The 60,948-nt window shown below is 37.3% G+C and overlaps 3 protein-coding genes across 9 annotated transcripts in view; 1 reads left to right on the plus strand and 2 right to left on the minus strand.

Moving 5' to 3' along the window:
• LOC116257427 (protein LONGIFOLIA 1-like) overlaps window positions 1–3,566 on the minus strand; it is an 8,724-nt gene extending 5,158 nt beyond the window's left edge. Inside the window, exons 1-3 of the mRNA XM_031634159.2 lie at window positions 2,405–3,566; window positions 1,378–1,445; window positions 1–1,296 (exon numbers count right to left, since the gene is read on the minus strand). The exon at window positions 1–1,296 is cut by the window's left edge and continues 786 nt beyond it. Coding sequence (XP_031490019.1) covers window positions 1–1,296; window positions 1,378–1,445; window positions 2,405–2,558 — 1,518 coding nt within the window. The 5' untranslated portion in view covers window positions 2,559–3,566. The remainder of the gene's footprint in view (window positions 1,297–1,377; window positions 1,446–2,404) is intronic.
• A 13,258-nt stretch (window positions 3,567–16,824) lies between these two features.
• Window positions 16,825–20,653, minus strand: LOC116257106 (uncharacterized). The gene is made up of 7 exons (XM_050078618.1): window positions 20,507–20,653; window positions 19,896–19,939; window positions 19,726–19,802; window positions 18,495–18,549; window positions 18,120–18,207; window positions 17,420–17,518; window positions 16,825–17,172 (listed from the first exon to the last, which is right to left on the minus strand). The coding sequence occupies exons 1-7, from the start codon at window positions 20,651–20,653 to the stop codon at window positions 17,044–17,046; spliced, it is 639 nt and encodes a 212-aa protein (XP_049934575.1). The 3' UTR covers window positions 16,825–17,043.
• Window positions 20,654–30,383: 9,730 nt separating this feature from the next.
• LOC116257445 (uncharacterized) lies at window positions 30,384–41,159 on the plus strand. Of its 7 annotated transcripts, XM_050078732.1 has the most exons (9): window positions 30,427–30,473; window positions 31,254–31,339; window positions 31,502–32,784; window positions 32,872–33,589; window positions 33,678–33,759; window positions 33,953–34,019; window positions 40,261–40,431; window positions 40,549–40,609; window positions 40,692–41,159. In XM_050078732.1, exons 3-9 carry the CDS (start codon window positions 32,020–32,022, stop codon window positions 40,862–40,864), a joined length of 2,037 nt encoding a protein of 678 aa, XP_049934689.1. In that variant the 5' UTR covers window positions 30,427–30,473; window positions 31,254–31,339; window positions 31,502–32,019; the 3' UTR covers window positions 40,865–41,159. The 7 variants fall into 7 exon arrangements, with proteins under 7 accessions (XP_031490067.1, XP_031490061.1, XP_049934691.1 ...); XM_031634203.2 differs by having other exon boundaries at window positions 30,429–30,473; window positions 31,502–33,589; XM_031634207.2 differs by lacking the exon at window positions 31,254–31,339 and having other exon boundaries at window positions 30,384–30,473; window positions 32,028–33,589.
• Window positions 41,160–60,948: the final 19,789 nt, after the last annotated feature.

Here is a 60,948-nt window from a genome sequence, read left to right on the forward strand (position 1 = left end):
GTCCAAGGATATTTTTGGAGCAGTAAAATGCTGAGATCTACCCGGCTGTACCTTTTTGGTGTCCAGAAGCATCTTGGCCTGCATTGCATCCAAAATAGCTCTGACATCCTTTTCAGACTGTTGAAATGTCATTTGTCTCAACCGTTTTTCAATCTCAGTCAAGACGAACTGGGAAGCCTGCAGTTTTGTTCGTGAATCATGAGCTTTGAGGTCCTTATTTGAAGAGGCAGGATTTCCCTCGGAATGCTTCCAGGGAGCAGTTTCTATGGGAAACCGTGGATTACAAATTGGCCTTTTCGTGGCCTCAGTATTCCTTCCTCGTGGAGATACTGCTTCCCTAGGAGTTCTTGGAGAAAGCAGAGATCGATCAAGTTTACTTTCTTCAGTAACTTTGGGTGTAGCAGAGTGGTTGCTGGTTCTTGCTGAGTGCAGAGATTTCTGGCCTTCTACAGCTACTGGTCTTGAGCTAGGCACTGTGTCCAGCCCCATGAGCTTTGCAACTATACTTGGTGATTGTCTGTTATCACTGTCCCAGTGGCTATTACGATTCTCTAGGCCTTTCAAGTTGGAACTAGATTTCATGTCAAAATTGGAACTTCTAGATGAACAGTCTCTCCCATCTAATGATAAACGTGGGAGTTCTTTGAGTTTTGATGTGGGTTTCATGTTGTCCCTTGAATCAAAGGAAGATCGAGCAGTTTCTCTTCCATCATAGGAGAATCGAGGACCTTCTCTTGATACTGAACATAATGAATTCTCTTTCACTCCATAGGAAGCTCTAGTTAGGTCACTGGATTCTGCAGCGTGCCATGGGCCTTCTTTAAGTCTTGCAAGAACTCTGAGTGACTCATTCAAATCTATGGGCATCTTGGACTTAGCACTTGCACTTTTCAAAGAACATTCATCCACAAATTTCGAGACTTGCAAGGACCTTGGAGAATCTCTTGTTTTCGCCAAGTGATTTGCAATTTCATCTTTGGCTCTGGTATTGATGGACAATCCCCTCATCTCTCTGTACATTGATTCCTTCACTATTTCTCGGAAATCAATGGTTTGCCTCCCAGTCTGAGGCACAAAATTAGTGTGGCCATTCCAAGGAGATGATATTCCAGGCTTGTTATCTGTGGCCGAACCATGAGGTTTCTGTGAATTCAGCGTTTCATCAAAGCAAGGAGGCCCAGTGAGAGAATTCCTGTTACATTCTGCTGAAGAGAATGATGAAGAGCAAGAGGACGACGATTGGGAATCTATGGACGAGTCTTTATTTTTCCGCTGCCTCTGGATTTGACCCTTTGCCTGCTTTCATAAAATGGTTCATAATTATTCTCAATTCAGTTAATTTTCATGTACAATATAGATGCAGGCTTTTGTTCTCACCATGGAAGTTCGAGGAGAAACTGCGGCTTCCTCAGCTCCCACCTTTCTGTTACTAAATTGAGGGTGATCTGCAGTGTAAAAGCCACTAGCACCATTACATTCAATGGGCTGCTGGAAATTTTATCTAGAAAAGGTGAAGATCTTTTTTACTCAAAGAACACTAAAAATTGAGAAAGGCATGAATAGTTTCGCATGTGAAAAGAAAATATCTAGGGTCAATAGGTGAAAAAAATGAAAAACTTGAAGGCTGAATAAGATTTAAAGTTTAAAATAATGAAAATTGGATGGCTTCCAGTTCATGAATATGAGGGTGGTCGAACTTGAACCGAAAAACATATAGCACTCTAATACATGAAAAACAATAATTACTCTAGTAAACAAAGATCAAAATGTTAAATTTCTTCTCAAAAATTATATATATATATATATATATATATATATAACTTGGATTCCTGTTTTATGAATCAACAAGATAAAGACCGGAATTCTTAGATTGGGAAAAAAAAAAGCAAGAACTTTGACATGGATAAATATGGTCAATATTGAGCATAGGAGCTTCAGAGTGAAGTTTGAATATTTTTGGGGTATAAAATAAAATTATAGCTTATAAATGCAAGGACAAATAAATTCACATGCAATAGCCAACTGCTCAGGTATACCGCCAATGACCAAAATCATGGGAGAAAAAGAGACCTCAAGAAATACCAAACCGCAAAATCTGAAATGCTGAAAATCTACCAACCGGTGAAAGGTCAAAGCATAGAGACTGTCTAGAAAGGTACCAAATGCCAATGACTCTAGGGTGCAAATGCGTGTTCTGCAAATCTCAGGTCTCAATAATCTAGAAACCAAATATTCGTTGAGCCTCGACTATTGGAGGCAAATTTCAGTCCTCGAAGGATGAAGAGCACCACTATTGAGTTCCCAGTGGAGTGTGGAGAATTTTCACAGACTTCCATCTCTCGCTGGAAAAAGAAAATATACATTGAAAGGAAAATTGAAAAGATAAAGTTGCGTCCGAACTAACCTGCAGGGAGCCTTTTATGTTGTTGGCCATATAGGCGCCTTCCCGAGACCAGGTGACCCCTATCAAACAGCTGAAAAATCCCTGTCATGCATCCAATTTGTTTCTGCAAATCAGGATTGTCATCTGTCAAGGCCTGTAAGAGTTTAGCAGACATTTCCAATCTTCCTTCTCTAAGTGAAGAATTCCCCTCTTCCTGAAACAATGAAACTCCAAATCTATGCTTTTAATCTCATCAACACAGCGGTCAAACCCAGAGTTCAGCACTCTTGGGAAGAGGTTTTGTAACAATCACTTCCCAAACTACAAAAGCTAAAATAATCTTAGGGAAAGGGCAGCCTTTGCTTTCTGAGGTAAAGTCTATGGCTCAAGCAAGTTCTACCCTTGAATCCGGAGCTATCTTTTGACCAGCACAATCACTAACGGTCTTTAAACCTTTGCTGAGATCTGATCTATTTGCCCAATCAAATGAAACCACCTGCATACGAAGTCACTAACATTCCTCTCAGCTCCCCACCATTAAAAGTTGCAGTCTCTCTTCTTCTTCTTCTTCTTCTCAAACTTTCTGACGTTTGCCATTCTTGGAAGCAGAAAATTTAGAAAACCCAGTGCTTCAAAATGCTTCGAAGAAAGAGTTCTCTTTTCTCCACCCTGTGAAAGTTTCTCCAAAACATACAGGCCAAGAGCTACTTTGCCCCCACAAGATTCAAACCTTCCTCTCTCCTCTCCGTCTCCCTCTTATTTCCTTCACTCTGAGCTCCAGGAGATGATGTGGTGGCTCGGTAATTATCTTATACAATGCCAGTAGAACCGATGAAGCAACAGCCCGAGAGAATATTAGTATACTCGGTTCCACAAGAAAGAAGATTCAGTGCTCAGTAGCACAGTGGGGAAAGGAGAACATGCCAATGTACGAAGCACATGAAGGGCAGGAAAGGAGTGTTGGGTTCCCTATAGAGCCATGGGGATGACTACCACTGGCTTGTTTCACAGGTAAGATCCCAACAAAGGAAATTTCAGGAGGGAAAAGACAGATGGGTTGTATTCATGATAGGAAATTGGATGTGATATTCTTAAGAGAAGGAGGTGAAATGAATGTTCAGTTGCTTACTCTGCTTGGAGGGGAAGAAAATGTGGGTCATATCCTTCCTTGTTTCCTCCCACATTCCATGTGAGTGATAAAGCTGGTGGGACTCCAATTGGCTGATAAGGGCATGTGATGTCTGTCAGAAACAGATGGTTTTGTGGGCTGGAAAGTCTGCAAATTCAATGGTTTTATTTACGTATTTTTATTTAACTGTCATATTCTTTCCTTAGATCTCATCAAATACTTTTTTACACTTTTTGAGTTTTACCTTTATGCTCCTTCATACTTTTGTAACATTGACTCCACAATCATAATTTCATCAAAGGGGAGGTTAGTTGGAATGGCAGAGTCCATCGTACAACATTTCAATGTGTTTGGCATATTGTGAATTGGATTCATTTGTCTGGTAGAAAAGCAAATCAATGACTTATAAAGAACTCCTCCCAATGGGAAAAAAGAAAGCACAAAATTGCCAGTTTTTAATTAATTTTATGCCAACCTTCTGCAATAAGAACACAAACCAACGTAATTTTCTTTAATTTCTGACGTGTTTAACATTTTAAAATTCTTGTCTCTAGTTTGGATGCAAGCTTTACCAGGTCTTGAAGGACCTTCCATCAGCTGAGTAGTGGTTCCTGCAGTGTGATTCAGCCATTTCATCCATTTGATTGTGATGAGCGGGCGAAAGTATTCAATTGTATTAATCCAACCTCAACATAAAAGAGTATTTTGAGATAAAAAAAAAAAAGTTGCTCGGTGAGGGCGGTCATGGCTGTCAGGCTGGCAGTCATGGCTCGACTCTCCTCTGCCATCAACTCTCTAACTTTCTGCAAGTTCAGAAACGACTTTTTCCTTCCACCTCTATTGAGAAAAGAAAACAGTTTCTCGCCCAAAGATTTACAGGCCTATTGATGTGAACACCGAGGTCTGTGCGGGGACAGAAGAGAATATGAAAGAGAATGATTGTTCATCTGACACTCGATCAGCTTCGGTTCTGTGAGGAAGATCTATTCCTAAAGAGTCTTTATCAATTTGCAATTTTTTTGACCAAATTAACTATCCTGATACCATCCAACAACTTAAGTTTGAAAGCTACATCTCTCTCGGAGAACATACAGTCACATCCGATCGATTAACTTGTTAGATTACATCAACTGTTCTTTTTTCCATTTCGAAAGTGCAGAATATAGTGAATTCCCTTGAAAGATAACTCGTGGATTTTTTTTAAATAGGAGAGATAAGGCAGTAAGAAGATTGAATTGGATTAAAATGGTGATTTCTTTTCTAAAATAATTCAAAGATGCTTCATGGGTAGTGATAAAAAAGGCCAAAAACATCATAACTTGGTGAAATTTTTTGATTCAACAGCATGATTTTCATTTTTTGTGGTTTACACTTTATAATATATACACATATGTATTCTTAAAAAAAAACTCACATTATTGTGGCTGTAACATAAGTTTATCCACGGGCCTATAACAGATTACAAAGGCAGGGAAGAAAAATCTGGTACCTACAGCCAATCAATTCCTGACATCTATTAATCCTTAAAAAGGAAAATCCAAAACTTCATTTTCAGAGTAAATCCAACAACCAACTAACCCCAAGCACTTGATTGTGACTTAGACGTGAAAATAAGGGAAAGTAAAGTCGTCACGAATTTCGATGGATTTTCATAATTCATTCCGAAGACTTTAGCGGCATTTTTTACCCATATGTTGCGGTCATCGGCGACTCGCAGCTTCTTATCGTTAACGAAAAGGTGTGAGATGTGGCGTGCTCTTAAACGCGTTCACGGGGCCACAGTTCTGTTTAATAGATTAAATACCTTTTTTTTATTTTCGTGGTGTTTTTCTTACCCTTTACCCTCAACCGGTTGCAGATCAAAAGAAATCGGAAGTTATATTTTTAAAGAACAAATCAAAGAAGAAATAAAAACAAGAAAAAAAAAACATTGGAAATTTAAGAAAAACTGATAAAAGAACGAAAAAATATATTCCATTTAACCTCGAAATGGACTATTTATATACAACAAAAAAAAATCAACGGTAATTTATATTTAACAGTGTTTAGCCCGTGTTTGGGTGACAACTGAAATTGAGTTTGTGAAATTTCAATTTAGATGAAGCACCCTTCGAAAAAAGGCCCTCTCCTCCATGTTTTTTACTAAACCCTGCCAATTTTTCACATAAACATCGCCATCACCGCCAATTTTATACATAAACATCATTCTGGATGTGTCATTCACAAAGACAAATCACATCATTTTGGCGTAGTTTGATTTTGTGGGTACTACTAATATGAATTGTAAATAGTGACATGTGCGACATTCAGAAGTTTGGCTTTGGCTTGGTGGTACCCCTCCTTCTGTTCACTAAAACAAACATTAAATTTTGATAAATTTAAAATGGATTTTATGTTCCATTCAAGAGTTTCACATGTTGATTTTAAAATATTTTTTAAAAATAATTTTTAATAATTTTATTAATCTTTCTAAGATAATTTACTGTTAGTTTTCGCTATTCCCTATCAGTTGAGCTCCTAAATCGATTTTGACAACACAGACTTTGCCAGAGCCTTTGTGTTGACCCTTCCAGTGGCTTTGATGGGAGAAGGAAAAGTTGAGAGATTTTGGGGATGTGGGAAAAGAGATGGATGGATGTTCGTGGTTTCATTAAAAAAAAAGGGGAGAGGAACTCAAGCTTGTATATAATTCTTTCCACACTTAGACCATACCCAGCCTTCTTTACTACTACCAGCTTTTATTTATTCCTGCAACAAGGCTAAGCTGGATTTAAGCCCCTAAATTTCTAGATCTAGCAGTGTATTTAGAAATTTTGAGACATAAAAATACAAACTTACAGTTGCTTTCAGGCACAAATACGTAATTTCATAGTCGACAAGAGGTGCTTAGAAATGAGTTCAACTAGTCTCATTTTGAGATTAGTTTTTCCAATTAAGAACCAGAAGATTTTTTTTCTTTCTTTTTGGGAGGGGAATAGTATTTCTGACGTTTTTACCAAAGCCAAATAATATTTTGGAGAATTGTGATCAGGGCCAAATTGAGATTTTCTAAGTTATAAATGGTAAATTTTATTTTTTCAAAATCTTGAAGAGGAAAGGGCTATGGCCTCTCTTGCCCCTTATCTCTAGAGATGTCAATACATTCGATTTGAATCTGATATCCAACCGAACCAATCCGAAAAATTTGGATATGAAAAAAAATTAATATCCGATTAAGAAATCGGATCGGATTCAAATCTAATAAATGACATCCGATCGGATTCAGATTTGGATATACATAAATATCCAATCGGATTCAGACCGCATTCATTTTTAAACAAATATCTTGTATCTAATGCTATTAAATTTTGAAAATTGGCAAAAGCCTGTTCAAAATTTAGACTCAGATTCAGATATAAATATAAAAATTCGATTTGAATTGTAAAATCGAATTTCAGATTTAGATTCAGATTCAGATATGACTTTTCTTTATTTGAATTCGAAACCAAATTCGAATCCAAATATGTGAATATCCGAAAAAGCATATATGATTAAGGATACATTCGATCTGAATCTGATCTGTTGACATCCTTACTTACTTATCTCAACCTTTTACAATGCCTCCTCTTTATAATGACTTTAAATAGTCTAGCCAAGGGGCGGAGCTAGGGGGTTAGCAGGGCCATGAACCCCATCCCCCGTTTCGTTGTCGGATTTGAATTTGGATTTGAGCCGGAATACATAATCTACCTCTTGACATGATGCGGGCTAACTTCTAAACATCTTAATAAAGAAAATCAAAAGACTTTATAGTGCAAACATACCTTTGCCTAAAAGATAAAGATTTCAAATTTTCATGTATACATTTATTAAATATGAAATCTTTAATATAAAATTTTTAATGGAGAGAAATACAGGATTTTTCTCTAATAGTTTCAAAAATTCTAATTTGGGCTCCATAAAGATTTTCAAAATATATTTGGCACACATGAAAATTTTTAACAAGTTGGTCTAAAATTTTTCCACACCCCAAGAAAAAAAATCTAGCTGACTCCCAATTATAACTTGAACAACCATAGCAATCACAACTAGGAGTTGATCACTGCGTTTTCTTCTCTTGATCTCTTAATAGATCAAACAAATGGAAAGCTTTAGAAAAGATGTTTAGGGAATTTAGATTGTATTTGATAGCGTCAGATGTTGCATAAAAATATGTGTTTTGAGAGATAAAATTGATAGCCTACGCGTTAAAAACCATGAATTTAAGTTTGGATCTCAGACTATGACATCCATATCCACTTCAATGATGCATAAACGGTTAAAAAAGATCGATGTTTTGGTAAGGAGGTTGCTTCGTGTACGAGTTTCCTCTCTGCACTCTGCAGCGATGAAAGTCAAGGAGCCATCATATATATATATATATATATATATATATATATATATATATATATATATATTGGGAACATACACATGATGGCTCTTGACCACTCTTTTCCACAATGTCCTACTGTCATCATTCATTCATGTTACTGTTCCCTTTTACGTTTTTTGAAATTTTCAACGACTTTTCATTTTCTATTCTGTACTAAGTGTTTGAAACCCTAATAAATAAATATAATATATGCACATGACGAATCGGTGTAGCCCAATCTGTCATGAAGAATGGTTAAGAAAAAACACTAAAAAGTAGATAGACATTTTGATTATCTAAGTATCAGTTTAGATTTCTTTTTTCTCCTTAGTTTTTCTCTCAATCATACATCTATTTCGTATGGATGTCTTTGTTGGGTAACTTGTCATGCTAATGGCCGCAAGAACTACTAGTTGCTTGATGACTAGAGTCATCATGCGCTCACTATATATATGGGTCTCATTTTCGAAGACTATTCCAAGGATGGTTGACAAGAAAGCATTAGTGGCATACATGCTTAGAACATTATACATATTTTTATTATAGAATTATGGAGGAGTTATGTGAAATTTGTGGAAAAAATTTTGACCATTTACAATTTAGTTATATTTTTTAGAACAATAAAAAGTGGGGTTTCTTCAATAATGCATTATATGTGTTCCATAAACCATAACATTCTTTTTGTCAAGCATCCTCTTAATAAAACACTAAATTTTAATTTTTAATTGAAGCAAAATCGCTCATGCAGTTTAAGAGGATATCCATTGCCATGCAGAGAGAGCTGAAGCTCGTACCAAACCCTTTACTTTATAGGTTATAGACTTGCTTTAAGTGCTTCGAAATGTTATCTCTAATAAGTTTTAACTTGTACATCGATGACCCTCCTTTTATAACACAAGAAATTGACATCATTAGCACTTGAAATGCTACCAGCCCTCACTCGAAGCCATTGCGCCCACCCTCTCTTGGACAAAAATCAAGCACCAGTTAGATTTAAGTTACACTGTTATCGATCTCCAGATCTGGTTAAGTTGGATTTATTAAACTTTAATTAAAATATTGAAATTAGTTGACCCAGAAACGGATCAATACGACCCATTTACCCTCATTAGCATACTGGAACTAGAATATGAAATATCTGATAAGTTATTCTCTCCTTTCCGAAGTCTAATTACCTCTCAAATTAGTCTTCATTTAAAGAAGCATGCAGTTAATAGAAAAATAACCATTGGCCGATTAAATCTAATTGAATGTGCTAAAAACAAGAGTAGGTGCACCAGAAACACCGTACAGTTACATATATATATATATATATATATATATTTATATATATATATATATATATATATATATATATATATATATATATATATATAAAAGATCTAGTAAGAAAAAGGGGCAAATTCTTCTGCATAAATGAGTGAAACCTAAACAATATAAGAAGCATTTGGGTGACATTATAAAACACTGTTTAAAATAAAACTTGATTTTGCCTCAAAACCATGGATTCCTAAAATAGGAGTGAAAAATTTGACACACTTCCTTCCCAAGTATATCATTTACAAAAAAAAAAACAAAAAAACTGGGTTTTGGATGTGTTACCCAAAACTCATTAAAAACTTAATTTTTCAAAAAGCTTGTCAAAGAATTCATTCTTCAAAGAGTCATAAAATTCATTTTTCATGTAAAACTGAGTTTTACCCTCTCCCTAGGTTTTTGTCTTGTCACTCAAAACTCACAAAGTTTTCAAAAATTGATTTTAAAACTTATCTTTCACAAATCCTGGTTCTTACAACGCCTAACCTACTTTATTATATTTCAATAGAACTATAGATCATTTTTTATGCAATCATGTTGGGTAGAGATAGAGTTAGGAATCCTGAGTTATGAGGAGGAAACTTACAAAAGAAAGAACAACCATAACTGGTTCTATGGTTCAAGGAAATTTGCAAGGAGTTCAACAACTACAACTTATCCATGGTTCAACAGCAATACATGAAATTTGGAGTTCATTGGCACAAAAAAAAAAAAAAACACTAATAAGGATGGAGAAATTAAATTTTAAGAAAGGGGCATTTGATTACTCCAAATTCGAAATTCATAGTTTTGATGTGGATATGACCTGTAATGCTTTTGCTGATGTAGTAAAAGATTCATGGTAAAATTAATGGTTCATCAAACTTAGGATATTAGGTTTTCATACTTAAGATCCTTATTTTATTTCATTGTATTGAGAAAATATCATATTTAAAATTGGAGTGAGGAGGGTTTGATATTAAATTCACTGTTCTCAAATTCCGAAGTTTTCAAATCTGAAGCGAACAAACACCCCTAAAGGTTTCACTTTCCTTCACTGGCGTGACATTCACATAAACATTAATAAAGCAAAAAAAAATTGTCAGTAAAAGTAATGGGGAGGATGGATTAATTAATTAACTTTCAGTGACGCAAAAAAAGAGAGCTCTAACTTATAGACTTTTGGTCAAGGTTAGGTAGACATGTACAAGGTTGTGTCAATACATGCACCATCTCCGACTTTAGAATCTTCAACGCAACCGGCCAAGTAGGTGCATGGAGCTCATGCATGTCGGCTCACTTGTAGTCAGCTCTGTCACTGTATAGCAGCGCAAATTTTGAATTCTTATGGCGGTGAACACAAGAAATTATATTGGAATACCCCACCAGAGCTTTATATGCTAAATTTAGTCGGCTCACTTGACATTGACTATTCTTAGCATTTAGATCATGTTCACATACTCACTCACCTCTTCTTTAGGTGCACACAAGAAATTATATTGGATTTCACACACAAGAGCCAACAATAAAGTGAAGTGCTGATATTGGCATTCAGGTATCTTCTTGTAATGGACACTAATAAATAATATTATAATATATATATATATATATATATATATATATTAAGAAAACCAGTAGCTACCTACCAGATCTTTATATGCTAAATTAGATGAGAATCATTCTGGCATTGATTTTAAGGAAATCAGATGGTAGAGATTAAAGTTGGAAAAGATAGAAATCAAGCTGTATTTTCAAGAGACAGCAATACCCCTCAAAAAAACAGGAGATCTTGATTAAGAAAACCCATTTCTTACCTCCTTTGAATGGTATTTTGGTATTCTCAAAATATATATTGGTTTTTATTTCTTTTACTTAATATCGAACATCCCATATTTTAAAATCAACCAGAAACTTGTTTTCCTATATATATATATATATATATATACATATATATATATATATATGAAAAAAAAATAGAAATCAAGCTGTATTTTCAAGAGATAGAAATACCCTTCAAAAAAACAAGAAACCTTGATTAAAAAAACTCATTTTCTTTCCTGCTTTGAATGGTATTGTGGTCTTCTCAAAATATATATTGTTTTTTTTTACTTATATATATATATATATGAGAGGGAGAGAGAGAGAGAGAGAGAGAGAGAGAGAGAGAGAGAGAAAAGATCTTTTCTCTCCCTAAGTAAGCTTGGAGAATCTTCCAAAGTTTGTTGTTGTCAGACTTTGGGTGAGGATGTGTCCTTTTCTGTGGATTAAGTAAGGGCCAGATCAAAACAAGTTGCCCAATAGTACAAAATATATATGGCAGCCCTTGCTAGGAGGGTCAGCAAAGAATGCACATGGGTCATCACCTTCTCCTCTGGCTGCTTGCTGGGAATATCCTTCCACATTTGGCCATGCAAGATAACGCCCAAATCCACTCTTGCAGACTTCACAAAGATGTCTTTTAGCAAACAGAAGTCTCCCACCGCTTAAATAAGACGCGTGAAGAACAGCCCGATTTTGACAAAACTCATGCCTGCCAATTTCCGCAGTGTTCAAATCGGTAAACCCTGAGCATACTCGGCAAGATTTTAAAAACAGGCAATTTAACCATTTGAGTTCTTCAATAGATCTTCCTTAATCAATTTTTGAAAAAAAAAAAAAATCATGGCGTATGTATTTGATGACCTAAGTCAATTTAAACTATTTTAAAATTGAAAAAGTGAAGAATAGGGAAATGCAAAAAATTATCCTAGCTCTGGTACCAATATTTACCACATTGATTCATAGGTTAAATATCAAATATCATACATAATCAATTCTTTTTTTCAAGAATTAAGTATTATTATTATATATTAAGAAGATATGTTCTAAAAACACAATCTTCTTCTCACCAGATACCATCAAATTGACACATATTATGGATTGCTTGTGCACCTCAATGTCAAGAGGCAAAAATAAATATAATATGGGTTAATGAACTCAGGTTATTTGCAGCTAAAATTGGCAAAAGCCCGTTATTCTTACTTGGATTCAGGTGTTTTGATTATCGTGCCAGTTTATTTGAAACTACAAAGTTAAGAAATGAAGATAAGATCTTTGTGTGAGTTGGAGGATATTCCCCAGTTGAGAGATTTGAAACCATCATCGTGCTCCCTAGGGTCTAGGATTGCGTTGGTTCCTGGGTAGGACCCTGCGCTATACATTAGCTAGTAAATTGCCTTCTTCCTTGTTGTCGTAAGAAGTGCATAGCGCTCATGCAACTCGAACCAATGACCAACTGCCTACCAACCACTGGCCCAAGTCTGTGTTGAATGCTTTTTAGAGAGCAATGTTGGTATCTACTCTTACATAATTAATTGTCCACAAAAATGATGAACACTGCCTATATTGCGGTCGCAGATTCTTGAAGTTTTTAAGAAAGAAGGCACTAAAGGGGGCCTGAATTGTAAATAAGTATATAATTATTATTCACCGCAACAACTACATTATAATGATGTACCTATGAGGGCACTAAATATTACTAGCAATGCATTAAACTTGTATAAAGAAATTATGAGGCATGACGTGGGGAAGAATCCAAACGTCCCTATGACATAACTATTCGTATGGTTAGGGTGATGCTAGAACAGTCATCTTTTCTCATGATCAAGTGCACATAATAATTAGATTGTCTCTACCCATTAAAGGAACAAAAAAAGAAAAAAAAAAACTCGTGAGTTCAATTTTTTTTTTCCAAAAAGTGGCTTCTTTTTTTTTTTTTAAGAGAGAGAACATGGTGGAAAGAGAGAGGGACAAGTACAGGTTCACTTAGCCTCCATAATCGCATCCTTAATCCCAAGTTTAACATTCCTAAATACCATCAAAATAACACTTTCTAAAATTTGAACTAAAGATGTGATTATAGCATGCCATCCAACCCAACCAGTTGCACTACTCATCAGAGAGATATATATTGGAAGAAGACATAATTAGGTAACTTACTTAGACCCTTGCGAACATTGGTAAATATTTTTATTGACGTCCTGCATAATTAACCTTTACCGACATCCTTACGAACATTGGTAAATATTTTTATCGAACACTCAATTGAACGTCGGTAAAAATTGTATTGAATCCCCATGATTTTATTGAATTGAAGAAAGATTAACAAAGAATACATAGAAATTAAGGATACACAGAAAGAATTCAAACAAGCATTATATATCATCATCGATACATTTTCACCATTCGATTTGAGGAAGAATTTACATTAATATTATGCATCGTGATGGATTAACTCTCTGTTGGGTTGTTAGTTGACATTGATTTCCAAACCTTGACCTTCCACCCTCCTCTTAATTTCTCCTTGATGCATGTTCAATTTCTCCACCAACTTGTTCTAATGGGATTTTGTTTGAATCCCAAAAATGGGGAGTCAGATTTATCTGATTATGACTTCAATTAATCCGGTCCAACTACTCGGATTTTATAAACGGATTTACATGATCCGACTAATTACTAATCAAAATCACATTTAGGATGCAATTTTCCAATTCTTAATCTGAATCGTAAACGGATCTAATTAATCTCATATCCGACAACAACTCCAATCTAATTAAATTTATATATGTTGGATCATAAGTTCCAATGTAAGGAAATAGATAACAGAACTTATAGCTGGGAAATCATGTGCTTAACCTAAACATAGAAGGGAAATAAAAGAATAGTGATATTAACTGCTAGTTTTGAAGATCAACTGCCAAGATTAGGCCAAATGAAGGACATGTGATCACATGCTGATGGTGCTATACCTAGTTCATATATGTTCTTTAATAAATTTGAATCAACTGTGATGTGAATGAACTTGCAAGAAGTGGTAGCAATAATATTGGTTCCCCATAATTGGCCTATACTGCATGGGTTTGGGGAATATAAAAATGAATATGAAACAATTACTTGTCATCTTCATGAATTATTGGGTTAGGTATATAATGCACCAAATTTAATGCACCAAATTTGAGTTAAGGACAAGCTTCTCTCCATGTGGGGAATATGCTGCTTTGTTATATCCATTCCCATCTCTAACAAGAAAGATTCTACAGAAGGTCCCAGTCTGTCTAGGCCTCAAATGATGGCTGATGGTTCAGGAGTGTTTGGAACTGGATCTGGATTTGGGGAGGATGTCAATAGATCTAGTGACATCTAAAATTTGATCCAAATATGACCCCGCATTAATCAGTCGGATCTATATATTAAGTAGCAAACTGGACCTGCTAAATACTGGATCACATGCAAAGCTTGCATGGGATCTTCATTAAGTAGCGTCGCATCCAAGATCAGATTATAATGGCCAATAAAATGATTGAGAAACTCTCTTCAAGCAAGCAAAAGTCTGTCTGTATTAAGCTTGATCTGTTTAAGGCTTATGACAAAGTTTTCTAGACTTCCATAGTCACAAAAAACGTGTTATTTTTGAAAAAAAAAACGTGAAAAAATGAAATGCATTTAAAATTAGAAAAAATTGCATTTTTTGAAAATCGTGGAAACTGAAAAAAAAAACATGTCTTTAATGCATTTTTAATGCGTTTTTTCACGTTCTTTTCACTTTTCATTTCATTTTTTTTATTTTTTAATGTTAAACAGTTTTTTTTTTCATTTTATATTTTTTGTTTTGTTGCAAATTTACTTATCTTTTGACTTCTATGTTATTATTTTCTTTCATTTTTAGTTTTTTTTTTTAATTAAAAAAAATCTATTTTTTTCCTATTTTTCAAGTCCACTATATTATACCCGAGAAAAACTTTGCATAATATACTTGACTTGACTTGGCTTCCACTAGAAATGAATCAATCTTACTATGCTTTGTGTTAAATTTGTGTCTTTCTCCGTTTCTCCGTGCTAGTGAATGCCATTGAAGGTCAGCCTTTTAATTCTAAAAGAGGCCTAAGCCTTTTATTATTATTTTTTTTTACCAGGGGCTAACTAAAAAAATTCAAAAATATGAGTGGTAAATGTTTTCTATTTTTTATTTTTTTTACCACTGTATTGGTTGTAAATTGAGGCACTACCATGTGGGTAAAAGATAAGGGGGGTGGGATCGTAGTAGGGTACCCCTTTTGTTCATTACGAAGACAAATTTTGAGGGACAACCTGTCCGAGAATCAGGACTCCTTGTCCTGAACATCTATGCCTCCTTCTCCCCTTTAATTTATTTCTTTGTTGGTATATTCTTTTTGGCTATAGTATTCTTTATTCTTTGGCAACAGAATGGACAGTAAATCTTCTCTCCCCTCGATGCTATGCGACAAAAACTTTGGAAAAGGTAAAGTGAAATTGATAGAACCTTTCAACTGGTCGAGGGCATTTTATATAAAAAGAACATTTTGTTGTTAAAACACATATATTCTGATAACACAATGTTCTTCTCATTCGAAGAACAAATTATGTTCATATTTGATCGTTAAATCTAGGAAGAACACTAAATTACACCATGTTCCTTGAAATATGAATACAGTGTCTTTGGATTGCATTTCTTGACAGCATGTATTCCATGCCTTGGTGCCAGTTCATTCGGGTCCATGCAAGGTGCCAGCTTTTGGTCACTATTTTATGTATGTCCTAATGAAATTACGTTATCATTCCCAAACAACCCGTTGGACGTTTCAAGAATACGTCTACATAGATTCATGAATGCCGAGTTCTAATGTTTCATTCATGACAGATTGGGACAAAACATTTACCACAACAAGTCACTCTGTTGGCTCGATGAGAACAGTTTGGTAACGACAGTGAGGCCTTTTGTGAATGGCACGGCTATCAGAAGCATATCAGACGCTATGGTGCTGGATTGTTAGAAGCTAAAGCATGTGAAACTCAATTCACTGGAGTACTGGATCAATAAAAGAATCAGATTCTCACCAAAATGAAGCTAGAAGAAGTGGTTCAGAGTTCCCCTCTCAAATCTGCTAGTCGTGGGAAAGAAGGTGCGAAGCTTGATCGTGCGGAGAAGATAAGTGGCGATCGGTTTCTCAACGAGGGGGGCACAGACACACAAGTGGTCGGAATCCTTACTGTCCTTTACAATGACCACAGATCCAACCGATCTACAGCCCAACATCGAGTGATGATATTAATAAATAACAATATATGTCACCGGTGCAGCTCTTAGCATAACCTAGCATGTTTGCTAACCCCAGCTTGGCAAAGTTGGATTAAAGTTTAACCAATCTCAAGATCATTCATAATCTCATAGAGCCTCTGGTTGCCAATCAATGGCTTCCATCCACTTCTCGACATGCAAAAGACTTCTCCTTCCCCCGGCTCTGAATGAAAACGTAATCAGCCTAATCTGGAGGCTTGTGTATATGACCAGGATAAGTCTCATCATGCAGAATCAATTAACCCCTAGGACAAAAATCCGACACTGGACGTCCCAAATTCTGCATTCATTCAAGTTCAGTTAATTTAAAGGAAAAAAGCAGGACGGTAAACTATTCTGACACCTGAGGCGTAACTTCCGTTAAACCTGAGGCATATCTTAAGATAACATGGAAGTACTGTTCTTTTTGAAGGAGTGAGTTCGATATAAGCAGCAACCAAAGGAACACGGAGATTCCAAACATAAACTAGTTTAAGAAGGCACAGTAAGAACCTTGGGATACAAAATCTTACATTCCTCAGCTCTATACTAAGTTAACCTGGATAGCCGCAAACATGCTCTACAAGTTGATAATATTGGGCGGGGGTAGAGAGAGAGGGAGAGAGAGAGAGAGAGAGAGAGAGAGAGAGAGAGAGAGAGAGAGAGAGAGCTAAAACTAACATAATCCAGATCAAAATAGGTGACACTTGAGAATTACTCCAGCAACGTCATCAACAGATCAGGAGTTCGCACTGACTCGTGGGCTGTTTTCCCATGTGCTCTTTGACAAAAGTCCTGAGGCATCCATTGATGAACCGAGGAGCAGAACCATCACAGAATCGTTTTGCAAGATCAACAGACTACACCACAAAGACATGACGGTAAGAAGCTAAGAAATTCACACCAAAAATTCTGAACAGTAACAATTATGTGCAAGTAATAATATAAATTGCTAGTACAGTTCACTGATCCATTACTCTCCGTTTGTTGAAGAGAGACAACTTAGTTTGTATGTGATTAGATGAATTAGTGATGCTTTTCCCGATGGTCACGATCAACATCAGAAGTGCGTTAAAATGATTAGATGCCCACAAAGTCACAGCTTACCTCATTTAGAACAATTTGATGGCGTGTTCCTAGCATGGCTATTTCTGCCATTGCTATGTGTAATATGCAGAGCTCCAGTATTCTTCTACCAGGTTGATTCTAAATGACAAGCACATCAGTCTACATAAACAAAAATGTAAGCAAAATGTAACTTCTCAAAACAACCTAGGGCACAAAAACACTCAATACAACGACTATCTAGAACCTATAGGTAGAGAAACATGGTTTACGGAATAGCTAATAATTGACATCTTTTTCCTTCTTTTCAGTAGAAAATGATAACTAGATGAACCCTTTATAAAAGCACAAAAAAAAGGTTTGGTCTACTATGTATCCTCAATTTCTCCCTACATCATGCAAAGCCACTTGAAGTCTTTGTACAGAATCATGTGTTTTCTTCTTTTCCAGTAGAAATTGATAACTACAGTGACTCCTTAACAAAAACAGAAGAAACTAAAAAAAGGCACGGTCTACAATATATCCTCAATTTCACCCATGTCAAGCAAAGTTTGAATTCTGCAAAACTAGACCCAGCGAGCGAGAGAGCGCACAAGAGAGAGAGTCCTTTACAAGTTACAACAGCACAAGAAGAACCTAACAGAGACTTGGTCTACTAGCCTCAAGTTCACATGTGTCAAGCAACGTCACCTAAAGTCTTTATACAGGATTCTTAAAAGCTAGACTAAGAGAAAGAGAGAACCTTCCAACTTGCTGGAGTAACTTTATCCATGACCTGCACATGATGATCCCATCTTTCTAAAACTGCTTCCAGAAGTCTTTCTGAATACCTGCAAAGCATTTCAGAGAAACATTATTAACTCCTGAAACATAATATGCTAGTGGATCAACCAAACAAAAAACCAGAAAAGAACAATTCTCTTTCATAGTTGAAGCAAAAACTAAGTATTCCTTTATGTGATAGTGTGGTGCATTGACTAATAAAATTTTGTGTTGGTCCAACATTACACCATGCAAGTAAAACGTTTATGACATAGAATGATAGGCACCATGCTATTATGACCGGAGCCTCTTACTGATAGTTAATCTAAAAAAACTAAAAGGTATAGAAACTAACCTTAAAACGTGTTTGCTGTACACCAACTTCGGCGGCGCTGAAAGGACTTCTTTTTCTGAAGCATTCAGAACATCCAATAGATTATCATTTAACAATACATGATAAGTTTGTCTAAGTTTACCAATATTATTGATAGGGCATGTATAACAATTAACCAAAAAACCATGTAGCTTGAAATGATCAATAACTCCTGCTCTTCTGCTTCAGTTTGAGCTACAACAGGTTCCCCACTAAAATTCATATGGTCATAATCAAGCAAGGAAGCTCCATTGAACACACAGACAGGATCTGAGATGGTAAAGCAAAAAGTAATGAGAAAATTGGAGGAAGCTAGCAAACCTTCTTCATGCAAAGAACAACAGGAAGCATCACGTGGATAATAGAGATTATTTGAAAAGACATTCAGCTAAAATTTGTTGTAGCAGTAAATCTTAAAGTATAAGATTCAAGCATCGTGTGATAAATTAACTAAAAGAGTACCAACAGGTACCTCAAATTTTAGTGCACATGACCTGAAAGACGTAAAAAAGATATATTTGCTGAACAAGTTTGCTTGTTATTCTAATGTTTTTGGATCCATAATAAGCTTATCAAGTTGCTGAATTTTCGAAAGTTGACCCGTAATTTATTGAATGTATGCATGTCTGCCGTTTTCCGGAATAAGTGACCTATGTTTTCCATTGGCCGCCAGTTTTTTACACAACTTGTTTATCAGTTTCACACAATTTACATATCACTTGCTAATGATTCCTCGTACTTTTTTCCTCTTCTTTCAATTTCATGATCTTCTAAAAATTTGAACTAACCAGCTCTTCACTCCGATCCTCATCCTGGTCCTCCTTTCATTGCAGCAATACTCTTGCTATTGAAGTTAGATTGCAAAACTTGTGGAGTATGGATATAGTAGTCAACACAACAGATCAAATCAAGGGAGATTGTTTTGCTTGGAAAGTTTATCATGTGTAATACGTTTTATATGCTCTTCTTTCTCGCTATTCTACAAAGAAATTGCTGTTAAAAATATCCTCTCCGAATATTCAACTCGGATGCCAGTAATAAGAACTCAGGAAGAACAAGAACTAACTAATACAGTAAGATGAAAGACGACTAAAAAGCATGTGAACTCTTGGCTCACTAAACCAGTTGCCCTCTCATCTCATCTATTAATCTTTGTCTGGCAAGAGCGAGAAAAATCTTTGTCAAGCATAAGAGGAAAATGGAACTTCCTTACCTCTTTTCGCATTCACCCTCTTCTCGAACAGACGAACGGGATCCGACCCTTCTAAACAGGAAGCATAAAGAATTAACCTGCAAGATAACCATCAAAACATCAACTCCCACCACTAAAATCGAGCCTTCGACAATAACAAGGAACCCACAGATGAAAGGTGTAGTCATTACAGAGACAACTCCCGGGCGGCGCGAGGGCTGGAAAACCGGCCAAACTAACGGCTCTCGACTTCTGAATTTCGGCAACGAAAGGCTCTTCTACAGCTCCTTCTTCGACCATGAGGGTAGGAGTGGAAGTCGGAGATACTACACATGAGTAGAGAGTTTAGAAGTTGAATTAAACATTTGAATTCTAAAAGCAACAATGTTTAATAAGTGAGTACATGGAGAACAATTTTAGGAGTATTTCAATGTTGTAAGTGAGAGCTAAAACTCTTCTTCTTCCCTATCTTACAAGAGTATTTCAATGTTGCAAGTGAGAGCTAAAACTCTTCTTCTTCCCTTTATAGTTCAAGGTTGAATGGATGCATCCATAAGCTTTGATTTTATTTCTACACATTTTTTATGTGATTTTAAATTTTTTTTTTCAGAACTAAATTTATTAAGATTCACATGAAAATTTAAATTAAGCAGGACACTTTATATGTAATTCTTTCGTCCAAGGAAGGGTAAAACCGTAATTTTATGTGCATTTCGTGAGAATTTTATGGTATCATATTTTCATCAAATAAAAAAATTATTATTATTTAAACATTAATTATTTATTTGAATTTTAACAGTACATTCAAAATAATAATTGGAACGGCTTTAACAAGTATAGGCATCATTCCAAGTAGAGGTAAATAAGGAATATAGTCGGACTCGGAACCGCAGGAGCGGTCGGGCATACCCAGACGGTAATTAGATCCAGATCCGCATGCATGACGCATCGTCCCGCCACCGCCATTTCTAAAGTCTGAAAACCCGCGTCCCAGCGACGCATTGTTGAGAACTTCTTTTCGATCTCAATCTCGGCCACCTTCCTCAACCGGAGTCTCTCTACTCTCCGGCGCGGCTGCTCCGAGTTCACGATCTCACCGGTTACAACGTCGTTTCGCTCCTTTTAGGTCGACCAGCTAGAGAAGAGACGGAATGGCCATCCCAAGGGCGGGCGTCTTCTTGAACGACTACCTCGAATGTAAAATAAGCCATAATTCCTCTCCGCACCTCTCTAAATCAGGACTTTCGAAATATTTGGAACTATTTTTCTCGTTTTCGTAATCTTTATTTCTTAGTGTTTTCCCCTGTTCTTTGCGTTGCCAGATTCGAGCACACTGCGGAGGCTACTCAACAACATGCGAGAATTGGACGAGAGATCGCAGGGTACAAGTTTCGACACAGAACACAAATGAATTCGGTTGTTCTAGGGGTTCTAAACTTTAGTTTGTTCTGCTCTTCATGGAGATCATTTTACGCATTTATTTTTATTTTTTGGACTTTTCAGCCATGATTAATCAGAGTATGGAGCAAACTAAATACTGCCTCGGCCTCTTTTCTCAAAGTAATAAGAAAGGGCACCCTGAGGACGATGAATTCATCGAGAAGATGAAGAAGGAGATCGAAGCGAACCAGGAGAACGCGTTGAGCCTCTGCACGGAGAAAGTTCTGCTGGCTAAACAGGCCTATGATCTCGTAAATCTGCTTTCTTCGAGAACTTGCTTCCGTTAATTCTGTTCCTGCGTCCAGTAATGTGGTCCGTTTATGCAAGCTTTTGCTTCTGCTAGCAATTAAAACCGTCTCATTCCTCTACACTAGGTGGACTTGGTCTGATAAACATTTCTTTCCCTTTTTCTTCTCTACTGTTATCTGATTCTAGTTATGGTTTAAAACGACTTTATAAATCAATCGAAGGAAGCTTGATGAAAATGAGATATAGTTGGAAACAGGATTGGTAGACAAATTGGAGAAAGCTTGGAGTCAGTGGGATACTCTGGGAAGATGCTTAAGTGAATGTAGATACTGGCTCACACCTGTAGAGGAAGTATAGGATATATGCAACCCTTATTTTGTTACAACATCACAACTGAAAATCTGTTTTGTTTCTGACTATGTTATTAATGTCGACATGATTCATTATCAGCGGCATGTGTGTTGTTGGTGAGTTGATAAAATGCAGTCATGATTTGATAAAATGATGGTGAAGCTAGGAATTGTCCAAGCCTCTCTAAAGCTTCCACTTAGTATGCAATTTGCCTACAACAAACTAATGCAAATATGTAACGTTTTCTCCATATAATTTACAGCTGATATACATCTCTCTCTCTCTCTCTCTCTCTCTCTCTCTCTCTCTCTCTCTCACTCATTGACTTCTGAAATGATATCATCGGGCTGTTGCTTGCAACATACAATTCTCTCTAATCAACACTAATTGGGGCCTGGGGGTGTCTTATGTCTACATGAATACTTAATAGTTGGTATTCTGTATTAAAGCTATGACATGATGTCTCGTGACTGCAAACAGTTGAACACTGAAGAACTGACCCTTGATGTTGCCGGAATTGACTTTGTTGTAGATCGATAGTCAAATGAAACGCCTTGAAGAAGATCTTGGTCACTTTTCAGAAGACGTAAAGCAAGGTATGTTATTGAATTTTCTTTTGATGCATTACTCTTCAGTCCAACTTATAATGTTACTTTTTTAATTTCAAGGTCAAATGGTTCATTTTGTCAACAAGCCGCCTTGAAGCATGATATGTCTGACTCGCTTATAGCAAATAAACTATCCACTTTTGCTTTATATGTACCTCAAAGAAATATCTTATGAAACAAAGCAATATGGGAAAGGTAAGTGGCTATTGGACTCCTGAAGATAGAAAGTCAAGAGAATGGCAAACTTATGTAGCAGGAAAAAGATAGTTGTGCAAAACAATCACCAAAGGTTCTGTTTCAAACTTTGAGATGTGTGAGCTGGAACAGTTTATAAGATATGATTATGATTTATGATGGACAACCAAATTTGAATGTATCTGAAGCTTAAGTAGTTTGAAAAGTTGTCTTAATCATTTACTTCCATTGTGAGTCTGGAATATCCTGTTCCATATGGCAGCATGTCACCTTATTATTCATGGCTGACTCAATAGGATCTTTATGGCCACCAGGTAGTGTTGATTTTCACAAACAAAGACATATTTTCTTTGACTTTTATGTATTTTAGCCAAACATATGCGTACATTTACTGGGCTATGTGATTGTTTTGGCCTGCTGACATATTAACATTTTTAGCCACCTACTTTTTTCCCTAGCCAATCATTTTTGCCGTCATGTCTGAATTTTTATTTTTTGCAATGTCATGAATGAGATCTAAACATATTTTTAATCGGTGATAGATTAGTTGATATTAATCTACACTTGACTAAATGACGCATATGATTCAGATTCTCACCGTGCTTTTGTTGGTCTGCTTCCGCAGGTCTTCTTTCAGCTTCTTCAATGGGGAGCAGCGTCAGTCCGCTGCTGAAGCAGGAGCTTGTAGCCCAAGTCTCAGAATCTATAGAATCAAATTCTTCATCGTACGAGCACATCATCTCTCTCTATGAAGTCCTTGCTCGTGTTCATGGAAAGAATATAGTTCCCCATATCCGAGACATCATGTCGACTATCATCTCCACCTTGACTTCAAGTGCTGGTTGTTTCACAATCCATCAAGCCTGCGCGAACGTTGTACCTGCGATTGCACGTTATGGAATGGATCCTTTGTCTCCCGACAATGAAAAGTCGTCGATTATTGACTCTCTTGCTCGGCCCCTGTCGGAAGTTCTAATGGGACGTCATGAATTCTTAGCTTCTGGTGCTGCTCTTTGTTTGAAAGCTCTTGTGGAATCTGATGATTGGAGATTTGCTTCTAATCAGACAGTGAATATGGTTTGCTTAAATTTATCTAGAGCTCTTGAAGAGCAGGTAACACAGACACATTCTCACATGGGTCTTGTAGTGTCTCTTGCAAAGTGCAATCCATTGATCCTAGAGGGATACGCTCTGTCACTTATAAGATCGGTTATCGACATATGTGGACCTGAGGAGACTGAAATATCTGCACAGAAGCACTTGAATGCAATCCAACTAATAAACTCCGTTTTGAAACATGTAGACCCAAGTAGCATTTGTTCTGAAATGGAGCAAATTCTCCTCTTCTTGGAGAAATGCCACTCTGACCAGTTTGTAAGCAGTGCTGCCGCCCAGGCTCTTCTAAATGCAAGAACCATCGCAGTAGTGAAGAAACTAAAAATTGATCATAGCATGAGTCCATAGCCATACAGTGCAGAGTCCACAATCACCTGTAACCACTCTCGTAGGTCTGTAACGCCTGAATCTGAGACAGTGACTTCTTTTGCTACATCACCCATTTCGCCTGCTCAGTCATACTGCAACATTGGAAGGCCTACAAATCATAGGCTTTGGATGGACACTCATAGTGCTGTAGATGTTTCCTTGAAAGATGGTCATTATTCTTCAAGCATGACAGATGGGCATACAGGTTTTATTGGTACGAGCTTCAAGGAAGATCCCAAATGCTTGATCGATGAGGATGTTACTTATACAGGGACTGAACTTTCTGAAGAGTTTACTGGGTTTGGTTCAAATTCTGAAATTTTGGAGGCAGAAAATGATACCCCAAAGGTACACGATCCAAAGAAATACCGTTTCCGTTTAAGGATTTTATTTTTAGTTGAACCACGGTTGCGATATAAACCAAATTCCAGTTTTACAAGTGAGAAATATAGTTCAAGCGTCAAACAGATGTGTTTAACCTTGTTTCTATATGAGGGTTGGAAATTTTGCTTTTTCAGTTAAACAAGCTTTACCCAGTTATGGGGTTCAGCATTGCTGTTTTCTGTAGCATCAAGTTCTGTTTAGAAAAAGTGTCATCTGATGCTTATTGTAGATAACACCGAGATTTTCTTAGAACAGTTTTCCCTGATAATGTTTGCCCATTTCTCGTTTGCAAGAGTTTAAATGTCTGGCTTTTATTTGACTTTTGGCTCCTGACGTGTTTTGTTTTCCTCTTCTTTTCCCAAAAGTATCCAGCAGTTCCTATAGATGACATCAAGATTTTCACATCTCCCAGAAAGCTAATGCGTCTCTTCAAAACCAGGACGCTGAGAGCAATATCTTTGATGAAGAATCTAGTGATCCAAGTAGCCAGAATTCCAACATAGCAGAACTTAGCCCACTAAACAAAATTCAGGGTCATCTCAAACTGGAATTTTGTGAATGGAAGTCTTCAGAAGCCCCTAACATGACTGATTCAACACTGCATAGTTTTCTGATGAGAAAGTGAGGGTTGGTTGTGCACATGGGATCCAACATGGATGTGCATAAAACGGACGTGTTTGCATGGCTGTCAGGTCCGAGGTTCTGGTCAGGGTCAGCGTCATAGAACGCAAGGTGGTCTGCTTCACCTTATGAGTCTGTTGCTGTAATATAGACTCTTCAACCTTGTAGCAAGCCTGTGAACTCAAGGAAAGATCTTTAGTATAACCGCTGGTATGAGTCTGAAAATACTTTTCTTTTCCCCTTATTGGAGAACACTAATTTGTTAATCATGTTTGTTCTTTGCTCCTGAGCATCTCTGCTACTGGTTGCTTTCTACGAAGGCGTGATGGATGCCGGAGCATTGTGGTCTCTTGTCCATTATCATTGATCATGACAAATACAATGACGCAGATTTGCAGATTGGGTTGGTGCCTTACTGAATTTGCCATGTGTAACAGCTGAAGTATGATCAGACAAGAAGCTTTGGATGTGCGAACCAGCCTGATATTTCCTTCTCGTGGTGAAAATTTGTCCATTGATGGTATTCGTACTATTGGACGTGTCTTTCATGTTTGATTCTGTTGCTTTCAAGTATGTGATTTCCTTTGTGAATTTGTCATGCCAACCACATCAGGGCTGGTACTCTTAAGATGACAAACTATCCATAATTTCTCTATCTTGCGGTGACAGTTTCAGGATTTATTTTTTACCGACGTTACCAGAAGCGCTTTAGGAATCAGCCTACTCTGCAATTCAGCCAAATCGGCCGTGAATTGATAAAATTTTTTGAAAAGTTTGAAAGAACTTTCTTAATTTTTTAAAAGTCAAACGCGAGGTGGTGGTGGGCCATTGAATCGAAATGGATTGCTATTTGAAGGGACATGATCTGTTTTCTTTATGCAAAGCCATCATTCATTATTCACGTCTGTTCAGTTCTCTCGTCGCTCTTCGCGCACATCCCATGTGAATCTGCGTCGAAGTAGAGTCTTGACTGTTGAAATGTGGTGCGAAGGAAGCAAATGGGTGGCTACTTGCCATTTATTGCAATATAATCTTGCGTTTGAAGAACGGCTTCGCAGCCCTTGTATTAGCGAACAGCCTTACCATCATTCACTTATAGACCAATCACCTGTCATAATAAGGAAATTCCTCGTGCTAGTTTACTTTTGTGCATGTGTTTGTGTGTATGTATATGTGCGTGTTCGTGAATTTACATGAACATGGAGAGACAAGTGAGGGCTGGGAAGTTCCATCTTTAAACCTGTTGGGCGAAAAAGATGTTGACTACTTGCTTCTGTGACGACATGACTTGCTCACTTTGATAAGAACAGATTGTTCGGGTTTGCAAATTAACGAGGGACCAGATACTATGGACCGTTTCTTGTGACGTCTTACTTGAGCTCAATGTTGTCGGTTTCATCAAAGTAAGGTGCTTATTTTAAAGAGGGATGCATATGGGTTCAAATAAGCACCAAAGGCATGGTTTGGTCAATTTACTAGTGTGATGATAAAAATGAGGATTTAGATCATAGTACTCTAACACTGCTCACCTTGTAAAGAACAAAGGTAAAAAAATTGTTATCATATTACTTTATGTCGGAGATATGGTGATTACTGAAAGTGACAAAAAGGGAGTTAATGAAATCAAATAACTCTTTAAAAAACAATTTGAAATGTTAAATTCAGGATATTTGACATACTATTTAGGTATTGAGTTGCTTACTCTAGTAGAGGTTGTCTTTTATTTCAGTCGGGCAACTTCTTCCTGAAAGCCTTAACTTCTATAAGGTGTCATTTTCTTTCTTGCAAACTTTTAGTTACACTATAAGTTCTAAGAGGAGTATTTAAAACATATGTATATGGATTTACCTGCTTTATACATATAGTTGACCATATAGTACATATTTATCAGCTATGAGGTTTCATTTTCTTCTTCGCAAACTTTTTAGTTGTTACACTGTCAGTTCTAAGGGGAGTATCTAAAACAGACTTATATTGATTTACCTTATAAGTATAGTTGTCTATATAGTACACACATATATAAGCATACTATCATGTTTACAGCTATGTTAAATACATATGGATTCGCTCTTATATATATGTGTGTGTGTGTGTGTGTAGGATGTTTTTATTTTCTTTTCTGCATTTTCTGTTTTCTATATTTTTGTTTGTATCTTTTTTTTTTCCATTCCAGTATTGCCCAATGACTAGCCCACCACACCAGCTATGGAGTTGTATATACATCAGGGGTTTCCCCATGCTTGGCTAATCCTTTCTAAGCATTTTGGCCTATCCTTAAAAGTCCTGCTATTTACATTATGCCTTAATGCACTACTGAGAATTATTTTACACCCTTTCAGAACAGAAACAAGGAATGTAAGGAAGTCAAGTTGCATAGCTCACCTTGTAAAAAGATTGGTCTAGGACTGACACTGGACTGGGCCTTCAGGCTGTGCACCTCCTAATTCCATCAATCTTTTTTCATCACTCAGAACCAATGACACCTCCATATTCTATAAATAGAAGAAGCAAAGTTCAAATAAAATACAGAGGCAGGAATACGTGAACTTTTATATAGCAGTATACATGCATAAAGGCAGGAAGTGTAGTAAAATGCACATAGATTTCTGTACAGTCTTACACACAGCTATCCATACATATTGATCTTAAGCTAAGAAAGTACCTTCTCTTTCTTGTTAAAGATTGTAGGTGAAGTCTGCAAACCACAGTCTGCCACTAAGGAACAATCTGCACTTGCCATTTCCACGTCTACTTGTGATGCAGAACTCATATTACTATCTGAAAAAACAGATATTTCATCTCCTTGCTAGCTAATTTGTCTTGTCGTATCACTGCTAAAATCGCCTGTCTGATCTTCTGGTGGTACTGAATAATGCACTGAATCAGTTGTAAGCTTGCCACCTTTATGTCCAAAATCATGTCGTGGTCGAGGCTGCCTCCGGGGCTTGCTAGAATCTGGCAAGGAGGTATTCCTAGCCTTCATTTCTGCATCTTTCTTTCTCTGTAGCAGTCGACTTAAAGAATCTGAAGTCCTTCAAGAACTGCCAGTGTTATCTCTGTTCAACTGTTAAGAGATCTGTAGTGGAATGCATGGTGATTAAGAGATCTGTAGTGGAATGCATGGTGATTGAATCATAAAATTGTTAAAAGTAGCCTACAAAGTAACATAAACATAGTTTGTAATAGTCAAAGCAAACTATGAACCCTACGGGCTAGGAGGATAGAGAGAGAGCTACGACCTTTCATTTGGGTGATTGGTTTCATAAACTCCCCTCTCACCTGAAAATAAAGAAAAAAAAAAAAAAAGGAAATAGTCAAAGCATGACTCACCTATTCTGTCAAGATACCGGGGCAAATGCTCATGATCCTGTTCATATTTGGATGAAAAACGTTGGTACGATATGCCACCTAAAATTCGAAGGAAAACTTGAACTCTTTGACAACATGAATGAGTAAAATGAAAGATGAACTCTACAAACAACTTGAGTGTCCAACAGCCTACCTTCATTGGCTGACAAGAGAGAGCTAAATGCGTTGGCCTAGTGGTGGCCAGTCAATATGAGAAACAGAATACCCAAAACAAGTAGATAATTTATGAACAAGAGAAACATTAAGAAGAGAAGAGAAGCACCTTGAGAGAGAGAGAGAGAGAGAGAGAGATTGCTAAAAGATCATAGAGAGAGAAAGTAACAGAGAATTGACCACTGGAATAGTGGAGTGGGAAAAAACGACTTTCCTTTTATTTCAAACTAAGGAGAAGTCTTTATCATATTCTAGATGGTAGACATAAGCCATTTTAGTACACCCACAAGTTGCTTAACGTTCTTTGTCAAGGACCATCACAGATTTAGTTATTTCTAAGTTCTAGGTGAGCCAAGTATCTCATCCTACTGCCTGGCTAAGAACGAAAACGAAAGATCCCCTTTCCTTCTGCCCTTGTTATGCCACAAGAGTTTTTTATACTAATGCTTTCCAATTTGCAGCAGAGATAGAGATAGTTGATGCCACAAGAGTTCAAAATGCACACAGGCTGCCTATCTTCCCTCGCCCCGTCTGTTGCACCAACCCCCTTAGAGGGTAGTTTGTTAACCAACGATTGTAACATGAAGTGTTCTGTAATTTTTCAAACGTTAAGCCCTATGTATATATAATTTTGCTGATTCAAAATTTATTTTAATAAATAGGCTGTCATCCAACCTTTTGGATTTAATTGAAGTCTTCTACTTTAGTATATGACTTTAGGGCATGAGCTATCTCGCTGCCAGTCTCGACCTCAATTGCTATTGCCAAGTCCACCATGACGGTTCATACTATTCTTTCATTGAATTATAAGCAACATTTGTTATGAAATTAAGATTTGGGGACCCTTGAAGTTTTCAAATCAAGGATTTTTTTGGGTCTATTTGAGCTTTTCTCTACTTGGTTATTTCAGAGGTATTTAATTGATGAGTCTGGGACTGTTTGATACTTCCAATGGATTTTAACATTCAGTCCCAAGAAGTTTACATAGTTGGTTGAGGCCATTGCTGGCAAAAGTCTAGTCATTAGTTCGATGATCACCAGTAAGTCGAAACAAACATGGTCCGGCTTCATCGAGTCACAGAAGCAAAAAATTATTGGCCATATTATAACAATTTTGTGAAAAAAGTTGTGTCAACAATAGATCATGGTATTAGTTTTTTCATAAGTTATGATCCCATATATACGTAGAGGTTTCTTAACTATGTGGCAAAGGCATTTAAAAACGCGAAATCATGTGCTAATGTAACATTGTGGAAAACAAAATTATGTGTTTAACATTCATCAATATCTTCGCTTAAATATGACGGCAATGTAGTCCTTACGTTTAAAAATGCAGGTTTTGTTTTTTAACTTCTTCTTCTTCTTCTTCTTCTTTATCAATCACAAAACAAACACAGAACAAATAGTTTTGAACTTCATGTCAACTTCAAACAATTACATTGACCATTGACAACGTCTAGTCCGTGACAAAAGCTCCTGTTATTGTTGTATTTACATCCAAATCCTACTAACTTGAATAAATGTCACTACTTTATTTAATTTCTGAAACCAAATCCAAATCCAACTAAGTGAATCCAAATTATGGATGAAATAGAATATCCAAGTAACTTAGAATTAAAAGTCGTTTAATTTCTGAAACCAGATCCAAGTCCAACTAACTGAATCCAAATATGCTACCTATCAAACACGGCGGGGCCTTCGGACGGCCCACGAAGGCAAGTGAAAACTGAAATGGCTTGCCGAATCGGATAAAAGTATCAGAATTGAAACTGACCCGATCCATTGAGTGGAAAACAGAAGCTCTGGATAAAATTAGCCAAGGCCCGAGAATCCAAGAAAACCGCGCGACTCGAATCGAACGCTTCGCCAAAACGCTAAACCGAGTCCCTTCGCTCGAGCGTCTCGTTAATGGAGGTAACCAGTTCCGAAATCCTAGACGGCTAGATCCTCTTCTCCTCCTCCTTATCCTTGTTCTTGTACTTACGAAAATTTTGTTGCTTCTGTTGCCTCGGATTTTTTTTTTTTGGAATCGATTGAGTGGTGCTTCGAAGTAGATGGCTTCGAATCTGGGCGGGAAAGTTTTGTATTGTTTTTGGGTTTCTGAATATAATGTTTGCTGGTTTTGATGTTCGTGAAGATGGATTTTCTTTCGTTTTCTATGTGGGGTTACAGTGTGATTCGGCTATCGGGGATGTTCCGAGAGGGGTTTTGCTTTTTGTCTCTCCGTTAGATGGTGAACGTTCTCTTCGTTAGACTTTTTCCCTTTCTTTGTCTTCTGTTCTGTTCTTGCCAATAGATACTTATTTTCCTTTGTGGCATTTTAGTTCGTTTTGTTGCCATTGGTACTTCAGAATTGATTTCATTTTTGTTTTCTCTTTATATTTTCGTGGTTTCATCGAATGTAGTCTTTGATGATATTTTGGGAGTTCTTTTTTGGATGAATTCTTGCGATAAAATTTGTGGGTTGTTCTTGGGTAATTTTTTTGTGTAGAAGTATGCTTATTGGCATATCTGTTTATAGAGTTGTACTATTTTCTTGTATTTTCTCCCTTTCAATAACTTCCAAATCCTAATTTATCTGAAATTCATGATTTGGTAATCGAGTATTGGTTACTTGATTTTGCTAAAATTAATAAATTTTGAGGTCGTAGAATTTTAGTTGTTTTTCCTTATGTTCATGAATTTTGTTTTTAGGGAGTTGCAGACCTACGGTGGAAGAGCTTGGAGGAAATGATTTATTGAGTGACCTTCCTATTGGCTTGTTGACATTTTTTCTTTCTGTAATTAATATTTCCTGTCATTTCATTTTTGTTATGCATGATATGTCATTTCTTATTGTGACTTTAAATGGGAAAAATATGTTATGTGATCTTTGATAAATATCTAAATGTTATTCCGTGCGATGGTGGTTAATTTGTTGAACTTCTGCTAACTTTCTGCAGATGGATTGACTTATAAAAAGTTAGTGTTCGTCTTTGTAAATCTGAGAATTCAGCAGGCAGCTAGTAACTAGTTTACTTGTCACTGTGATAACACTTCCAATGAGTTCTAAGAAAGCTTCGTGAGAAAATTTATTATTGGAGGATAGATATACTATTTTCTTTCGAGGTAATTGAATGGCTGAGCAGGGCAGAGTTGTTTGGGAAGCTGCTTCTGAACTGTTGAGGACCAGAGTACTAGAGACACAATAGAAAGTAAATGCACAAATATTACTGTAGCACAGTTATATTGCAAAACTTGTATGTTGGAATAGTCAACAAGAAGATGCAGCTTTTGAGTTTGCTTTTTGTATGGAAGCTTAGTTGAGAGGGTAGCAGAGAAATTTTAAAAGGAGATTTCCTTTCTGTATAGTGACCAATTTCTGGTGTAACATAAAAACCCAACTTTATTTGCTTTAGTTGGAGGACATCCAATGAAGATGAACATTCAAGCTGACCATTAGGTGCTATATGTACTCCAAATGTGCAGGCAGGAAGCTGATCTAGATGAAAACTTGAGCAACACTGAAGGGCAGGAAGGAGATGAAACACTGAAAGAAAAAGGGAAAATTAAGAACAAAAGAAAGCGGAAAAGAAAGCGAAAAGAGAGCTCTATTCCTGATTTTGTTGACAATATGAAGGGGATTAAAAGTGATGCACAAAGTGTTCAAGAAGAGCCTGTGCCATTGGCAAATTTAGTTGACCGCTCGCTACTAATTACAGAGGTTGTCATGACAGTGGAAGAGTGTGGTACTTCCCTAAGTAATAGTTCACCTAGGACCCAGGCAGATGATGCAGATTTTGAGACAGAGTTTTTGATTGCTGAATCTGAACAAAGCATAAGAAAGAAAAAAAAGGCAGGTAGAAATTCAAGAAAAGGACCTCTTGATGCTGATGCCTCGATGACAATGAAGCATTTTAGTCAAGAAAATCCTATTTGCAGTTCGTTACAATCTTCTGACATGAAAACCCCAACGGGCCTGACCAATGATCACATTAACAAGCCTCCAGAGGAGGCACCGGAAGATGAAACTTTTGTAGAGAAGAAGGTACCATCAGCCAGGAGTGTCCCACTTGCAAAGGAAAAAAGGCATAAAAGAAAGCAAAAACTGGATAAGGGTTCAATGACAGAATATAGTACAACTGCAGAACTCCTGGACAAGACAAGTCAGAGCACTACAACAGAAGGAGAGGTGGATTGTGTGAGTGGGAAATGCTTGAAGTCTATTTTTCCAGCTGAAGCTGATGTATGCAGTAACATGGAACATATTTTTCTCTCTGACAATAATTGTACGAAGTCGACAAATGTTAAAACTAATTTAAGTTTGTTGCAGGCTGAGAGTGCTGATTGTGTGACAAAAGGGAATCTAGATAGAAATAATCAGGCAACAATCATCCCCTGTACACTAGAAGCTGAGAAACATAACCACAAGAAGAAGAAAGATAAGAAGAAAGACCGGATTTCCTCTGTGGATAAAAATTTAGGGTCATCAGAAGAAGCTGAGAAACATAATCACAAGAAGAAGAAAGATAAGAAGAAAGACCAGATTTCCTCTGTGGATAAAAGTTTAGGGTCATCAGAAGAAGCTGAGAAACATAACCACAAGAAGAAGAAAGATAAGAAGAAAGACGGGATTTCCTCTGTGGATAAAAATTTAGGGTCATCAGAAGCTTATCCATCAACGACGTCACTGCATTCTTCAGAGTCCACTATAAGTGATGGAGTTTTAGGGCATGTGCCCAATGAGCTATGCAAATCAAAGATGATACATGATGTTCCTGATGGTGAAAATCTTGAGGATGACAGGAAGCCGGACACTTGTCTGTCTCTTGTAAATGATGATTCCAATTTGCAGAGTACTTCTAGTACCCATAAGGAAACCAACATGTTGGAGAAACTGGCAGACTTGCACGTTGCACAACCTCTATCCAGTCAACCCAGAAGGAAGTTGCTTATTCTTGATTTAAATGGTCTTTTGGTTGATGTAATAGACAGTTTTAGAAGGCACCTTCCACAGCGCAAACCTGATAAAAAAATTGGCCGAAGATTAGGTAGAAATTTGATTTTCTTAACTAGCTTATTCAAAAATTTATTTGAGTTCTGTTGCTTCATATCTTAAGGTTGTTTTTTTACTGCCAGTTTTTAAGAGACCATTTTGTGATGAATTTCTGGAATTCTGTTTTCGAAGATTTGATGTTGGCATCTGGTCCTCATTAATGATGTGAGTACTCTTTATGAAGTTGAGCTATTTATCCTGTTATACCTCTTCCATTTGTTTGGTTCTCTCTTTCACTCTATGGATGAAGCCATATTTTCTAAAGAGAGCTTGCACTTGTTGCTTTAGCTATTAGCTTGCTATAGTATTATCTTAATATGTTATATAACTTGTTTGTGTCTATGCTTTCTGTTTTCAGGCGAAATTTGCAGCCTGTTGTCGAGTTTCTGTTGGGGAATATGAGAAGCAAACTGTTATTTTGTTGGGTAACAACCAGATATCTTACTTTCCTGCTCTTTTATTATCATGTGGTGCAGTTTGGTCCTTTTTCTATCTGTTATGCTCAATTGTAGTTCTCTAAGGAAGATCCAGAAGATCTTCGCTAAACTTAGTTAATCTCTTAACTGCCCATGCTTTTTAGTTCTCAAGGGTAATATGGCTTAAGATCTACAAGATAGCAGACCATTGGGCTGTCTCCCTAGTTTTGCTAGTGTTTTTCTAATTATTGTGGCCTTGTGAGAAATAGCTCTTATTATTGGAAATGTTTGTTTATCCAAGTTTCTTGTTTGATTGCTTTATACTTAAATTGGGTTCTTTGGATCCTTCCAACATCTGAATCTTGTGTTTATTCCATAAAAGTGGTTGTCTCCATAATCTCTATGCTCCATTGAGCTCTTTGGCATACTTGATGTGATGCAGCATTTTGATTTTTTTCTTATATGTGGCGTTGTTCTTTCTTTTCTGTTTCATTTCTTTTGAGCAATCAATGGACTGTAAAGTTGGTTCAGCGCGTTGGGACTTTGGAGTAAATTTTGATGCTATATACACGATTTTATGGTTGTTAACTAAATTGTCTCATTAGTGCAATAGCTATTTTGGATGGAAAAGTAGCTGGATTTACAAGCTACTCTTCCAAAATGGCTACCTTGTTAAATTTGGTCTCCACTAAATATTCACGTCAGTGTCAAATAAAGATATGTTTTTAAGGCATCCATTGTTTGACTTAATCTTTTATGCCAGACACTGATATCAATTTTGACACTAAAACATAGTTCTTTCTTTGTCTAATCCCAAAATCTAGGTATTAATGGCCTCTTTTTCTGTGGTCATGCAGCCTTTTAGTTCGTACAATGGTAAGTATACCTTTTACATGTAATTCATGTAACTATATTATTTTAATGTTTTATTAATGTTCATATTGGTTTATGAACTATTTTTTGTGTTTTTTTTATGATGTTTTACTTTTGAGCTTTTAATTTTGGCTGATTTTTTTATCTTCTTTGCTTCTCCTTCTCTGTAGTCTATATAGGGAAAGCCTAAAAAGCGTTCACAATTTTCAATGGCGTTAGGGCAAAGCAGACTCACTTTGCCAATAAATAATATTATATTCTTAAAATAATTATTGATTGATTTAGAAATAGAAAACCATAAATCTTGATTTATTGTTTATTTCGTTGTCTTTTGGTTTGTCTGTTCAGTAAAAAGTATATTTAACTTCAATGATTTTTTTTTTAAATATAATGTGTTTTTAGTGGTGAAAACATTCAAACATGCTTGTTTTTGGTCTCCAGTGATTGTTAACTATCTTTGTGGCTGAGTTATTGGCTATGATTTTTGGAGTATCTATTTGGCTGGATTTTTAGCTATAATATCTATCTCTTGAATTTGTTTTAAAATAAAATGTGCCTTCTAATTGTGAAAGAAATTAAATATATCAAAATGGAATGGAATATCTTTTTTGGCAAAATGTTCTTCACGCAATAAGAATAGTGTAAAATTCTTATCATAATGATAAGTTTATGTTGAAATAGTATCCAAATGACCAACCGAAAGCTTGATAACAAAGCTGTATTAACCTAATTCGCAGTTTCATCATCTTCAAGCAGCTCCAGAAACGCAGCTGCAGCCTCCCATCGGCTTCTACTTCAGAAAAACTATCGTAACTCACTAAAAGGCCTGATGCCCTAGTTTAAGGCTCCCTTAGAAGTACAACAAAAGACTATCTTGTCCTTCACTTATACAGGTTAACAATTAGACCTTAAAACGTAGGTTGGATACATAAGGGCTTTGACCAACTCAAGGGACTAAAGAAACTATATACTTTAACACTCCCCCTCAAACTTGGCATGATTAATGGATACCATTCCAAGTTTGTCAATAAGTATTCTGAATTTGGTAGGTGGTAAGCTTTTTGTAAATATATCAGCAACTTGGTATTCAATCTTTACATGTTCAAGAGATATTAATCCTTATTCATGTGCCCTTATTGTAAAATGATATTCAATCTCAATATGTTTTGTTCTTTCATGAAATTCTAGATTTCTAACAATGTGAATTGCACTCATATTATCACAAAACAATCTAGTTCGATTGTGGACTGGAATTCCAACTTCTTCTAGTAGTCACCTGATCCAAATTATTTGAGTTGTAGCTTGAGCCATAGCTCCATATTCAGCTTCAATTGTAGACAATTCTACACTTTATTGCTTCTTACTTTTCCAAGAAACCATAGACTTGCCAAAGAAGATGCAAAATCCAGTTGTAGGGAGTCTATATCGAGTGGATCCTCCAAAATCAGCGTCACCAGGCAACAAGTTCCTCAAAATTGAGTGACGAGAAAAACATGCCGTAATCCATTGTATCTTGCACATATCTAGCAATTCTTAATACAATTGCAAGATCTGTTGATCTAGGTGCATTCATAAATTGACTTACCACATGAACTGCATGAGTCATGTCTGATTTGGAGATAGTAAGGTAAATCAAGTTTCCAACAAGTTGTCTATAAAGCATAGGATCTTTTAAATTTTTTTCCTTCAAGAGGCTTCAATTTAAGATTTTCTTCCATAGGAGTTACTGCTTTTCTCGTCGTCACATAATCTAGCTTTAGTCACAAGTTCTGTTGCATACTTGTGTTGAGAGAGGAAAAAACCTCTACTGATTATGCCACTTCTAGACCCGGAAATACTTCAAAAAACCAAGGTCCTTCATTTCAAGCATTTATGCCATTGTTCTCTTTGTTTCTTCAATAACATCAATATTATCTCAGGTGATGATCATATCATCAACATACAAAAGCAATAAGCATTTTCTTTTCTCTGTAGTACTTACAGATAATGCTGGAGCATGATAGTTTTGGTTAAATCCAATTTCTTTAATTGTTGTGCTAAACTTCTCAAACCATGCTCATGGTGCTTGTTTTAGCCTATATAATGCACTTTTTAATTTGCATAGCCTGACTTCTGGATCAGAAACCCCTTGTAGAAGCTGCATATAGACTTCTTCTTCCAAATCTTGCAATTTTCACATCAAGTTGCTAGAGATTACAATGTTTTGTAGAGGAAACCACAAGAAGAGTCCTAATAGTGGTCATATGGGCAACTGGTGCAAAAGTCTCTGCGTAATCTATTCCAAATTGTTGATTATATTTTTTTGCAACCAATCTGACGTTATAACATTCTATTGATCCATATGTTTTGGTCTTGATCTTAAAAACCCACTTACAACACACAACAATTTTTCCTGGAGGGAGTTTCGTCAAGTCTCATGCCTTCATCCTTTCTAGAGCATTCAATTCCTCACTCATAGCCAATTGCCATTCCTCCTTAGATGCAGCTTCGTTATAGGTTTTGGGCTCATCATAAGAGTGAATCAAGGTAAGATAGACACAATGCTTAGAAGAAAAAGAATCGTAAGAAACAAAACGAGAAGGAGGAACCGAGACTCTGGAACTATGGCGTACTTGAGTGGGTAAGGAAGTTGTGTTGGGCAAAGATGGAGAAGAATTGTCTCCCTGAGTTGTATGTTCTGGATATGCAGAAGGAATCATATCAGAATTGGCCACTTCTAATTCACCTTCCAATGACTCTTGACTGTTCTAGAAATGGTACATGAATAACTCCTTTTTCCCTCTTTTGATACATTTGACTAATATCCTTTTCTTTCGCAGTATTGCTAAGATTATTTTCTTCTCTACTTTCAAGCAGTTTTGCCTTCACTTCACTTATTTTGTTTTCAATGCATCTGTCATTAAGAAAGACAAATCCATACTACTGTCCCTTGCCTTTCCTTCTGTTTGAACAAAGTATGGTTCATGCCAATGAAAAACTACATGTCTAGACACCCACATTCTTTTTCCAATTAGATCATAACACTTATATCCTTTCCTGTCTTTTGAGATGCCCAAATAACAACATTTCACAGCTCTAGGTGAAAATTTATCTCTCAATTGTTTTGGTATAAGTACAAAACAAGTACATCCAAACACCTTCATCATGTTGTAGTTTGGTTTCAGCCCATATTACTTTTCATAAGGGGTAATTTTACTCAAAACTTTTGATGGCATACACTTTATTTGATATACAGCCATGCATACTACATCTGCCCAATAAACCTTTGAAACATTGGTAGCAAAAATAAGAGACCTCGTGGTTTCAAGTATGTGTGCCACTTCTTTTTGTTCAGGAGTGAAAGAACATGATTTTTGGTGTAGTATGCCTATGCTTTGTAACCTGTTTTTACGCATTTGACTTATATATTCTCCTCCTAAATCAGAACGTAGGATTTTGATTTTTGTTGAAAATTGAGTTTCAACTATAACATAAAATCTCTCAAATATGTCAAAAAGTTCATTTCTATTTCTCATAAAGTATATCCAGGTAAATCTAGAACAGTCATCTATAAAAGTTACAAAATAGGTTGACCCCCCTTTTGACAAAAAGGGGGATGGACCCCAAACATATGAATGAACTATATCAAATGGCTTTTTTGATTCAATGTCCTTATGACAAAAAGGTAAGGCATGGATCTTTGCCATTCTACAACTTTCACAATTCTTTAAATCATCAGATACTATAACCTTAGATGCATCAAGACGTTTCAAAATATGCTTCAATCTAGAAGTCGAAACATGTCCCAATCTGTGGTGCCACAACATGGACTCATCCTTCATTGACACATAGTCTCCACACTTTTCTCTCCTCAAGTAGCTCATGTCTACCCAGTCGAGGTAATATAAATCTACCTTTTTATAGCTAATTCCAATCTTCCTACCTAACTGCAGATCCTGCACAACACAATCCATAGGAGAAAAGATAACAAAACAATTTTGTTTTGTAATTTGACCAACAAAAATTAAATTCGCAGCAAGATATAGGACATATTGTAACTTACACCTAGGACAGGAATTGGGAGTAATTGTACCAGATTTGGTCATCATTGGAGAACCATTTGCAGTTTTAAAGAATTCAGAACAAGAATGACAGTGTGTTAAGATAGCCTCATTTGCTGCATATAACAAGAGGCACCTGAATTAAGAAGCCAAACTAGAGTTTACGGCCCGGCCCGATAGCCCGGGTCTCGGCCCGGGCCCGGCCCGATAGCTCGGGTCTCGGCCCGGGCCCGGCCCGTTTAAAAATAAAAAACAAGTTTTTAATCATAAAATATTTTTTTAAATATAAAATATATTTATTAATAATAAATATATTATTAAAATAAAAAAATTAAAAAAATATATTTTTTAAACTTAATCGGGCCGAACCGGGCCGGGCCCGGGCCCGGCCTGGGTTGGGAAAATCCTGGCCCAGGCCCGGCCCGATGCCCACCTTTAGATATAGAGGAAGTAGAGGCTGCCAGACCACTATGAGCAAGAAGTTTTTGAATACTTTCGATGATGTTGGCATGGGATTGATGCTCTTGACTCCAACCAATGTAGACTCCTTTAATTGCACTCATGTCACAAGTTTCCCATCTTTCTTTTCTTCATCCCTAGAAGTGCCAACAGCATATACTCATTTCTTTTTCTTTAGGACCGGGTTCATGTACCCTAGTTCTTTGCAATAGTTACATTAGGAGCATGTACAACTTGTGGGAGAGTGACAAGACGTCATTGGGTCCAACATTTTAGGATTTGGACAAGTTAACCTAATGTGAACATCAACAATATGGGGTCTTGATTCTTTGATCTCTTCTTAGACTCACCTCACATTGCATGTTTCTTTTCCCCGTTGTCTCAGTTTTGGGAGTTCCATGTGTTTGTGAACTTTCTTGAGGACCTGCAGTAGAAGCCAGAGTCCCTGCAGATTGTGCGTTGTAATGGCTCTTAAACGAATGGCCTTGGTATTGTAGTCGAAAGTGTTTTCTAATCTTGGTCATAGAGATGGGGATTTGTCCATACTTGAGCTGGAATTCAAGTATTCTTTGCAAAACAACTGACACTATACAAACGTCATTCATCTTGTGAAGCCAGAGTGCAGATCTAGGCCAATCTTGTGAAGAAGTGGGTAAGAATATAGAATTTGGGGTCAGATTACAAAATTTGGCCACCTGAAGACATGACAAAATTATAAATCTTATATCCTAATGAAACTGGGTTTACATATATCTAGAGAGGCTTTGGGTTTTTAATGAGCCTTGAAAAGTCTATAGTGTTCATTTGTTTGTTTCAGTTACCTGCTTCCCACAATTTAACGAAGATGAATTTTCACAATGCTTACAATTGTTGTGTAGGATGGGTCGTTTTGCACAATAACTGGTGTATACACTATTGAGAACAGGAGGAAACCATTGGTTTTGAAAGAGTTGAAGAAAATATGGGAAAAAGAATGGGAGAAAGAACAATATACACCTTCATGCACATTGTTGGTGGATGATTCTCCTTATAAAGCTCTATTTAATCCTGTGAGTGATGATTACTTTGATTGACTATCAAATATTTGTTCACATTGCCCTTCGTCTACTGTATTTTTCTCAGACCACACATTCAGGATCTACATTTGCTTTCTGTTTGCTATTTAGGCCTATACAGGGATTTTTCCTCGACCTTTCATGCTTCACCATGAGGACGATAATGCTTTGGGTGATGTATCACTTGCTGCAATATTTCGTGTTATACGCTTTCCTTGTTTATTGTATGCTTTGACAAACCCATTTCTTGATAGGCCGTGGAGGAAAAATTCGGGTGTATCTAGAGGGCTTGGTAAAGGCAGATGATGTTCGAGAATACATAAAGAATAAGCCTTTTGGTCAACCAGCAATTACAACTAATCATCCAGATTGGGATTTTTACAAACAGGTGCTGGTCTCTAAAATGGAGGACGACTCACAGAAATGATGCCCGGTAGAGTTATTGCTGCTGCAACCACCTTTTTTTGGTTCCAGTTGGGGAGGTACTGAGTACGACCCAAATGTATATCTGTTTAATTGGATTTCGGCAAGGAAAATAGGATCTGATCTAATGTACTGTTTAGAGATGAATTCGAATTTAGAGTTGGAGATCTGACAACGGTGGCACATCACATATTTGATATGGTTCAACTTAACAAAATTATGTTTGAATTAGACTGTAAAACCTATCAGGTTATACTTTGAAAATGCCTGTTAACCAAGTTGGAATCAGTTTCATCTCACCGTGCACTGTATGTAATCATAATAACGTCATGGACATAGCACTGCAGTGGAGGTCTGGGTTTGGTGCTTGCCGTCAGGGCCTTCAGCTCAACCAAACAGTTCTTTTAGGGAGGCAAAAGTTACTGTGACATCATTGCTGCAAAACGAGACGTAGAGGCTTGTTAGGTGTTGCAAGCACACATCTTCTTCACGAGGCTTGTTAGTTACCCACCTCATGCCGAGAGTGTCTTAGTTTACACCATTTTTTGTATCAGTTATCGTACTTCTCAAAGTATTGAATTATTATTTTAATTTACCTAGAGGAATTGTTGATAATTTGCTAAAAATTTTGAGTATTCTTTAAAGGTTTTTACGATAGTTTGGAGGAAGAATTAGTACCAAGTTCCCTAAAACATTTACTGAGTGAGCCTTTTCCCGACATTTGACAATATTCGGCAGAGGGTGTCTGCACCACGATGGCTTGAGCCGGCGTTTCCGCATGTGCCGGCAATGCGCAACATTCACCTGTCCCCACTGCCGTCAGCAGAAATGATTCCAAGATACCACATCAAGAAATAAAGGACCCACGCAAAGTTGCCACTTACTCAATTGGAGAAGTCATGGCTCAGACCTTTGCTGTGATTTAGCAATTTGCTTCGTTCTGCAACGCCAAAGCTCAATTCCAGTCTCAACCATCAGTGAAATCGTTACATTAGTGCACATCAAAAGTGAAAAATCTGCCAAAAGTTTATTCCAGTATCAGAGCCCCATCCTATGATGAAGCAATGTTGACAAGAATGACCACCCAGCAATACCCGCAATGCATTTGAATGCAGATTGAAGACGCTGTCGTGCTGTCTGGCACACACATATTGATGGTGCACATAAAATTCTGTTGTACCTAATTTCATTTATTTCAGTCTTTAATCCCCTACTTTTTAGACAACAGGTATGTTGGTCTCCTCTATTTCCTATCCAATGAAATGCATTCTCGTGATCCATCATTCATCAATGTATGATCATATTCTTGGAACACTATGGGTAATACTTTTTAATCTTTGTGGGTTAGAAACTTTTAAGAAATTTCATCGTTTTAGTTGGTTTTGCTTTGACATGTTTATAGATCATGTAGGGTTTTGGATTCTGCTTTAACGTATTTATGACATATAAACAAAAAGGTAAAAGTGAATGAATCAAAATCAAAATCCATTTTGAAGAATAGTTCACAAGTGCAAAATGACTTGCCTCGAGGGGCATTGCTCAAACAGGCAGGCTTGAAGCATGTTATGTGGTGCGTCTTCCGTTCAATTAGCAAGAGGATATGTTCTTGTACCATAAGGGGGAAGGGTCCTACATGCAAGTTAAAGCGTTGAAGCACGTGACAATCTGGATACTTAGTATCGATGTAGTTAGACACTGGAGGCAAGGAGAAGGTGGTAAGCTTCGGTTGTTGCCTGGGTAGTAAGATTCATCCTTCCATTCACCAAGAGTAGAGAATAACCTTACGAACTCACAAATATGATTAATTAAATTATGAAAATTTCCTCGTGCATCATTGCATTCGATGTGTTGCCTGGCATTTGCAGACTTGGTAGTTTTACCTTCTTCATTTTGCCTATCTTATGTTGTTTATTCATGTAACATGTGTAGCCCTTCACCATAATAAAAAAGAAATATCATTAAACATTGGATTCAATTACCCTTAGTAAATGTGCTCGAAAAACCATCATCAAACTATGGTTTAGTGAAATCAGGTGCTACATCCTTTTCCAATCACCCCTAGGAAACTTGACGCCTGAAATCTTGTCCAAGGAAAACTTATAGTTTCTCAATGTGTGAGTAGAGAAAAACTTGTAGTTTCTCAATCTCTCTTTTCTTGGATAAACAAGAGTATTTCATCCTACTACTTTCCTCTATCTCTTTTTTTTTTGGATAAAGTATTTCATCTTACTACCCAAGAAGAGAGCTGAATCCCCCACTTGGCCCCTCATCTTCCTACGATATAGGGTATGCTTTTAGTGTCTCGAAATGCCTCCCTACCATGCTTTAACTTGTGCATCAGTGACTCTTTTTTTAACATAAAGGGTTGATGATACCTAGGAGATTCAAAATTGAGGCTGGTTGCCTACCAGACCCATCCCATCCATTGCACCAACCCCATCGAGGACTCAATCTCTCCTTTTCAAACTTATTAAAATGTCATCCTTTCAATTTTTTTTTTAAAATTTGAAAACGCCTGAAAATCCATGTTAAAGGATTGGTCTAGCATAAAGGATCAAGTCAAGTGGATCCCCTCTAATGAAAGGAAAATTATGTTTTGGACATATTGATGGTCTCAATCTATAATACTCCTTCATATTCCCTCATATCTCTTAGGATATATTTATCTTTATGTGAACATGAACCTTTTCCAAATGATCACATGCTATAGATCAGTGGATTGAGATGATGTGGATTGAGATGATGCAGTTGTTAGAATGGTTGATGGCAAAATTCAACTATGGTGGATTCTTTGAGAGAAGACCGTCTCTCGTGGCATGGCAAGGAAGTGAGTGATACGAAAAGGAAGAATCATTAGGTGATAATGCATCCTCTATCACCTCTTCTTTCTGTGTAAATTTGCTGCCAACGCCTGGAGTAAGGTGGTGGGGAAATTTAACAGGAGGAGGCCTGCATGCAGGGGTGGAGTCAGGATTTTCTTCAGGGGCGGGCCGGCAGTCTAACCTTTGAATCCGGGTAGAGCCAAACTGAATTCTAATACAAAAAATACATTACATAATTATTTTTTTTAATGTAAAAAAAAAGTTCAGCTGGGTGGGGCCATGGCCTAGGCGGCCCCCCTTCCCTCCGCCCCTGCTCGCATGCTAATATCATTAAAGAATTCAAAGATTGGTTTCCTACATCCTTCAAGAATGAGCCTATTCCCTATGATGCAATTATTTCTCTAAAGAATGAGGCTGTTCATAATGATAAGATTTTTGCTATCAAGAGTTTCACACCTCTGTCTAGGCTGCTTGTACTGAAGCTATTCTTTCCATTTACTGGAAAGGTCAAACCAAGGAAGTGGAGTTATGGATAAAACATGGGACAATCCCGTGGCATTGCATTTCGGACCAGAAGCATCAATGCTGCTGGCATACAACGGCTCTATTGACGTCCACGTCCTCTCAACAGATGCCCCCAAGTTGTTGTCGCCTGCCGCTGCTTGTGGAAGGCCGCTGTTGATGTTCCCCTTTGAAATGGATTTGGATTCTGCCACGGCTTCGGGTAGTCTCGTCCCGGAATGGCCGTAGTGTTGCTGCATGATGGAGAGGAGTCATCGGTGTCCATCATCTCCGTCCCGTGGCATTGCATTTCGGACCAGAAGCATCAATGCTGTTGGCATACAACGGATCTATTGATGCCCACATCCTCTCAATCGATGCCCCCAAGCTGTTGTTGCCTTGTGGAAGGCCGCTGCTGATGTTCTCCTCTTAAATGAATTTGGATTCTACCACGGCCACAGACAGGTAGTCTCGTCCTGGAATGGCCGTAGTGCTGCTGCATGATGGAGAGGAGTCGTCGGTGCCCATCATCTCCATCTTTACCATCGGCTAGAGGAGGGTAGGCGAAGGTGAAAGGATTCCCTACCTCACTGAAGTAGATGATGCCGACTGTCGCGCGGTTGAGACAAGAAAGCTCCTGGGCTTTTTTGAAGAGGCCCTTTCTCCTCTCGAGAAGGTGACATGTCTCCTCTGTCGATCAAAGATCCATCCCATGCTGGTCCTCTGCTTTCTCATAATCTTCTTCTTCATCTTCCTCGAAGGCCGCCGATTCAAGGGAGACACATAGGGAGAAAGAGAGAGAGAGAGAGAAATGAGATTCTTGATTTCCCATAACCTGGTGAATGCTTTTTTTGAACTGGGTAATTTGACCGTGCAAAGAAGCGAGGGAGTGCTTCCCTCCCTTTCTCCTCTCAACGGCTAGTTGTTAAAAGGTACGCAGAAAATTTTCTATTTCAAGATTTTTGAAATGTCAAACGCAAATCTTGCACGACGTTTTTGTTGATTAAGGTTTCAAGCTCCACCAGTTCAACAAAAATGTATAGATTTGGTAATTGGGTAGTGGAACCTGGTGAGCGCTCCAGCTTGCCTGCGCAAAGAAGAGGGAGTGTTTCCCTTCCTTTTTCCTCTCAACGGCTAGTTGTTAAAGGTACGGACGAAATTTTCTGTTTCAAGATTGTTGAAATCTCGAACATAAATCAAAGTATCGGACCTGCAATATATATATATATATATATATAATAGTTTTACATATCCAAAACGAGACATGGCCAACTAATAAAAAACAAACATATATGCATATATATAAATTTATTCCATTCAAATTCTACCAAATCAAATCCAATATTTTTGGATGATCCAATTCCAATCCATTTCCATATGTGGATCTGGACCTCTGCGTATTGAATATATATATATATATATATATATATATATATATATATATATATATATATATATATTTTGTGTTAACTTATGGATTGCACGCAGCACGCATTATGCAGCTACATTTGCAAAGCTCATCCCAAAAAGGTTGACAAAATTATGAAGAAAACTTGAAAAGAGAATTAGTATGAACTATTGAAAATGCCAGCGATGGTGATAGTTATGAAACAGCCATTTAAATTCGTTTCTTGCATAGGGATATAATTTGTTTACAACTTACTTTGCCAATCCATATTAAAGGAATATATTAATACAGGCAGGCACCAGATTTTGGAAAAAGTGAAACCGGTGCACCACTTTGGTTTAATACCTTCTATTTAAACCACTTGCACTCACAGAAAGCCAACTGCGTGAAAAAGAATTTTGCATTCTTTCTTTTTTTTTGGGAGATGTAATGATATGCTTGTTGAACCATAATCAAGGGCAAAGCTAGTAGAAGCCTGTAGGGGCCCTGGTCCCGACTAAAAAAAAAAAAAAATCTAAAAAAATTACATGTAAATTTTACAAAATGTCATTTATCCTGCGTAAAAAAGTTTGAAAAATTATAATTTGACCTTCATGAAAAATTCATGGCCTCGCCCTTGACCATAACGAAGGCGTAAACCTAAGACATTGAAAGCAAACTTGGTACTCTGAAAAGAAGGGTGAAGGTTTTGGCTCTCTTATTGGGCTATGTAATGAAATACTCATTTGAAAATCATACACAATGTATAAAAAACTAAATACACAATGTATAAAAAAGTAAGTAGAGGTTTCTTGCACTACCTTGCTTTTAAGAAATACACAAAAAAATTCTCCCAAATAAGTGAACTACCAGTATATTTATAGAAGTGAAGCATCGAAAAAACATATATAATAACTATAAGTATAAATAATTCAGAGGTAAACATGATATACAACCAGCAGCAGGTTGCCCTTAATTCACAGGTATTTTAACAAGTAAACACTATAATAGATAAGACTGCAGGGACTCCTTGTGCCATGTAGAAATGTGTCACTTGCTAACTCTTCTGGTATGTTTCCTGACAAAAGATTGTAAGATAGGTCAATTAACCTCATTTCTCGCGAGTGTCCTAAGGGGTTGTTTGGCCTTATGAATAACATGTGATTGTTCCACAAATTTGCCTCATAGTTTCATGGAACCTTGAATTAGTTCTTAAACCTACCCCAATTTTGAGGCTCACATATTATTGTTAATGCCAAAGGACACGTAAGGACCTCGGGATAGGACCGTCTAAGTTGTTCAAGACAATTTCAAGGAATAAAGGCCCTCCACTGCACTTATCTCTTATGAAATTTTTCCAGCAAATAAATTGTTAAACAAATCAATAAACGTTCACATATGCATGACATAGGGATGTCAATATACCCGATTTGAATCAAATGTTCGACTTAATCATTCCAAAAAATTTGGATTCAAATAATGATATCCGATCCATTTCAGATATACATAAACATCTGATTGGATTCTAATTTAAATTCAGATTGAATTTAGTTTGACACAAATATGCTCTATGCAACGCCCTTACATTTTGAAACCCAGTCATATTGGTTTAACATTTGGATGTGAATGAAAAAAATTGGATGCAGATTGTGAAATGGGATTTTACATTCTGATTTGAATATTACCCTTCTTCATTCATGTTTAAATCTGAACATGTGAATATCCAAAAAAAATATGATTCAAATCCGACCAATTGACATCCCTAGTATTGCAGCACTACTCCTTAGTTGGGCTTGCCCTTATTGATTGACAACTTTTCTTTGTATCGGTGAACCAGCATAAATATTATGTTTTTTTTTTTTTTTTCTTGGAAATCATCCTCCTTTTGCTTCTCTGTCATGGAACTAAAATTTTGAAAAAGCCCAAAAGTAGGAAAAGGTCTAGTGAACTGGTTCCCAGAGATGTCAATCATTTGTAATGAAGGAAAAAAACATCACTAGCTTTTTCCCACCCAAATTTCTAATCTTCAATGCCCTGCCATTAGCAAGAGATCTTGGAATCCAGCTGACCAATTGATTGTCATTTAGGTTGAGGAATACGATTGTGGGATTACAATACGGTGACTTTATATTTGACAAGTGCAGGTCCACAAAATTATAATTGGTAGTTCCAAGTCTTCTAATTCTATCAAGTTGGTCATGAAATCTGGTATAGCACCTTGAAGTCGTGCCCCTAAGAGGGTGTTTGATGGGGACAGAATTGTGGAATTTTAGAATTTTTCTTTTATGAAATGAAAATTGCATTATCAAACAAAGAATTTTGAGTTCTAAATTATAGGTTCATTCTTGAGTCAAAATTTTGGAATTATGATTCTAGAATTTTCCTAATCTCTCTTTAGGGCACATGTCATGATGATTTTAATTCGTCATCTAAAATTTTAATTCCTTTTTTATCAAACACATCATTTTCAATTCTGAAATCAAAATTCTAGACTATCGAACACAAAGGTAAACTGGAACTAGAATTTTCCAGTTTGAAGTGGAATGTTATTTCTAGAATTTTAATTCTAGAATCAAAATCCATCATCATCAAACACCTGTAATAAACGTAGAATTTTCAGTTCAAACGTATTACAGAAGATTGTTGGTGGGATTGCACCTCTAGCGTTCAAAACCATGTGGATCGTGTCATCAGATAAATCCAACTCATAAAGATTTGGAAATCCCCGTCACACCATGTCGGCATCTTCACCCTTATAATCTAATAGTCGGTGGCGGAGACACAAATTTCCGGCGGAGGGACACTATTAGTACATCATAAACTTTTAATGGACAGTCTACATATAAATAATGAAACGATCACAAGATCGATGCGGAAATAAGAAAGTTTCTATGAGTTTGTGTGCACAAAAATAGTCAAAAGCCATCAAAAGATAAATAAAAAGTACATAAATAATTATTAAAAAATATATACTTAAAAGACTTGGCATTCAAGAAGCATCACGGACTGGCACGAACCCCAAACGGGTTAAGTTTTTTCAAATTCAGGTGCTGCTGAGATGTTAACTCATTGGATTCATTCAAATCCTCACTTAAATTTTTTGAAAAATAAATTCCACAAACGTAATTTTTTCATGTTGTCAATTCCTCTTTCTAGGAATTGATCGTATATAGTTTTGATAACATAAAGGAATATATATAAATCCAAAAAAAAAAAATCAATGGAGCAAGTTGCCAAAGATGATGGAAATGAAGGTGAAAATTATTGAAGACAAAAAGTAAAACTGGTTCAAGACATTGGGTTTAGTCCCATTCAGTCCAAGGCAAAGCCATTGCTTGATGACACCCAGTAATATTGGACAATTTGGAATTGACAACTTAAAATTAGGTTCTAATAAACTATTATATATATATATATATATATGATAAATAAGATTATAATTCATATTCTGCATGCAGTTTCATTATCAATTTGAATTTAAACCCAACACTCATTGGGATCTAATAAAAATGACAAAGGTGAAGATGTAGATAGCTGAATTTAGATAGCAGTGAAGGTACACCCTCCATGAGGCTCATGCTCTAGCAAGGGTGAAGCCAGAACATTTTTTTGCTAAGGGGCACTGACAATAAATTTTTAAGAGACACTAATATTTAATTGAAGAAAATTTTCCTGAAATATCAATATCAAATAGAATTTTTTTGTAGGTCGATATGGGCAATTGCCCTGATATGCATCATTAAAAAAACAAATAAAATAAAAACTGACTGTCCAAAGTCTTCAATTGAAAGTATAAGAAGCGAATACTTTCGAGCTGTTTTGGTTGAATCCGAACATCAGCCAAACCAACTTTACTTCCAGAGAAAACCTAAAAATTGGAAGGAATGAAGAATGGTAATATAATGATATTGATCAAGATATTGATCATACATTGAGCTTCCGGCCTGTTTATTAGAAGTATTGCACGAAAATGGTAATAATTATGACATAATAACTAGTAAGCAGTCCTGGACCTTGAAGGCACGGGCAAGGGGGAAGAGTTTTGGCCCTTCCTTTATATATATATATATATGTGTGTGTTTGTGTGTAGACCCCATGAATTCCGGCATATATTGTTGTAGGACCCCATGAATTCCTCTACCCAAGCTAGGAGTATCAATCATCTTTCTCATATTCTCAACCTGAAATCGCCTTGAAAAAATCTCCATGATGATCAAAAAGAGGTAAAGGGACAGAGGGAGAAATCCAAGTTTTGGTGAAAACCCAAATATTTTAATGCAGTCTCAAGAAAATCCCAACTAAGCCTTTGTTAGATCGATTTTAGCACTAATAGGACCAGTCCTGTTGTTAGACATAACAAAACTAATCTCAGGTATAGTAAGAAATGTCTGTTGGACACTTTTGCTGGATAAGAAAGCCCCTGGCTGATATGAAATTAAACGATCTAAGATTTTTTTGGTTCTTAAAACCATCACATGAAACATAAACTTGAACTCACTGTTGCCCAATGTACTGAGTCTATAGTCCACTATGTGATTTGAATTCCTTTTTTTAGGAATCAAAATCAGATGATTCTATCTCAATTTCTGCAACATTTTTCCCTTTTGAATAAGATTTTTTAGTTGCATTAGAAACATCCAGTTTGACTATATCCCAATAACATTTGAAAGAAATAGTAAGAAAATCCATCCAAACCTGAAGACTTGCATGGTCTCGATCCCTCCGACGTGCGGCGGCAGAGGGGGCCCTTCGAACCGGCGTTTCGTGACCACAAACTGCGTTTGGACGGAAGGACAGTGGAGGGGTGGATGGAGGAGATTGTTGGGTATGTCGGCGCCCGGAGACAGGTGACCTGAGCTCTCTTCAGCCTTTCTCCCCTCTTTAACCCATGCATAGGGGTAAAGAATTGATGCAGAGGGGTGTGATGACCAAAATGTTTTTATTAAAAGAAGATTTTTTTTTAAAGGTAGAAAGTGAAAACGTTTAGAATATCCACTTTTTTTATAAAAAATTTCCACTACTTTCAATACTCTGTCATTTTCTGTCCAATTTCTTTTCTATTGCTTCTCCTGGTAAATATGGTAACATCACTCAATTACTTAAGGATGACCCAAAACTGAAGCTGCTTGGATCAGAGGCACTAACGCCAGCACCATGCAATGGTTCCAGCAATGCCCACAAGTTGTCATTGCCACCCACTGATTGTGGGAGGCTGGTACCGCTGTTCTCCTCTGAAATCGACTTGGATTCCACCACTGATGGTCTTGTCTTCAGTGGTTGCGAACAAGTAGTTGTGATTGTGCGGCCACCGGAATCATCGCAGTATTGCTGCATGAAGGAGAGCAGTCGCCGGTGTCCCATCATCTCCTTCTTGATCGTCGGCAGGAGGAGGGTAGGAGAAGGTGAAAGCTTTCCTTGCTTCGCTTAAGCAGACAATGCCGACGGTTGCTCCTGTGAGACGACAGAGCTCGTGGGCCTTTTTGAGAAGACCATTCCTCCTTTCGGAGAAGGTGACATGGAATCCCATGCTAATCTTCCGCCTTCCCACCATCCTTCTTCTTCTTCCGATTTCTCAAAGGCCGCCGGTTGAATGGGGAGACAAAGAGGTGATTCTTGGTTTTCTGCTGTAATCCAACTTAGTAATAGCTCATTTTAAACTGATGGTTTGCCCGCGTAAAGAAGAGAGGGCGTGCTTCCCTCTCTTTTTCTTCTCAACACATAGTTGACAACGGGCGTTGAAAAATTCTGTTTTAAAGATTCTGAAATTATGGTGTTTAAGAGAGGCCAGGGACATTGATAACAAATTCTTTCATGAGTTTTAATTTCAAATTTCTAAACTGATCATGGAAGAAGAGGAGCTTCAACATATGGAGGAGATTTTTGGTGCTCTTCGCTAACAAGTAATCGCTGATATATCCCTGGCCCTAATTTTTTCTTTCTTTAAATTTTACAAAATGAATTGGATACTTTAAATTGATTTTAAAATAAAAATATATAAATATATCATATCGAATATATATATATATAATCAAAATTAACCTAGCTAGGGGCTCCCCTTAGTTAGTTGCAAGTTGTTTCAACTTGCAAATTAAATTAAATGCTTGGTGTACTAAAAAAAAGAATATCTTTTAGAATTAATGTTTTTAACTACCTCAGTTTTAAGCATATTATGGTTCAACGTGCACATAAGTACATCCCCCAAAATGAAGGGAAGAATGCAAGATTATTTTTTCACCAAGTTGGCTTTTTGTGCAGTGCAAGTGGTTTAAATAGAAGGTATTAAACCAAGGTGGTGCATTGGTTTCTCTTTTTCCAAAATTTGGTGCGTCAGTAAATCCCTATGCAAGAAGCGAATTTAAATGGTTGCTTTATAACTATCACCATTGTTGGCGTTTCCAATAACTCACACTAATTCTCTTTTCAAGTTTTCTTCAATTCATTACTAATGGTAGACCATTAAATGGAACAAGAAAGTAATAATTTTGTCAACTTTTTTGAGATGAGCTTTGCAAAATGTAGCTGCATAATGCGTGCAACCCATAAGTTAACATAAAAAGAAAAAATTATATTCAATACGAACAGGTCCAGATCCACATATGGAAATGGATTGGATTCAGATTATCCAAAAATATTGGATTTGGTATAGGTAAAATTTGAATAGAATAAATTTATATATATACATAGCGGCTTTTGACGAAGACGAAGACGAAGAAGAAGATTATGAGAAAGCGGAGGATCAGCATGGGAAGGGATCTTCGATCAGCAGAGGAGGCATGTCGCCTTCTTCAAGAGGAGGAATGGCCTTTTCAAAAAAGCTCAAAAGCTTTGTTGTCTCACCGGCGCGACCGTCGGCATCATCTGCTTCAGTGAGACATGGAATCCTTTCACCTTCTCCTACCTCCTCCGACCGATGGTAAAGACGGAGATGGCGGACACCGACGACTCCTCTCCATCATGTAGCAACACTGCAGCCATTCCGAAACGAGAGAACCTGTGGCAGAATCCAAATCAATTTTAGAGGAGAACAACAACAGCGGCATGCAACAACAACTTGTGGGCATCGCTCGAGCCGCTGCATGGTGGTAGTGCTAGTGCCTCTGATCCCAGCAGCTCCGATTTGGGGTCATCCTCAAGTTGTGTAGTAGAAGATGAGCTAGAGGTGGCGCTGCTGGGTCAGATGAAGAGCGTGGATGAGACAGAGACGACACTTCTGGATTCGGTCCCTGGCCAACCGATGGTGGAAGAACAAGGATTGGTGGACTCGAGTGTCTATGGTTCTGTGAGTAGCACCAATATTTGTGATTCCTCTTGCCTGCCTCCATCGCTATGGCCATCGATTGACGCTCTTTTATCATCGCCACCATCCTCATTTGGCTGGAGCGATAGTCTTGATATTTTGGAGATGGACTCGTTCGAAGGCGCCTCCATCCCGTCGCCCTTCTTCTCTTACTTCTGAGGCATAATGGTCAAAAGAGGAACTCCAATTCGTTCATCGAGTGGTGTCGGTGTCTTTTTGTAATTTTTGGGTCACTCATATTCTTTTATTATTTTTTATGCACATATGTTTTGGTGGCCAGACTGTTTCTCTCCAAAGGTCGTACGACTTGGTGTTTCTCTACATTTTGTAAATCATTCTCTGATGATAAAGTAAAGAGCTATCGATGTTGTTCGCCTCGTGAAATTTTGCCATTGTTTGCGAATGGAAACAACAAAAAGCAGGGTGATTTCTGTATAATAGTTAACTACATGTACCAATCGCATGCCAATATAGTTGAGAGAGAACTAGTTGCGATTAGGCAGTAGTTAGTGCTGATGGAGTTTGTGTCAAGAGAACTAGTTGCGATTAGGCATTAATAGGAAAGAAAAAAAAACAAGAGAAGCTCATGGTTAACTTAAAGATTATCAGAGAAAGAACATGCATATTAGTTGTACGAATGATATTTCTTCCATAACATGGAGTAAGAGCAATAGGGGCATGAAATCGTATGTAGCTGATGAAACAACCATATTTACCAATAAAAGAAGCGGAAGCAAAATTGGACAAAAAAAATGACACCATATGAAGGCATGGTATAGGAATGTGGGAGGCATTGGAAAGCAGGAAAGAAAATTGGAGAGAAATGATAGAGAAAAAGTAGCTGCCCGTGCAAAAAATCAGATCAATAAGCTTTTTGGATGAGATTTCCCATCATGTAAATTGAAGAACTATCTGATTTCATTTGGAATAATGTATGCTTATCTGGTTTCGTGAGATTCACGCTTCATTCTAAATGTGTGCAACTCTATTTCTTTATGTTTTTAACGTGGCCCTGTTATATTATAAAAATTGTGCCTTTGCAGCAGGTAGAAGCTCAAAACCCAGAGTTTTCCTTGTTAATGGTCAATTCAATCAGTTTAAAACAAGTTAACAGAATCATAAGCTTACTGAGTGACAGATGCCGTTCAACTTTTAAGTTTACTGTTCCAAGTTACCTCTAGTAACCTCAGTCACTTACGTTGTTTTTTTTTTCTTAAAAAAATTATTTTACCTTTTTTTATTGTCATAGGCACTCATTGCTCTCAGACCTATTTATTTTTATTGGCCTTGTTTTCAACAGTTTTTGTCTTCTGGTTTCTGGGAATTATCTTGAACCTAGAACTAATCCTAGTCTGAAAAGGTTAAGTACTTGTTATATTGATATGCTGTAGTTACTTTCTTGTTTTAGTTTGAATTCTGTTTTTGTTTCCCTTTTGTAACAAATCTCTTTAGGCAATGGTGCGTCCAGGCAATGCGCTTTGGAACTTTAGAGACACCTTATTTGGTCGTGTGCCTCTTTTTCCTTCCTCTTGTACACTGGTTTTTCTTTTTCCTGTTATGAGCATGATGCGCAGCTTTAGAAGTGATATTTTTCATTTTTTCTCTCTTATAGCCCTAATTTCTTTTGGTGGATATTGTATCAGCTGAATTGAAATGAAAAAAAAGTCACTTTGGTGACCGATTTATATATAAACATGATTTTTTTTTTTTCCATTTCAAATATTGTTAACATGCCTTATTACTGCTACTATAGGCATCATTTCAAGTTTTTTACTTCCGGCTTTATTTGACCTTCCATTCCTTGAGAATGAATGTTAATATATGGTAATTGGAAGTAGCATTGCTAGCTCTTGTCATTACGTAAGTGCTGACCTGGTTTCTGCAAAGTGTAAACCTTACTTGGGAGTTATATGCCAGTAACCTGTACTATATAAGTGGGCACTTCAAAAGGTAATTCTTTGAGTAAATCCCTTTTCTAATATAATGTAGGAGAAGCAGTTATGTGCATCTGCTGTTGAAGCAGATGACCTAAATCTCCTCAATGCTCTTGACTGGCCACTTGCAGCCAAGTATAGAAGATTTGACACATGACATATTTACATGTTCCAGTTGTATCTGCAAAGAGCTCAGCCCATAAATCTTTTTACAATTGTGCTGATTATACCTTTTTTTGGTCTTTCCTATGGCTCAATTCTGTATTTTTGAAATAAAAAAATGGTCTTGATAACTCATAGACACAGGTTGTCCTTTCAATTCAGACTTAAGCATGCTACATGTGATACAAGTTTGCAATCTGAATCTCACCCATGTTATAGTGTCTCGTAGAAACAAGGAATTGCAACTGTAGAATGATCCTTTGACTGGGAGATCTTAGCCATGTCAGCATCTCGTAAATTTGAAGTCAACTTGTGACTATAGCTAAACATGTGGGCAGATTATGCTTGTAGTGGTGATGACTTAGCTAAGAAGTTTCTTCTCCTAAAAAAGTATGTCTTGAAGATTTGATAATGCTCTACTTTCTTGAAGTGCAACTAGCGGCATCATAAACTGTGATGGGGACAGTAGTTCCTGGTATAGATATACTTGTATAGCCATTGGCCCCTCACGTGCCTCATGCTGACAACATCCACCCTACAGCAGCAGCTTTATTGACTGAAAAGGCTGTTAGTATTAACCTTCTCTTATTGCTAAATCTATGTGGCCATTTGCGTATCCATTTTCTTTAAACAATTTGATATCTATGGTTGGTGGAGTAATATCGACAAAAAATTTGTTGGATTTCCTTCTCCATCGAGATCATTTGACAAGAGTTTCAGGTAAGACTTGATTTTCTCCTTTAAAACATTTTTTTCACTGAATCATGGTCATACTCTATATTAGATCTTCTCCTTTATCATGTTGCATAGACTTATTTTGCCAGCAGAATAATTTTCACTTTAAACATATTTAAGTTTTAGTGCTTTGTCAGAGATAAATATTCACAACAAATATGGAAATTTTTCATATAAACTATGCTTAAGCATATCAATTTTGACTTGTCCTTCTAACAATCATCTATGTGGCTCTCTCATTCTCTGTAACTTCAATTTGTTCTTATTAAAACTTCAATCAAGTCTGTAACAGTTCTAGTACAAAATACACAATGCTTGGGTTTGTGGAATTTTTTCAGGACCTAGAACTGATTCTAGTTCACAAAGATTAGGTGGCTAATTGATTTTCTGTAGTTAGTTTTCTAAATGTCTCCATTAGGCAATGATGCATCCTGGCTGTATACTTTGGAACCTCAGAAACATTTAATTTTTTCATGCATCTCTTTTAACTTTCTTTTATACTCCAATCTGCTTTGTCCTTTTTTTTTTTACAGCTTTAGTGGTGGCACTTTTATATTTTGGTTCTTTCTCTTGTAGTCCTAATCCTTGTAGTGATAATTATATCATCCAAAATATAAAATGCAGAAAATGTTGCTTTCATGACTGCGATTGTTGCTTTCATGACTGCGATTTATATGACTGCTGTTTAGGATAGTAGTTTCTAGCCAAGGACTTCACCATTTCAAATGACTTTTAACATGCCTTGCAGACTGCTACTATACCATATAACTTGAAACTCCTTGCTTTACAGTTTATTTGCTCCTACTTTTTTGTGGCACTGAGTGGTAATGAATGGTAAATGAAAGCACCATTCTTAGCTTCCATCATCAACTAATGTAGGCCTAGTATCCTTCAACTTCAATCCTATCTAGGGAGATATATACCAGAATTTCATACAAGATCTTAACAAAGACAAAAAGATTACTCATGCATATCTCTCGTTTACGAAGTAACCAATCTGTATGAATGGGCAAGAAGGAACCAAAGTGGTGCACCTGTATGATGCCCACAAGAAGGACGGACAGGGAGAACAGCGGAAAGGTGCCCCGACAACGAGCTCCTCTCCCAGGGACCACTGGCCAGCACCTCCTCCTCTGGGACTGCGAGCCCCTTCCCCGCTGGTGCTGCCGCTCTCCAGCTGCCTCCCTGCAACCTTTGGGACTGCGACTCTGTGAGCCCCTTCTTCTCACTTTTTCTTTGTTCTTTCTCTAGGGAGTGGTTGAGTGGGGACTGAAGCATCGAAGAGCAAAGAAAAGAGAACCTAAGACCTATGTCAAGTTTATTTTCAAAAAAATATATATATATATTGTTGGGCTTTTTGGGCCCACAACAATTACAATCGCAGGCCCAAGCCCAACCCGCTAATTACCGGGTCGGGCCCAAGCTGGGCCCAACACATTAAGCCCAAAATTCAAATTTTTAAGGCCCGGGCCTAGGGCCGAGTACTGGGTACCCAGCAGCAGCCCGGCCTGGTGCCCAGGCTTAATTCCTCCTTAGATGCAACTTCCTCATAGGTCTTGGGTTCATCCTAAGAGTGAACCAAGGTAAGATAGACATGATGCTTAGAAGAAAAATAATCGTAAGAAACAAAACGAGGAGGAACCGAGACTCTAGAACTATGGCGTACCTGAGTGGGTAAGGAAGTTGTGATTGACAAAGATTGAGAAGAATTGTCTCCCCGAGTTGTATGTTCTGGATCTGCAGAAGGAAACATGTTAGAATGGGCCACTTCTAATTCACCTTCCAATGACTCCGACCGTTCCAGAAATTGTACATGAATAACTCCTTTTCCCTCCTTTGATACATTTGGCTAATATCCTTTTCTTTCATAGTATTGATAAGATTATTTTCTTCTCTACTTTCAAGCCGTTTTTCCTTCACTTCACTATTTTTTTTTTTCAATGGATTTGTCATTGAGAAAGACAAACCCATACTACTGGCCCTTGCCTTTCCTTCAGTTTGAACAAAGTATGGTTCATGCTAATGAAAACTATATGTCTAGATACCCACATTCTTTTTCCAATTAGATTTTAACACTTATATCCTTTCTTGTCTTTTGAGATGCCCAAATAACAACATTTTACAACTCTAGGTGAAAGTTTATCTCTCAATTGTTTTGGTATAAGTACAAAACAAGTACATCCAAACACATTCATCATGTTGTAGTTTGGTTTCAGCCCATATACCTTATCATAAAGGGTCATTTTACTCAACTTTTGAGGGGATACAATTTATTTGATATACAACCATGCATACTGCATCTGCCCAATAAACCTTTGAAACATTGATAGCAAAAAGAAGAGACCTTGTGGTTTCAAGTATGTGTATGTTTTCCCTTTTAGCCACTCCGTTTTATTCAGGAGTGTAAGAACATGATTTTTAGTGCAGTATGTCTTTGCTTTGTAACTTGTCTTTGAAATGTAGGATTTTGATTTTTGTTGAAAATTGAGCTTTAAGTTTCAACTATAACATAAAATCTCTCAAATATGTCAAAAAGTTCATTTCTATTTCTTATAAAGTATATCCAGGTAAATCTAGTACAGTCATCTATAAAAGTTACAAAATAGGTTGACCCCCCTTTTGACAAAATGAGGGATGAAACCCAAATAGCAAAAAGAAGAGATCTTGTGGTTTCAAGTATGTGTATGTTTTCCCTTTTAGCCACTCCGTTTTGTTCAGGAGTGTAAGAACATGATTTTTAGTGCAGTATGTCTTTGCTTTGTAACTTGTCTTTGAAATGTAGGATTTTGATTTTTGTTGAAAATTGAGCTTTAAGTTTCAACTATAACATAAAATCTCTCAAATATGTCAAAAAGTTCATTTCTATTTCTTATAAAGTATATCCAGGTAAATCTAGTACAGTCATCTATAAAAGTTACAAAATAGGTTGACCCCCCTTTTGACAAAATGAGGGATGAAACCCAAACATCTAATGAACTATATCAAATGGTTTTTCTGATTCAATCCCCCTATGACAAAAAAGGTAAGGCATGGATCTTTGTCATTCTACAACTTTCACAATTCTTTACATCATCAGATACTACAACCTTAGATGCATCAAGAAGTTTCAAAATATGCTTCAATCTAGAAGTTGAAACATGTCCCAATCTCTGGTGCCACAACATGGATTCATCCTTCATTGATACATAGGCTCCACTCTTTTCTCTCCTCAAGTAGCTCATGCCTACCCAGTCGAGGTAATATAAATCTGCCTTTTTATAGCAAATTCCAATCCTCCTCCCTAACTGCAGATCCTGCACAACACAATCCATAAGAGAAAAGATAACAAAACAATAATTTGACCAACAAAAATTAAATTCACAGCAAGATATAAGACATGCTAAATATCATCAATATGTAACTTACTCCTAGGACAGGAATTGGAAGTAATTGTACCAGATTTAGTCATCATTAAAGAGCCATTTGCAGTTTCAGAACAAGAATGACAGTTTGTTAAGATAGTCTCATTTGCTGTCATATGACAAGAGGCACCTGAATCATGAAGCCAACTAGAGATTACGATATACCTACAAAAGAACCTCCTGACAGGGGTATAGAGGAAGTAGAGGCTGCCAGACCACTATGAGCAAGAAGTTTTTGAATACTTTTGATGATGTTGGCATGGGATTGATGATCCTTGACTCCAACCGATGTAGACTCCTTTAATTGCACTTAAGCCTGGGCACCGGGCCGGGCCGCCGTCGGGTACCCGGTACCCGGCCCGACTCGGGCCCGGGCTCGGGCCTTGAAATTTTGAGTTTCGGGCTTTTTTTTTCGAGCCCGGCCCGGCCCGGTAATTAACGGGCCGGGCTCAGGCCTGCGACTGTGATTATCGGGGGCTCGAAAAGCCCGACAACAATTTTTTTTTTCAAAAATAAATGGACTTAGCGAGTTAGGGTTATTCCTCTTCTTTTCACTATTTTGATGAGGACCGAAGAAGGTCTTTGAGGTTGCAAACTTGCAGGGACTCAGGAGGGCGGGCAAAGAGCGGCAGCACCGGCGAGGAAGGGGCTCTAGGCCAAGGCGGAGGAGGCATTGGGCGAAGGCAAAGGAGGAGGCGTTGGGTGAAGGCGAAGGAGGTGGCATTGGGCTCATCGGAGGAGGAGGTGTTGGGCGAAGGCGGTAGAGAAAGAAGGCCGTGGGGAGTCCACTGTAGCCGACAGAGGTTGGTGCTAGGAAGTGGATGGTGGCGGCTGGCTTCCATTGCCCAGTTCCATATTGACTCTTTTCGAATTGGATTGGGGTTAGGGTTGGGAAGGCTTAATGTTTTCAGAAACTTGAAAAGGGGGAAAAAATGAAGTAAAGGAAAACCCGGCCAGACTCAGGCTCGGGCGCGACCCACCCAAAAACCCGGTCCAGCCCGCCCGGCCCGTTAATAATCGGGCCGGGCCGGACTTCGGGCATAATCAAAGCCCATGGCCCGATATTGCATGAGCCCAGCCCGGCCCGTTTCTAAACGGGCAGGGCCTCGGGCTGGCCTGTTTCCAATACTGAGCTTCAGTTTTTATATTTTTATCGGGCCGGCCCAGCCCGTCCTGATGCCTAGCCTTAATTGCACTCGTGTCATAAGTTTCCCATCTTTCTTTTCTTATCTCTAGAAGTGCCAGCAACATATACTCATTTCTTTTTCTTTAGGACGGGTTCATGTACCCTAGTTTTTTGCAATAGTTACATTAGGTGCACGTACAACTTGTGGGAAAGTGAGTGACAAGACGTTATTGGGTCCACCATTTTAGGATTTGGACAAGTTAACCTAATGTGAACGTTGGGGTCTTGATTCTTTGATCTCTTCTCAATGAAATTTCAAATGGCGGCATTGCTGGGCAGTGCCCATCTCCACCCGCAATATCCAATCCATCAATTTCTAATGTCTGTGATATATATATGTACACAGAGAGAGAGAGAGAGAGAGCTGATAAAATGGAAATATATAACAAAATGTGGGGACAAGAGGTCCCCTAGGTACAAAAACAATCCGTAAAAAACAGAAGCAGTAATAAAAAATATACAATACAATGCACAGAAAAATAAGAGAGAGATGAAAGACGGAACTGCACAGTCACCCAACCGCAGACGGACAGCGGCGCTTCAACCGAATGGCAAACTGGACATCCCATTGCACAAGACGAGCCACAAAATCTGGCGAAGAAAAGGTGTCCATGAAGACTCTGTTATTACGCTCCTCCCAAATGCGCCACCAAGCTGAAATGA

Source organism: Nymphaea colorata, chromosome 7 (assembly GCF_008831285.2).
Source record: "Nymphaea colorata isolate Beijing-Zhang1983 chromosome 7, ASM883128v2, whole genome shotgun sequence".
NCBI lineage: Eukaryota > Viridiplantae > Streptophyta > Magnoliopsida > Nymphaeales > Nymphaeaceae > Nymphaea > Nymphaea colorata.

Excerpts from the sequence above, each read along its gene's own strand:
- LOC116257106 (XM_050078618.1), bottom strand. The coding sequence starts at position 20,653 with ATGCGTCATGCATGCGGATCTGGATCTAATTACCGTCTGGGTATGCCC. Across the intron at positions 19,803-19,895 it reads GCCGCCCGGGAGTTGTCTCT|GTTAATTCTTTATGCTTCCT; the intron begins GTAATGACTACA and ends GTTATCTTGCAG. Across the intron at positions 18,208-18,494 it reads TACAGCAAACACGTTTTAAG|GTATTCAGAAAGACTTCTGG; the intron begins GTTAGTTTCTAT and ends AATGCTTTGCAG.
- LOC116257445 (XM_031634201.2), top strand. The coding sequence starts at position 32,020 with ATGTGCAGGCAGGAAGCTGATCTAGATGAAAACTTGAGCAACACTGAA. Across the intron at positions 33,760-33,952 it reads ATCTGGTCCTCATTAATGAT|GCGAAATTTGCAGCCTGTTG; the intron begins GTGAGTACTCTT and ends TTCTGTTTTCAG. Across the intron at positions 40,610-40,691 it reads TGAGGACGATAATGCTTTGG|GCCGTGGAGGAAAAATTCGG; the intron begins GTGATGTATCAC and ends ATTTCTTGATAG.